General features: G+C 40.1%; 2 protein-coding genes across 7 annotated transcripts in view; one reads left to right on the top strand and one right to left on the bottom strand.

Moving 5' to 3' along the window:
- lrfn4b (leucine rich repeat and fibronectin type III domain containing 4b) overlaps positions 1-4,377 on the top strand; it is a 5,807-nt gene extending 1,430 nt beyond the window's left edge. For 2 of the 6 annotated variants that reach the window (XM_076890618.1, XM_076890616.1), the window contains 2 exons: positions 1-4,141; positions 4,231-4,377. The exon at positions 1-4,141 is cut by the window's left edge and continues 914 nt beyond it. In XM_076890618.1, coding sequence (XP_076746733.1) covers positions 328-3,690 — 3,363 coding nt within the window. In that variant the 5' untranslated portion in view covers positions 1-327 and the 3' untranslated portion in view covers positions 3,691-4,141; positions 4,231-4,377. Of the gene's footprint in view, positions 4,153-4,230 lie in introns of all 6 variants that reach the window. The other 4 variants (XM_076890620.1, XM_076890619.1, XM_076890617.1 and 1 more) reach the window with 4 other exon arrangements.
- Positions 4,378-17,692: 13,315 nt separating this feature from the next.
- Positions 17,693-68,611, bottom strand: npffr1l2 (neuropeptide FF receptor 1 like 2). Its single transcript, XM_012923563.2, has 4 exons — positions 68,523-68,611; positions 50,613-50,973; positions 20,210-20,309; positions 17,693-18,698 (listed from the first exon to the last, which is right to left on the bottom strand). Exons 2-4 carry the CDS (start codon positions 50,953-50,955, stop codon positions 17,693-17,695), a joined length of 1,449 nt encoding a protein of 482 aa, XP_012779017.2. The 5' UTR covers positions 50,956-50,973; positions 68,523-68,611.
- Positions 68,612-72,089: the final 3,478 nt, after the last annotated feature.

Raw genomic sequence — 72,089 nt, 5'->3', positions numbered from 1 at the left:
GAAAGACCAGCTTGCCTCCCGTGATGAGCCAAAATCTTTTGAGGAACTGGCGTCCCTCTCCCTTCGCATTGACAACAGGTTGCGTGACAGGGAGAGGGACAGGAACTACAAATCCCAGCGCCGTTTACCGCGCTCGTTTCCGGGTACGTCACCGTCGCCGCCTCCGACTGTGGACTCGCATGAGTTTGTCGCCTCGGCTTACGTCACTGATCCCGAGCCGGAGCCTATGCAGATTGGCCGGTCACGGTTGACACCGGAGGAGAGGGAGCGGCGGCGTCGGGCTCATGCCTGTTTTTACTGTGGCTCGCTGGAACACTTGATTGCTGCATGCCCGAAGGAGGGAAAAGGTGTCGCCCGCCGGTAGAATCGGGGATACGGGTGGGCGGTTCGAATTCTGGTCAGAAACCCCGTTTACAACTCCCTGTCACCTTGGAGATGCTACAGAGTACTCATTCGTGCACAGCCTTATTAGATTCTGGTTCTGAACAGAATTTAATCAGTCTCGATCTCGCTGAACGATTAGGCGTTCCGCTCGTGCGCCTTGAGCCGCCCATTCCAGTTAGAGCGATTAATAACCAGGTTTTCACTAGAATTTCTTTTCGCACTGGTCCAGTGTCACTGTGCACTTCGGGGAATCATAGGGAAAAACTCACCTTTTTTGTCCTCGATTCACCTGATACTCCGCTCACTTTGGGTTATCCCTGGCTGTGCTTACACAATCCGCACTTGGATTGGGAGGGGCAAAGGGTTGTCAGCTGGAGCCCTTTTTGCCACTCCAATTGTCTGACTTCCGCCCGTTTTCCCGGCCCGGGGGAGGTTACGGGGACTGACGAATATGTCCCCGATCTCTCAGGGGTGCCGCCTGAGTATCATGATTTGCGGGAGGTATTCAGTAAGATCAAAGCGCAGTCCCTACCGCCCCATCGCCCTTATGACTGTGCGATTGATTTGCTCCCCGGAGCGTCCCTGCCCAAGAGCCGGTTATATAGTATCTCTAGGCCTGAACGTGCTGCGATGGAGGAGTATATTAGGGATTCATTAGCGGCTGGGTTAATCCGTCCGTCTTCGTCCCCCGTGGCGGCGGGGTTTTTTTTTGTAGACAAGAAGGATGGGTCTCTTCGGCCGTGTATTGATTTCAGGGGCTTGAATGACGTCACTGTTAAAAATAAGTATCCCTTGCCACTCATTAGCTCCGCTGTTGAATCGCTACAGGGTGCCACGGTGTTCACTAAGTTAGATCTTCGCAATGCTTATCATTTGGTGCGAGTCCGTCAGGGAGACGAGTGGAAGACCGCGTTTAACACCCCCCTGGGTCATTTCGAGTATCTCGTTATGCCTTTCGGTTTAACGAACGCTCCAGCGGTGTTTCAGGCCCTAATAAATGACGTCCTGCGGGATTTCCTCGACCGTTTTGTGTTCGTCTATTTAGATGACATTCTTATTTTTTCTAAGTCTTTGGCTGAGCATCATTCACATGTCCGTGCTGTCCTTCAACGCCTCTTGGAAAACAGACTGTATGCCAAGGCTGAGAAATGTGAGTTTCATTTGACATCGGTCTCTTTCCTGGGATACATCTTGGCAGGGGGGCAGGTGAAGACGGATCCGGCTAAGGTGAAGGCGGTCACTGACTGGCCTGTGCCTTCTACTCGCAAGCAACTCCAGGGGTTTTTGGGATTTGCGAATTTCTATCGTCGGTTTATAAGGAACTACAGTCTAGTGGCGGCTCCGCTTACACGCCTTACCTCTACGAAGCTTCCGTTCGGCTGGTCCGCCGAAGCTGACAGCGCATTCACGGAGCTGAAACATCTGTTTTCTACTGCGCCCATCCTCGCTCAACCCGATCCGTCTAAGGCTTTTATTGTGGAGGTGGATGCTTCTGATGTGGGGGTGGGGGCTGTGCTTTCACAACGTGCCGGCCCCTCCTCTAAGCTGCGGCCGTGCGCCTTTTTCTCTCGGCGGCTTTCACCAGCGGAACGGAACTATGATGTGGGGGACCGGGAGCTGCTTGCCGTTAAGTTGGCGTTGGAGGAGTGGCGTCATCATCTGGAAGGCGCGGCGCTACCGTTCCTGGTGTGGACGGATCATAAGAACTTGACGTACCTACGCGGTGCGAAGAGGTTGAATGCACGTCAAGCTCGTTGGTCGCTGTTTTTCGCACGTTTTAACTTTTCCATTTCCTATCGCCCGGGTTCCAGAAACACCAAACCGGATGCCCTCTCTCGGCAGTTTGACTCTGACACGGGTCCGGCGGAGTTTTCCACCATTCTTCCGGCCGGCTGTACGGTGGGAGCTATTACCTGGGAGGTGGAGGACGCCATCGACCGGGGCCTCCGGACGGAACCGGATCCGGGCACGGGACCGCCTAACCGGCGTTTTGTTCCCGCGGCTGCTCGCTCCAAGGTACTGGAATGGGTGCACGCTTCGAGGTTTGCGTGTCACCCGGGCAGGGGCAGGACGACTTCTATGGTTAAGAGACATTTTTGGTGGGCCACTCTGGATAAAGATGTTCGGGAGTATGTGGCTGCGTGCCCTGTGTGTGCCAGGTGTAAGTCGCGTACTCACCGTCCTGCTGGGCTGTTGCAGCCGTTGTCTACGCCTCATCGCCCTTGGTCCCACATCGCCCTGGATTTTGTTACGGGACTCCCGGTTTCGGCTGGGAAGACCACTATTCTCTCGGTCGTGGATCGGTTTTCTAAGGCTGCTCATTTCGTCGCTTTGGAGAAGTTGCCCACTGCGGCTGAGACGTCTACGTTGTTGTTGGACCATGTTTTTCGGCTTCATGGCATTCCTGTGGAAATAGTTTCGGACAGGGGTCCGCAGTTCTCGTCCCAGGTTTGGGGTTCTTTTTGCGCTGCTTTGGGGGCCAGGCCTTGTCTGAGCTCTGGTTACCATCCTCAGACGAACGGCCAGACGGAACGTTTAAATCAGGAGCTGGAGGCCGCGCTCCGCTGTGTGACCTGTCATAACCCTGCGACTTGGGCCTCGTATCTGCCGTGGGTGGAATATGCCCACAACTCCTTGGTTTCGTCTGCTACTGGGTTGTCACCGTTTGAGGCCTCTTTGGGTTATCAGCCGCCCCTGTTTCCGGTGGAGGAGGCTGATCTTGCTGTCCCCTCGGTCCAGCATCATCTACAGCGCTGCCGTCGGGTCTGGTCTCGTACGCGGGAGGCGCTGTTGCGAGCTGTGGCTCGCCAACGTAGCTGTGCCGACCGTCGCCGGTCTCCTGCGCCTGTTTACTCACCTGGACAGAAGGTGTGGCTCGCTGCGAAAGACATCCCTCTCAGGGCATCCTCCCGCAAGTTGTCTCCTCGTTACATCGGCCCCTATTCTGTGGACAGGGTCCTCAGCCCTTCGGCTGTCAAGCTCCGTTTGCCTGCTGCCTTGAGGGTTCACCCGGTCTTTCACGTTTCTCAGGTGAAGCCGGTGGTGTCTAGTCATCTGTGCCCGCCTCCGGTGCCCCCGCCTCCCGCCCGGCTCATTGACGGGCATCCTGCGTTTTCTGTCCGGCGCATTCTGGATGTGCGGCGGCGGGGTAGGGGGCTGCAGTTTTTGGTGGACTGGGAGGGTTATGGGCCGGAGGAGCGTTCTTGGGTTCCTCGTTCTTTGATGCTTGACTCTGTGATGGTTTCTGATTTTCTTAGGTCACGTCGTGGGGCGGGTGCTGGTCGGCCGCCGGGTGGCGTCCCTTGAGGGGGGGGTACTGTCATGGTCCGGGTGTGTGCCAGTGTGTCTCCCTCCGAGCCGGCGTCTCCACCCCTGGGAGGGGCCTCAGTGTTTTTGCTGATCGTTGACATCTGTGGGTAATTAGCCGGGGGACTCATAAGGCCAGCGTTCTCAATCTCTCTTCGCCAGATTCTCTGCTAAACATCAGTCAGTGCAGGCCACCACCATAATTTCCTTACGTGTTTTTTTGTGAATCACCTTTGCTTCACTGTATGTTTGTTTTTTGTGCGCCTCCCTTTTTCAGCTACACCTAACTGTTAAACCCCTGGCGAAGAGCTTCTACTTGGATGCTGGACCTTCTGGCAGTCCCTCAGGCTACCACCAAAACTACCTACCTGCCTCTCTGCCTCCACGCCAGGAGTTTTTGGATTTACACACCCGGATTACTCCCCCTCTATGTCATCTCCGACCTCCGTTGGCAAGTACACAGTACGAAGGAGGATTTTGAGCCAAACAACATTCATATGCCTCCTTATCTATGTTTTGAACATTTGCATTCTGTTACAGTGACCCCGACCTTTTCCTGGACCTTTTGTGACTTGCTTTCCAGTCCAATCCCCGGACCCGGACCAGATCATTATTTAGTTAACGTCTACGCTCACCTTTTGTTTATGAATATTTTGTGTGCACATTAAACATTATTCTTAAAATATATTTTCGAGCTGTTCGGCGTCTTGCGTTTGAGTCCTGTCACTCGTCTGAAACGGTCCCGGCCGTAACAAATAACATTAATAATGGCATAATATTAATATGAAGAGGCACTTTAGTCAGTTATGATGTGAGGTGGATAATTGTTAGAAGTAGTCTGCATCAAGCTTAAGGTTTGCTAAAATTCAGTATAATGACATATGAAATAAAGAAAATACCTAAACTAATTAAGTGCATAAGAGGCACTTGACCTGCTTGAAAACCTGTCATCCTGGATGAGATTTTGCTGAGATATAGAGCACACCTATAGTAACAACTAATAAGCTAAACCCTGTAGACAACAGCTAAAGCTACAAGATTGAGAAGCTGAATTAAATATGTGGACACTGCTAAGCTAATGAGCAAGTTACACTTTTTTTTAAATGTATTTATTATTTTTATTTTTTTAGAGCAGGAGCTGCATGCTATTAAAGTTCACACATGCAGCTGTCTGTGAGCTCAGTTTTTTCCTCACACTTCTGATTTGTTTTTGGCAGCAGCTTTTTTTTTTTTCTTTTTGTGTCCTGACTCCTGTGTGTAGCAACTTGTTTTTTTTGTTTGTTTGTTTGTTTTGTTGGTTTGCAACACAAATTTGTGATCATACTTGTGGATCACAGTGACACATAATAATTAGGCATATGATTTACTAATGTCTAGTTTTAGAGCTGTGAGCAATGCATCCACATTGAGATTAAAAGCCTGGTCCATACTTTATATGAAGCTGCTATAGAAAAAATGGAGCCTTGTGGGAAAAGTTCAAATAAAGAAGTTTTTTAAATCCTAACTTAAAAGTTTGAAATATGTAAGATGTGTGAGATGTGTGAATTCTTTGAAAAAAATAGAAATGACCCAAGATATCATGTTGCATCTACCAAAAAGCAGAAGAAGCATTACAGACAAATACAGTTGTAGCATTGCCTGACTATGATAAGCCTTTCTACCTATACTGTATGTAGATGGAGGAGCAGGTTACATGAAAGCAGTTTTAACACAGGCATTTGGAGAAAAACAATGCCCGCTTGCATTTTACTTGTGCAAATTAGACTCTGTTGCATCAGGCCTGCCTACATATGTGCAAACTAGGGCTGGGTATCGTCACTGATTTCTAGAATCGATTCAATTCCGATTCACAAGGTCCCGAATCGATTCGATCCACGATTCGATTTAATTCGATTCGATTCGATTTAAATCTGGGAAATTTTGACAGTCAGAGATATAATTCAGATCAGGACATTTACATATTTTTGTATCTATAAAAAGGAAGCTGACACTCTCAAGACTTTATCCAAGGTGTGAGCATCACAGCAGATGCCTTTGTGTCAAAGTAGCTGAAGATAAAACACAGAAAAACATGTAGGTGATTTTCCTGGCCTGGGATTTTATAAAAATATTCTGCAGTACATCAAAAACGAAAGAAAACCATTAATTAATCAACATTACCTCTGACGTTACAGCGGTTTTATTAGAGACATGGCTAAGCATTTTGCATTTTGAATAATTTTAAAAAGTTTCAATTTGTTCAGTATTGAACAGCAGAAATGAGATTTTCTTTTCGGAAGACTGTAAAAGGGGAAAAAACAGCGGCCGACAGCGCTGTAAGCAACAGTAGACTTGTGTAACAAGCAAGCGAATAATGAAGAAAGCGAAACTGTTCGAGAGAGGGGGGGGAGAGGGGGAGGGAGAGAGGGAGAGCTGCGCATCGCAATGGAAGCAAAACAGTAAAAGAGTGAATTCATGATGATGTTTATGTGAAGCGTTTGGATCTTCTTTTGCTGCTGATTCGGTCAATATTGTTTGGAGAGAGATCAAACTAACAGCTTTAGAATCAGCGCATAAAGGGCGTGAACACAAAGCGCCGACCCGGATCAGCGAGCTGTCGGCTTTCAGCCCCGACTGTGAGAAAGGCGACATCTAACTGATTCTGATCCGCGGGTCGCGCTGTGTGTTTAAGTCTATGTGCAGAATCCCTGTACCTGCTCTCATTTACGGTTTGGTGGTTCTTGAAATTTTGTGAGATGTCACCAGAGATTCTGGCATTTCGGACAAAATAAATTTATATTAAAAAATCGATTCAGGATTTTAATGAATCGATTTTACGTTATCCAAGCCAGAATCGATTTTAATCGATGAATCGATTATAAAAACCCACCCCTAGTGCAAACCTGTGTGATCTCAGATGCCCTCATGTGTGAATTATGCAGCCAATAGTGTGGTGCATTTACCATTAGCAAGTAGGCATCATGTTTGCTGCCTCCTATATAATCTTGGCTCTATCCTCTAGCTTTCCTGGTGCTCCACACAGACTCTTTCCAGTAGAATGAACGTGACAGCTCTGTGCTACATATAACAGATAACTAATGTGGAAAATACCCCTACCTGATTCACCTCCAAATTGTCTAAATTTCACACAGTGGCTCTAGGCTGTATATAAAAGACATATTATCCAGGACATGCCGTCACGTGAAAAAGACACTTTTCACAGGACTTGAAGTAAAAACTAAGTACTGCTTCCATAGGAACAAAGAGGGTAATTAGTAGAGATGGACCGATCCGATATTACGTATCGGTATCGGTCCGATACTGACGTAAATTACTGGATCGGATATCGGAGAAAAATAAAAAATGTAATCCGATCCATTAAATATCACGAAAGCACCTCACAAAACTTGCAACACGCCGTAACTCGGCTCAGAACGTTAGCACGTCGGAGCAGTATGCATCACGTGATAGAGCGGCTGTGGCATGCGGGACCTGTCGGTGGTCTGGATAGCATGTGGAGCTTCGCTAGCAACCCGGCATTTCATCTCCGACAAAGTTATCCCCGAGAGAAGTAAAGCAAGTGTGTAAGTCCATCTCTGAATGTAAAGCATTCCTGCGTTAAGCTTAACAAGCAACTGCCTCTTCTTGCTGCTACTTCAATCATGAAACTGCTTAATGATCAGCTGATCGGCTTTTCTGTCGCGAGTCCGTCTCTTTTGTTAGTTTTTGGCCCACTTCGCACCAGAAAGAGGAAACCAGCGGCTGAACAACAGCAGCACGTTTAAGCTTGATCAGCTGTTGTTAGAATTCATTTAATATTACTTTCTACACCAGGATCCTTTTCTATGTAGCTGACGGCTGGTAACTGTGCAGGGGCGGATCTAGCAAAGTGTAGCCAGGGGGGCCGATAGGGCATGAACAGGGAAAAGGGGGCACAAAGACATACTTTTCTTTCTTATTCTCATTTAAAATGTCTAGCTTTTAATAAATAATTATCTGACAGCCAAAGTTTTAATTTGATGTAAAATGAATAGAAGTCAATTACTGTATATAGTAACTATTAAGTCTAATATATATACCCTAGTAAGCTATAGTACTTTTTCCTTTGTGAAGGTACCATCTGTGCAGTCTGCAATTTTGTTGAAGAAAGATGTTGAATCTATTTAATATTTCTTGAAAAATAATTGATTTCTGTGCATTTTTTTTTCACACTGCATCAAATTAAGGTTGATTACGTCGATTAAGCATCATGAGGTGGAGCGTGAGGGGTGGTTCCCTATTTTTTATTTATTTATTTTTGTTGCTGGGAGTTGGAACCCTATTAGTTAGATTGCTTAATATTTATGCTAAGTACTCTTTAAAATACCAGAATAGGGAGGATGGTGTAGGTTTAAGTTTATTAGATTGATCAGTATTGCTGAACTATGAAACATTTTTTTTTGCATACAGGTATAACAGAATAGCTTTAGTGTAGTTGTTGTTTTAAACTTGAGTATGAACTTATACAAAATGCAGCAAGATATTTAAAAAAACAGTTTTGTTGATTAAAAAACACTATATCGGATTCATATCGGTATCGGCAGATATCCAAATTTATGATATCGGTATCGGACATAAAAAAGTGGTATCGTGCCATCTCTAGTAATTAGCAGCCACATGCTGTTGATCAATTATATTTGATTAAGTGATTATCACCAAATGTGAGTACCTCTATAAAACCAGAAGGTTGGTCAGTTTGTTGGTCTGAAACATTCATGTGTGTGATAACATGATGCCACCCTCTTCCTAAGAGAGGGCGTTCATGCAAATTCACCCCCAAGGTCAGACCATGCACTGCAAAATGTTTCAAAAAACCCAAGAGCTCTTCAAACCTCATTAGCATTTCAAATGTTAAAGTTCATGGCAGATGAGACCAAAGTGGAGATGTTTGGCTGTAATACAGAGTGTCATGTTTGGTAAATAAACAAACTTAGCATGTCAGCACAAAGAACTCATACCAACTGTCAAGCATGGTGGTGGAGGGTTAATGATTTTAGCTTGGTTTGCAGAACCTGGGTACGTTGCAAAACATTAAATTGAACATGAATTCCTCTGTGCATGAAAGTTTTCCAAAGTCAGATGTGAGGCCTGACAGGGTCTAACAGCTAAAGCTTGGCTGAAATCATGCAATAGGACCCAAGCACAGCAACAAATCTCCAACAGAATGGCTGAAAAAGAAAAGAATCAAGGTGGTGCAATGACCAAGTGTGGCAGGATCTTAATGAACTGTAGCCCAAATTCCTCCACAACACACTATAAGGTGCACTTAAAATTCTTTAGTTTTCTCAAAATTTGACAGTGCGCCTTATGTATGGAATCTGGTTGTTTTTGCTGACCTCAAACCAATTTTATGTGGTACACAGCGCTCAGAAATCTGTCAAAAAATGTTTCAATACGACTTAGGTTGTATTAAGCTACGAAGCCGCAACTGTTGATGGATTGTCAGAGCATTACGGCTACCAGAGTCAGGAGCCTCGCTGACTTGGAGTAATCTGGGTCCAAAACTCCTTCCCCTTCAGGTCCTAAAGTCAAACGAACACTGCAGCATCACTGAGAGTTAAAAACTGTCTAAATTCTTTCATCTTTAACAACATAATCAGCGTTGCTGCTTTGCCAGATGTAACAATTAAGTTTAACATCCAGGCATCCATGAAAACAGAAGTTATTAAATTTAATGGAGTTAGAAGTTACCAGTTAGCTCGCAGGTTTCCATTTAAACATGATAGACCATACCTTCCCAAAGTGTGGGAAGGGGGGGCGCAGAGCCATTGCAGGGGACGCAGTACGAAAAGGAAAAAAACAAAAAAAAAAACAAAGCTTGGACACTGCTAGCATGGGGCTAGGGTTGCCAACCGTCCCTTAAAATACGGAATCGTCCCGTATTTCGAAACAAAAGTACACGTCCCGTATTGAGCTAATAAGGGACGCACTTTGTCCCGTAATACAGTGAGAATCAAAAGTAGTCTATAAATGTTAATGGAATTAATACTTTGTTTGAAATCATAATTGCCAGCCCCTCTCCTGCTTTGTGACCAATGAGCTGACAGCACACTTATGACAATTCGAGTATGACAATTCAGATTACCGCTCATCTCATTGGTCGAGGAAAGGTCGCTTACGGAGAAAATACCGGAAGACAACAGATGACCACAACAAGAAGCATGGCCAACAGGGAAACAAACGCCGACACTGCGGTGCAAGTCTCGGACGACAGTACACCTAAAGCTGGGCAGACACTGTGCGATTTTTTCAGTCGCGTTATTCAGCTCCTGCTCAAACTGCACGATTGACTCGCAGGGGTTAGAAGTTGGTAGGTCACGATGCAGGTCTCACACTATACCGCCCGATGCTCTGATGCAACCTGAGTGCTCACACTGTGCGTCCATAAAATGAAGGTTATAACAGAAAATCTGTCGCGCTCTCTCCGTCTTACACTCACACAGACACGCACACCACCACCATCAACTTTGCTAAATTGCTAATGAAAAACATTGATCGGGCAGCTGTGACTGAGCAGCAATGTAAATCCAACTATTTTCACGGTTGTTGTGGTCGTGATAATTTTGTGAGGCCACATCGAAAAGGCTCGGATGAGCTTTTCAAAGTTCTACAAGTTGTGCCTCCATCGCTTGTGTCCAGATCACACGCTGCACAGCCGTGCTGCTCCATCTTTTACACCGACGTTTACGTGTTTGCGCGCGAGCAGTGTGAGCGGCTGTGGTGAGACCCTCACGAGCGATTGATGATCGGGAGCTGGTCGTGAGGTGTTAATCACTTCTCGTTACCCCACGTATACTACACGACGCACGATGAAGGCCAAAATCGGTCCGATCACTCAAAAATCGGCTCAAAATGGGCCTAAAACCGCACAGTGTGAGCCCAGCGTTAGAGCAGCAATGTTTGTTCCCCTCAGAGAAAGGGAAGAATGGGAAAAGGAAAACACCTGGCTGGAAAAAGTTAATATGGGCATGTGCAGTGAATATCAGCGCTATGTGGCCAGAAGTGTGATAATATCATTTATTTTGTGTAATAAACAACTGCAAGGATAGATGATTACAACAAATAGATGACTAATACATAAAAGTAATACATAGATGAATAATGATGATGAGTAATGATGCGTAATCATGGGAACAAGCGGGTTTACAAACAGGAGCAGCTGATTAGCATTAGAAAAGCTGAAATAATACCTCAGCTGAAGCTGAAGGGGGGGGCGAACATTTTTCTTGTAAAACAAAGGGGGCCTAGCAAAAAAAGTTTGGGAACCACTGTGATAGACCATGTTCTGACTGAGAGATTTGTGAAAAAAACAAAATGTACAGCTCTGCTATCACTTCTAACATAAATGAAGACAGAAAACCAAACAGCATTGACTTTTGTAGGGTTACTGAAGTTGGACTAGCTGGTATATAATGATGTGCTATGTGATCGCTAACGATATAGCAAGGTTAGCATAACCAATACAGTGAAGCTGTAGAATGAAAGCTAACTTTTTTCCTCTCAATAAAAAGTTAACGTGAGGCAGGGCTCACAAAATCGCTAGCCCGACGTCCCGGGGCTAGCGATTTTTCCAGTCGGGCTACCAAAATCTATCTCTGCCCTGCCCGTCGGGCTGTCATAGGAAGGAAAAATATATGTCAATGCTTTTGCATTCTTTTGGAAATGTAATTATGTCATTGTCATCGGTGAGCCACTGTCAATATGTGACATATTGAAATCGCGTTTGAATTTGCGCTTGTTTTTTGCTTTCACTTTGCAATCGCGCGAACTGTGTATAGAGAGCGACAGCACTGATCTGTGAGTGATGATAATTTGTGCACCAATTCCTCTGACATCGTCTTATCGATCATTAGCTTACTATGCAAACATGACAAGTGAAATCTCCCGCAGCTTAAACATGTGAGAGGTTGATCGCGCAGAGAATCACTGAGCGTTATGTGAATGCGTGTGTAAAAGCAGCAGGATATATATTTTAGTTCTGCTGAGCCAAATAAGACAGGTCAGGGTGAAGAAGTGACCACAAAACGGAAAAGTTATGACAAATCAGACTATAAGGCAAAAAGAAAGTGCAGCTTTATGGTTTCATGGACAAAAGAATTTCTGTGGCTGCAATATGACGAGCTAAATAACCAGGGCTGAACATAAGTGGTCCGCAGGTGCGCATTCGCTGTCAATATAAAAAACGCGCACAAGATAAGAAGTTGCAAAGCGTGTTTGCGTACATAAGATTTTCTGGAGGAGGACAGACATTTGTTTAGAACTCTTAAAGATGTCGAAGAAGCTTCTTTAAGCAATTACTTTGGTGTTCCTCCACCTCCAAACAAATGTCAGAAGGACCACAAAAGAAGCGCGTATTCTCGGGAAAGTGGTTGCAGGAGGTGAGCTGGCTTCAAACAAATGATGAACGCACAGAGATGTGGTGCAGAATGTGCCGTGAAAATCCCACTCTAGTGGACAAAAACACTGCTTTTTATATGGACGCAAACGCGCGTTGCAACTTCTTATCTGGTGCGCGTCTTTTATTTTGACAGCGAATGCGCACATGTGGACCACTTATGTGCACCCGTGTAAATAACATAATGTTCTTCCGGGTGTGTTGTTGGTTTTCTCTCGATTTCTGAGTCGACAAGCGCCTTTGTTACTGGGACCAGTCATTTTAAGAAAGGCCCCCATTAGAACCCATGAGAAATGCAAGAAATGCATTATTGCTCAGTCTGCAATATCTTTCCCAGAACAAACACCAATTGCAAATAACATACTAAAAATAAACCTGAAAAATCTGTTTAGAACAGCGTACTATGTTGCAAAGAGTGAACTACCACTGGCACAATTTAGCAGTCTTTGCAAACTTCAAAAAGCAAATGGCCTAGATCTTGGTTCCACTTGTCTCTTACCCGTGACTTCATTGGAAATTTCAAGTTCAGGATCTGACACAGACTGATTCATGTCCTACACAGTTCTTACAAATTCATAGAAATTTCTGTTCAATTAGAACCAAGTATTTGAGTTGATGACTGTAATTTTTATACAGTGTTGTAATTTGTGTTTCAACAATTTTTTGATTAATGTTTTGTTTCCGTTACAATATTATACTTTAATGTATAATATTGTAACGGAAACAAAACAGGAAACAAAACATCAATCAAAAAATTGCTCTCTTTCTTATTCGGGCTACTTAAATTTATTTTGGGCTACCAAAAACTGAAGAGTCCCTGCCCGAAGGGCTACCAGGGATTTTGAAATTTTGCGAGCCCTGTGAGGGTTCCCAATGGTTAGCGACAAATGCAATCATATGGTGGGATGCTGTAAACAGAACAAACCTTAGTCAGGAGAACAACTGAGATAAAAGATCCACAATATGAGGTTAGTCATTAATATAATGCAACAACAGTAGCTGTGAGAGAATTCAACATTAATGAATCAATGGTACAGAAGTGGAGGAAGCAAGAAGAATGAGTAAAGTTTGGCTTATCTGACTGTTTTGTTTCACTTAATGCGCCTTTTGTATGAGCAGTGCACCTTATAATCTGGTGCGCCTTATGGTCTGTAAAATACAGTACTTGCTTTAATTCAGTTACTTTATTGCTGCTAAAGGTGGTTCTACAAGCTTTTGAATCATGGGGTTGTGAGAAATGTTCCTTTACACAGAACTGTAGTACATTCTTTTAAATGGCCAGCAGGAGACGACATCTTTGATTGCAGAAAAGAAATCCAATTGCATAAAACAAGTCGTCAAGTTAGGGACCCTATCGCTCGCTTTAATTAATATCTAGTAAACACTTTCCTGAAGACTTTATGGTCTCAATCCCTTGTTTTGAGTGTGAAATAATTCATCATGATGTTCAAGATAAAGCACAGTGTAATTTAGGCCCTGATTACCTTGTGATGAAGAGTTTGCTACCGTATGAGTGAAGTGTCCTTGTCTTCTCAGTCGGATCCACTTCTCATTAAAGAAACGTGATGACACAGTAATGATGTCCATTTTAAGTGTAGTGAAGAGATGATGTTTGGTGATGATGATGTCTTAAAGATCTAGGGAAGTCGAAACATAACATCCTTATTTTACCCGAACCTTTGCACAGTACAGCATGTGTAAAGATAAACTATCCTTATGTTGCATGCTGCTCTTTGGTTCAGGCTCCTGGGGACAACATTTGTACAAGCACACATGTTTTCATCCATATATTTCTATAATAATGGTGATATCTTTCTTGCTGTGGAGGATCACAACGCTTGCATATTTACTAGTTAAATACGTTGCTCTGAAATACATTCTTTTCAGATCAGACCGTCATCTGAAGGATTTAACAGTGGTATTTTTTAATATATCACAGTCTGTAACCAAGCACCTCTATTCTAAAAACAACACTAGATATTACAAGGTATTAACACTGGATAACAACATGTGTTCTGAGTCATGAAATTAAGTGCTTGACTTAGTAACAGTAAGAAAAAAGTTTTGTGTTGAAATGAAATCTGATTGGTTTGTAAAAGTTTTTAAAATAATTTTTATAAGTCACATTAATGTAACAACCTTTGAGTTACCCAAAATCTTTGTTAAAGTGATGCCGAATATCACACACAAAAACCTCAGCTATAAGCTTACAGCTTATTAGCCCCATGATGCTTTAGTGAGGACGTCTGAGGCTGCACATCACAACTTTGCCAGTAAATTCTCACTTTAATTTACTCCTATTAGTAAACTTTATCATCAACTTTGCTGGTGATTTTAACAGTTGCTTGCAAACTGGAAAATAATGAGTGAGGAATCACTATTAAACTATATGTGTTCTTACATAATCTTACGTGTTGTGACTGCACAGTGTTTAAAGGGGATCCAGTGATTTTAGTAATGTTTGTTTTTTCCATATAACATGGGGGAAAAAAGTTCTGCTCATATTTTAGCTTTATGCTCTCTTTCCAAACATATCTGCCAAAAATATAATTCAGTCAGGACAAAGATAATGAAAGAAGATTGATGTATTGATGACAGAACAGAAATTTACATGTAAAGTGACATAGACACTTTTAAATAGCAGAGCAACCAGAATATAACCACATGGCAACCAACTGAGCCAAGTCCCCTACTTCAAAGAGGCGGGTTGCACACGGGTTGCAGATGAGTCTGCAGACCGATGCAAACTGATTGTAACATATTGTCTAAGTTAAAAAATCAGACACCAGTTATTTGCAAACCTTAGCCAATCTGCAAGACTGCAGTTGTTTGGAGACAGGTTGGTTCCCACATGTTTGACTTGCTTTAACATCTGAGCAACAGCTGGTGGTAGAGTAGGTCATCTACCAATCAAAAGGTTGGGGGTTTGATTTCTGGCTCCTCCAGCCCATGTGTCGAAGGTTCCTCGGGCAAGATACTGAACCCTGAGTTGGTTGAGGCTGAGGGTTTTGAACACTCAAACTCAACCAGCTGGTTGCCTTAACTCTTGGCAACATTCATTGCAATGAATGGGCAACCAACAATTTTTGTGGTTACAAAGGACATATGTATATTTTTCAACTTAAGGTCATTTTTAGCTTACAAAGCCAATTTCTTCTAGCTACTTTCTGTGCGTAAAAAAATCAGTGGAAATCCCCTTTAAACTGAAATCTATATTTTCAGAAGAAATACCAGCTTTCCCCCAAGAAAAACAGAATGCTATTTTGAGCAAGTAATCATTTTTAAATAATGGCCACAGCCAAAAACTGTAATCATAACACCATTAAGTTATTTGTTCTGGAGCAGATAACAGCAGGAAACTAAAGTTAGCACATCTCACATTCACATTTTGTTTTATGCTGTTCGTTCCTATATAAACATCTAGCACGAAAAGGCAAAACGAGAGTAATGCTGCATTTGTAATAAAGCAACTGACTGCAATGCTGTGGCGAGAGGTTTGCTGTGATTGCAGCAACACTGCATCACTCTGTATTCAGTTTCCCTGTAAGAAAAATGTAAATATGAATCTGGCCCTGCGTCATTATTCATGAGTTTTTTGGGGGAGCTCCTCCTCTTTAATTGCTGCATTTTAGAGAAACCAAACCATGTGCAAAGAAATGCATGTTGGGTACTTTTGTCATCCACATTGGCGGTATCTCTCTCTCTCTGTTGTTTTACTTCAGATGTTGCGCAAATTGTGATTAGTACCATTTCTAGAACTCGTTTTCTGTTCCACTTGTGTGATTTCATTTTAGTTCTTCAAACTCTGTCAGTATATCCTCCCTCAATATATCTGTGGTTTCATTTAATATCACATTCACTTCATATTATTTCACTTAATTTGTGGACGTTCTAAGGTTACCCTGTAATTTTAACAACTTCCATTTGTTTCACAGGGGGCACACTTTCTGCTCGGCTGGAAAATCATCAGTTGCCAAAGGCAGCTGATTAGAGCCTTTGATACTGATTCATCCACGATCACCACTGCCAGCCTCGACAATCTAACATTCACACCTACCTACACACAGTAATTGGCTGTGGTGTGTGTGGGGGCGTGCAAGCAGCTTTTTTTTCCTTTTCCTTTTGTCTCCTGTGATGCAAAGTAGTTTTTTTAAGCATAACCGTGGTTTTTTGCACATTACGAGATACACGCTCCATATTTATCAGCTTTACTGGCATCAATCACCAAGACTAACCACTGATTGGAAAATATTTGTAATGACTTTCTAATGAATAGAAAGAACTTCAGCATATTAGAATGAAATTATTAAATGGTATTTGTGCTTTTTTTATTCATCATTTTATGCCACTTAAATGTTTTAGAAGTTTCATAGTATTAATGAGTTTGAGGTAGTTGACCAGTAGCTTCCAGTATGAATCTGAATTTGCTTACATTTGTACATTTGCATGATTGTGGAGGTAGCGTTTCGATTGTTCTTTAAAGGCAGTTTTTCAGTGACTGCTGGATGTCTTCCATTAAAATATTCACGTTTGCTAAGAGGTGCAAAACTAATACACTGATGAAGTGTTTTAGATATTTTGTGGTGTAGTTTGTCATTCATAATCATTCACTGGCGCCTATGCAGCATCCTTTATGCTACACTTTTCACTCCATTTGATGCGATCTATCAAGATAATGTAATGTTTTATTCTCATGTACTGTTTACACAAAACCCTAGGCTACGTGGAACAAATTTCATATCACAAGACGCAAAGCTGAGCTATATTAACTGCCAGATGATTGAATACAAAGGCTAACACAATATCTAATCTGTCTTAGTTTATCTTCCAATATTTTTGGGGGGTGTTTCTATTAATAAGGCTCATAGTGGTTTGTTTAAACATGTTAATTTTCACTCTGGTTGTTTTATCAGATGACTAATATTTGGCTGTTGTGCCATATCAGTTTTGGGATAAACAGGCTAAGTGTACAAAGTGCAATGAAGAGCTGAAAAACTTTTTTTGTAACAAAAATGTCTTTGTGTGCTCAGCACAAAGGCTGGATAATGAGATACACAGACAGAAAAAAGGCTATTAGTCTAATTCTTATTTCAAATAAATAGAGACAAAATACCGACCAAGCCTTATGACGGCAAAGATCGTGCATGGATCTTAAATTAGGTCTGTATATTTAGCCTGCATAAATACTGGCATTGTTATCTTTTGATGTGGTCACACGTCTTTGTGGCTCCACACGTGATCAGCCAAACCTTTTGGTAGCAGGGCGAGGACAGACGACAGGACCTGCTTACCTTATTGGATGTTTGTGGTTCAGATACAGGAAAATAATATGAAAGTGACCAATATAGTCAGATTGTCTTTGGTTTATGGACTGTTAGAAGGGTTAGTTAGTCATACTGTTATTTTCATTTCAACTCCTAAAACTTATTTTAATTGTAGAAAATTAACATGTGTACTCTCTAACCATCATTTTAAAGTGTAACCATATTTAACCTGTGACATCAGATAGTTAATGACTGTGTCCTTCATGGGGCGGTAGTGTAACAGTATGGCTTTGTTTCGGGTTTCTCTTGCTAACACTGTAATTATTCAGTTATCCCACACCTGATACGGTGAAATTGCCAGTGAACTAACTTTTTCTGATTCTTCTTCATTACTGCTTTTCTTATTGACAGCAGTCATTTCTAACTCTTGATCCGTAAGCGCCCTTCCCGAGTGGACCACCGCACTCTCGACTCTTGCACTCCTATTCACCTCAGCCGTGTCATTCAACTTGTTGTCATTATGGACTCGATTTCTTAGTCCCAACACAAAATGGTTGTGATTAACAACTTCTCTAGAAACAGTACCTTCACAAGGTGCTTGCACAGACCTTCTTTTCCTCCTCCACCCAACAATTCTGCTCCACAGCTGGCTCTGCACAATGCAACAAAAAGGCTTGGACTTGCATATCGCCTCGAAGCCCCTCTTAAAATTCTCATTGTAGTAGCCATAGATGATGGGGTTGACGCTGGAGTTCGAGAAAGCTAGCCAGTGTGCGAAGGGGAAGATGTAGCTGGTCAGAAGGTCTAGCTGGTTCCCATCCAAGTCTGCATAGTCTGTTATCATCATGAGGGTCCAGAGAGGCAACCAGGACAACATGAAAAGCAAAGCTACCAGAATGAGCATCTTTATCACCTTTATCTTTTTCCTCGATACCCTCGGATGAGCGTGTCTCCTGCTTCCTTCCTGGACTGTAACATTGGCCAGGTGCGGCTCCTTGTTTGCAAACACAGAAGAACACAGTTTGACTCCAATGCTTATGTACATCAGTGAGATTACTGTGAGGGGCAGCAGGTAGATGTGTGCAAACAAAACCACTGTGTAGACATTTCTCATCCGAGGGTTGGCAAAGTTTTCGTAGCAGGTGTACAAGGGCAATGTCTGATTGAAGTTGTTATTATATATCATGTAATGGAAAGGGACTTTCTCCACAGTCAGGGCAACTGCAGCAGGACACATGAAGGCCACAGCTAACACCCAGATCGAGACGATGGCTAATTTGGCAACGAACACCGTCAGCTTGGGTCGTAGTGGGTACACAATACAGCGAAACCTGCAGGGGACAAGGAAACAAAAGAAGCATTGTTATGAATTAATGAAATAAACTTGTGGGTTTTCAGAGATAAATATCATAACTTGTTTAATTAATTTTTTTTTAACCCTGTGAGATAAATCCATTACATCACAACTGTTTTACAGGAAGAAGAAAAGAAAAAGTGTAAATTGTTTCCGATGTGTCATTCCTATGTAAAAAGTCTGTGGTTGTATATCAATTGCATTGAATTTTTTCATGTTTGTTAAAAAGTAGTTTTAGGTATGAAATGATTTCCTAGAGGTAGAGCATGCAATACTTTCAACTTCTGGCCAAAAACTTTCTATTCCAAGGTAGTAGGCAACCTGTCTCAAACACTTGCGGTCTGACTTTTACCGACTGCAGTCTTTGTCAAACTGGCAAAGGTTTGCAAATAATTAGTGTTTAATTTAAAAACACAGACAGACTGTGTATTGCATTTGCACATTTTGCATTAGTCTGTGCAAAATAGCAAAAGACACATCTCTCTGCAATATGGGACTTGACTCAACTGGCTGACTACTGGTTGCATTCTGGTTATTTCTATATGAAATCAAGGTTGTCCTAAAAGCAGTGTCCATTTAATATTGCAGTTCAGTTGCTCTCCTGCAGAAACTGCATCATTGAGGAGGATCTTCTTTTTCATATGTATGTCATTTTAGTTGGATTCTAGTTGGAGTAGCTAATTTGAATTTCTGTGAATGTAGATGACAACACTCATCTCAATTTTTGCTGATTTATAACCGTTAATTGATGTATTATCAGACAGATTTTATGTCATTTTGAACTTAACTCCATTCAGTCACAGACCTATTATCAGACTGACTGCGTCTGCTTGCCATTTTGTTGTTGTCTTAATGCACCAAGGTCACGCTGAAGATGACAAATGAATATGAGTGGATGCAGATCTGATCTTCATTTTCAAAAAACAAAAAAACAAAACAGATTTCAAAGGCAACAGGATCACAAGTTGACTGCACATCCTTGCATTAATGTTGGTTGCAAGTTCCTAGAGTGATCTTAGCAATAAGTGACAAAATAAAGCTGTTAAATATTTTGGGTTTTTGTCAGTCTGGGTATGGCTGGTTGGACTGTCCAACTTAAATGTATAAATAAAAACAACGGCGTTCCCAGAAAGGTTCGGGTCCTCTGTAAAATGTAAAAATAAAACTGAACGCAGTGACTTGCAAATCTCACATTTTATTCACAGTAGGCTATAACACAGAAAATGCATCAAATACTTAAACTGAGACAATTTCACATTTAATGGAAGATATCAGCTCAATTTGATACACTTTTCATACCATCAATAGGCCAAAGGTGTATATTTGTCCGCTGCTGTTAGTAAATAGTATTGTTCTAAAATGAAACAGGAATAGAGCAAACATTGCACCACTAGAATTATTATTAGAATTTTTATATATTTGTCCATTAATTATTTCACTGTTATTGTGTTATATTCCATCAAGAACCAAAGAACAATGTGCACTTACCTTTCAACAGCAATAGCCACAAGGGTGAAGACTGATGCAGACACTGACACGCCCTGCACAAAGCCGCTCATCTTACACACAGTGTTGGAGAAGGGCCAACCTGTTAAGAAAGCAACATCATTGACAATACAAGGAAATAACTGTCCCAGTGATTTTAGAAATCCTTAACATCAGTCTGATTATATTGCTGCAGGAAGAAAATTGAGGTTGGCAATCAGTTTTTAGACTTCATGCTGTACAATCTTGGACAATGCCATGTCTTTGTTGTCAAACGACAGTAGACACACAAAGTGAGACGTGGCATTTAGAATGGAAGACGTATCCGTTCACATTTTTCTTCCTTCCGCTTCACGGTGATTGTTTCATTTTTCAGCGGCAGCAGAAACAGAGTCTTCAAACACAGCTGAGAGCGTGACTATAGCCTCCCAATTTCTTTTCTATGATGAACGGCAAATTGCTCGAATTGAGCACGATGGGATTGTAGCAGTGGGTTGGTGTGCTGAAAAAATTTGAAATCAATTGACAGTGACCTCGGGGTGTTGGAAAATTGCAGCTCTATAGGCAAACATTTCATGTCAAATAATACTGTACCTTCCTCACTCCATTGCACACCATCAGGCAGAGGACGTGTGAGGTGCTAAATACCTCTATATGATTATGGATTACAACAGTGCATAATAATGTTGATACTTTTCCAGCATTGTATGTAATTTCTGCAGGACAAATAAGCAGGTGAAATTTCTGAGTTCAAGCAAAGCGGCATTTTCTCCCTGCAGAAACTTGCTGTGGCTAAGAATCCTTGTGTAAGAATGATCATTAGAGCTTATAGGCTGAAAATCCCAAAGTGCTAAAAACAAGAAAACACAAACAAAAGATTTTGTAAGAAAAAAACCCTTAGGGACAAAAAGGTGCGACAGAGGACAAAATATAAAAGAAACTCCAGTCAGCATTGTGAAATGCCTAGAAAGGATTTTTATTGTGAATTTAGGGGTTCACTGGCTTCTCCATCAGACCTCTTAACATAAGTTCATCATTTATCACTTTTTCCTCGGGTCATTTAATAATCAACACCAGAAACCAATCGCCCTAGATTCAACATACAGAATGAAACTTCTTCTCTGGACCAGAGCTCATTTAAAATGGACTGAGACAAAGTTGGAAACCGTTCTGCTGTCAGACGAATCAAAATTTTTAAATTCGTTTTGGAGAACACAAATGTCACGTCCTCCAAACAAAAGAGGAGAGGGACTGTCTGTTATCAGCAGATTTCAAAACCCTGCATGTCTGATGGTATGGGGGTGCATCAGTGTCTATGAAAACCACAGCTTGCACATCTGGAAAGGCACCATCAGTGATGAAAGGTACTGTATATAAAGGTTTTAGAGCAACATATGCTCCCACCCAGAACACTAAACTTCATTCTACAGCTATTGCAGCAGCATCGCCTCATATAAGATGAGTCCGGGTGTTGAACTGACCTGCCTGCAGTCCAGACAGAGCAGCTAGAATCCTACAGTACTGATTGAATTGAATGGATTGTTGTTAAAAGAAGATGGCATGGTCCCTACTGTGTGATGCTACAATGAGCTGGCATTTTGTATAGCAAAATGGCTCAATTTAAACACTTATATGTTTTCAGTTGTGTTGCGATTCGGGTCCCAACTTTGGATTTGTGGATGGAGTTGGAGTTGTATGATAATAATAATTATAATAATGGCAATTCTTTACTGTATTCTCCCGATGGTTCTTGCACAGAGCTCACTGAGCTGCCACCCACACGTTCCACCTTTTGTCACTTCACCATCTGTACATTTAAATGATTGTGAGCAGCCCTAAAATAAAGACAATGACATCAATAGCATGGTTCATCCTCATTATCATATCATGAGACAAGTTCAGCCAATTCCATTCTGTTCAGTTCAAATTTATTTACATAGTGTCAAATCACAACAACTGTTGCCTCGAGGTGCTTTAAATTCTATATCGCAAGGTAAAGACCCTACAATATTAGAAAGAAGACCCCCAGGAATCAGACGGAATGAAAAGAAAATGTTGATTGCTGCTATCAATTCAGCATCTTGTGAAATAATCAGACTGCTGTAAAATTTAAAAATAAAACCCGCAGTAAAACTTGCATCTTGCTGTTTGGTGGTGGACACTGCTAGAGGACTAAAGACCCATCGATCAGCAGGCTCATTGCTATGCATCTCCATTCACAAGGTGCTTTGCAAAGTCTTTTTATGGTTAAATGCCATGCCGAGCGTGAAATAGGGATCCACATATGCATTTAATTTATAAAGGGGAATTGTCTGCAGTTTATATAAACCTGATTATCCTTTGACACACAGATTTTAGTCTCTGTGCACATATACACTTCTAGTATGGTCCCATGTGCTGTTTTGTAAATGAGGCCCCAGGTCATTGTTTTAATAATGCATCATCAGAGTCACTGTCACACACCATTGCAACCAAACCACTACAGGAGGGGCTCAATCTCTCATAGTATAAAACACAGAGGACAGGCACTGAGTCACACTAGGCTGCACGGACAACATACTCGCTGTTGGTTTACGTTGATTCACAGCATACTGCTATGTGCTTAAAGTGAAATGCTTATGAAAAACAAAAACTTTTCAGGTGGTGATGATTTATCACCGTGTTTGACACTGGTTTTAAAGGCATCTATAGTATTGTGTGCGATACAAACCTGTAGTAGATGGAGAATTTCATTATTTTCATTCATGGTTATTCATGCTTTTGTCATGGTCCTGGGTCAAGCGACCCAGTGTTTGAGTTTATGTATCTTTTGTATTTCTGTTGTGCCTTAGCTTAGTGCACCTAGTTAAAATTTCTAGATTGCTGTTTAGTCTTGTTCCTTAGTTGTTTATGTCATCTTCCCCTGTACTAAGTCTCCCTGATTCATGTGTCACGTCTGCGTGGTTATGTTTAGTTCATGTCATGTCTAATCTCCATGTTTCCTGTTTTACTTTGAAAGTCTGTATTCATGTCAGTGTATTCAGTTTCACCTCTCCTGTCCTGTCGTTATGGTTCATGTGTGTCAGCTGTGCTCCCATGTGTGACCACTTCCCCTGATCATCCCTCATGTGTATTTAGTCTCTGTGTTTCATGTAGTCTGGGTCGCGTCGTCTGTGTTCCCACCCCCTGTGGTCCGTATCTCCAGCCATAGCCTTTCCATAGTTTGTCCAGTTTAGGTTTCTGTTGAGCTACTACTCTTATGCTGCCCTCACTCTGGTTTGTTCCTTTTCATCAGCCATAATAAAAGGCTCGCTTTTGTTTAATCCACTCCTGTATCTTCGCTTGTGTTTGCACCTGGGTCCACCACACACATTTCCGCACGGTCTGCCTCCGCAGATCATGACAGCTTTTATTTCATCTCGCTTAGATTATTGTAACACTCTTTTTCTTTGTTTGAGCAAAAGGAATCTTGACCGTCTCCAGTTAGTCCAGAATGCTGCTGCAAGGCTTTTAACAAAGACACGAAAAAGAGAGCATATTACACCAGTGTTACGTTCATTACACTGGCTTCCAGTACATTTTAGAATTCATTTTGGTACTGACGGAATGCTCTCCCTCCATCATTACATTGCCTTGACTGTATTTATTCTTTTAAAAAGCAGCTTAAGACTCATTTATTTAGATTGGCTTTTAATTAGATTTGTACTGTCTTCCGTGGAGGAAGCAGAGTCTGTGGATGAGAGAAGGGTCTGGCTGCAGCCTCCGGGGAGCGCCATATCCGGTCGTTAAGTGTTGACGTGACGAATCCTACTTCCGGGCCTAAAGTGGTCTGCGTTTAACTCAATTTTGTTGTAATTTCTACTCAAAGTTGTATGAATCCAATTATAACGCAAAGGTCGCTACCCAATTTATTGACTCTGTCAACAATGTTGAAATGATTAAAAGTGCTGATAGGCTTTTTTGTGACAGTCCAATTACTGAAAAAGAGATATTGGCATCTATTGAATTTCTTAAAAACAACAAATCTCCAGGCACAGATGGGCTGGTGGCTGAATTCTATAAATCATTTTCTTCTCAGCTTGCACCCTTTTTGTTGCAGGTTTATAATGAAAGTATTGAAAGGGGCACTCTTCCTCCCAGCCTTACTCAAGGACTTATTACTTTAATTCCCAAACCTAAGAAGGACCTACTTTTTATAGACAACTGGAGACCAATAAGCCTCCTAAATAATGATTATAAAATATTAGCTCTATTGCTAGCTAGAAGAATTAAATATATTTTGGATGATATTGTAGATGAGACACAGTCTGGTTTTATGACAAACAGACACATCTCCAGTAATATTAGACTCGTCTTGGATATTCTGGACTACTCAGCATTAATATCTGATGACTCATTTATCCTTCTCCTGGACTTCTATAAAGCCTTTGACTCAATTGAGCATGAATTTATATTTCTTACACTTCAGAAATTTGGTTTTGGTGATATCTTCTGCAGAGCTATCAAAACTCTGTATTCCAATGCTAATAGTTCTATTAGAATGAAAAATGGCACCACTTCTCGTTTTAGTCTTAATCGAAATGCCAGCCAAGTGCCAATTGCTTTACATGTAATAGAGGATTTCTCAAAAGGGTCTGGATTGGTCCTAAACTTAAATAAATGTCAATTATTACCTGTCAAAGAGTGTAATGTTCAGAGTATTTGTAATATAACAGTTAAAAATGAAGCAACATATTTACATCTGATTATCTGCAAAGATCCAAAAGACAGAATTTTACTAAATTTCCCCCCAATTATTAAAAAATCTCAAACCAAATAAAATCAATGGTTGCAGAGAGATTTAAATTTAAGAGGGAGGGTATTGCTCTCAAAAGCAGAAGGTCTGTCTCGACTGACTTATGCGGCAATTTCTCTGCATGTGGACGGCAAAACTTGTAAGGATATTGACCGAATGCTCTTCAACTTCCTCTGGAAAAACAGGACACATTACATCAGAAAAAGTGTATTGATGAATGACTATGAACACGGTGGTCTCAATGTTTTGGATTTTACTACTCTAAACAATATGTATGTATGTATGTATGTATGTATGTATGTATACATACATACATACATACATACATACATACATACATACATACATACATACATACATACACACATACATACATACATACATACACACACACACATATATATATATATATATATATATATATATATATATATATATATATATATATATATATATAATTTTTTATTTTTTTAAAACATTATGTTTATTGACTTTTATATCACAGAACAAGCAAAGAATAATAGTACAGTTAACATGAGATTTATATTAAAGAACATAGTCCCCAAAGTAAACAAATATAAATTGAAAGAAACAACAATAATAATAATAAAAATAAATAAGTAATAAAATAATACAAAACCGATGCACAGCATGGGTAAAACAAACAAAGTAAGACACGAATGAAAAATAAAAACAGCAAAAACAAAGAAACAGATAACAAAGAAAACAACAACAACAAAAAAACAAAACAAAAAGAAAACCACACACACACACACAAAGGAACCCAAAACTCAGCACCAAGTATCACTTTCTAAATTAATTCCCTTCATAATGTCTCAGACACTCAGTTAAAGGTAACCATATTTCTTCAAAATCTACTCCCTTTCCTCTGACAATATAAGTAAGTTGTTCCAATACAATACATGATGCCATCTCCTTCACCCACATATGACTTGAGGGTACATCCACTTTCTTCCAATACAAAGATATTAAGCGCCTAGCTTGCAGGAGGCCAAAGTCAATTAATTTTAGCTGTCTGGTGCTAAAGTCACAGTTCTTTGGATATATACCCAACACACACATTTTTGCTTCAACAGGTATATTTACTCCAACAATCTTAGATAAAGTTTGCGTGATTAATTTCCAGTACTGTTGTAATTTTGGACAGCTCCATACACAGTGGAGCAGAGTGCCTAAACATTTACTGCAGCTATCTGGGATGACAGGCGACCAGCGATTCAGTTTGACTGGGGTTATGTAAGTTCTCATCAACCACTTATATTGGAGGAGTTTCATCCTTGTATTAATTGATTGTCTTTGGGCTTTTAAACATGCAGTTTCCCAGTCCACCTCCTGTATCTCCTCTTGGATGTCAGCCCTCCATGCGTCCAACTTGTCAGTGGCAGATTCCCCATCATGTGTTAACAGAGCTGTATAAACCGAAGAGATATGACCTCTGCCCACTGGCTTTTGAAGTATGACATTCTCCAATTGTGATAATGGTGGCTCAGATACAATCTGTTTATATTTTGACATAATGAAATGTTTAACTTGTAGATATTTAAAAAAAAATGTTTTTTGGGGATGTTGTATATTTGGCATAGCTGATCAAATGTAAGAAGGTTGCCATCCTTATAAAGATCTGCCACCTTCTGTACACCTTTATCTGCCCAGATTTTGAAACCCCCATCCGCTCTTCCTGCTTTAAAACATGTGTTGCCCCAAATAGGTGAAAAACGGGAGATAAGTCTTCTATCTCCCATATACTGATGGGCCCTATACCAAACATCTTTTGTGTTTTTTAAAAAAGGGTTATTTGTCATTTTTTAAAAATTGCTCAGGCTTGCAGAATATAAATACAGATTTAACTGAAGATTTGTTACTGATGTTTGTTCAATTTGTAACCAGGCCGGGGGTGTCTCAGTGGAAAAGTAGAACATGGCTGAGCGCAGTTGTGCAGACCAGTAATACAGTCTAAGATTAGGGAGTTGTAACCCCCCTCTTTCATTCGGTGGGTACAACAAGCGAAGTCTTAGTCTAGGTTTTTTATTATTCCAAATAAATCTATTAAACATACCGTTTAGTTTATCAAAGAAGAAAAAGAGCTTCATTTTGATACGCTTCTTCATACATGTTAAAAAGTGGAATTAATAATTTGTCTTGGAAAGTTTTATAAAATTCAATCGGAAAGCCATCTGGCCCAGGTGCTTTACCACTGTTAATGCTTTTGATAGCCTGTGATATCTCTTCAGTAGTTAGACGTCTGTCTAATTCCTGCTTTGTGTTTTCTGTTAGCGTCTGAAACTGAAGTTGATCTAAGAATATGTCCTGTTCTTCTGAGGTTTGAGCACATTCTGATTTATACAATTTTTCATAAAATTCTCTAAAGCTGTCATTAATTTCCAATGGATCTACTGTTACATTCCCTGAAGAGGTCTTTATGCTACTAATTGCTCTTTCACTCTGCATTTTCTTAATTCTCCATGCCAAAAGTCTACCTGCTTTCTCTCCTTGGTCATAATAAGATTGCTTCAGCCACATTAGACTTTTTGCTGCTGCATCAGATGATAATTTATTATATTCAGTTCTCAGACGTAGCAACTCACTTTGGTTTGTTGAGTCATCGCTAACGTTTAAGTCTAATTCCAAAGATTTAATCTGTTTATCCAGGGTTTCCATTCGCTTTCTTTGCTGTTTATTCTTTGTACTCATAAAGCTAAGAATTTCACCTCTAATATATGCCTTGAATCCTTCCCATCTCACTGAGGCACAAGTTTGATCTGTATTTAACTCAAAGTAATTTTCTATTTTCTCCTCTACAAATTTAACAAATTCAGGATTCTGCAGCCATTTTGTTTGAAACCGCCAGTGAGGGGGGTTATGGATAAACTTTCCTAGATGGATACTCAGTGAGATAGCTGCATGATCACTGATCACTATGCTATCATACTGACACTGTTTGATTCTTGATAAAAGTTCTCTTGAGATAAGAAAGTAATCTATACGTGAGCGGGATTTATGTATACTTGAATGACAGGAGAATTCTATTTTATCAGGATTTTGTTCTCTCCACACTTCTACCAAGTTGATATGTATCTGAACCTGTTGAGCGATCCATACTCGGATTGAGAGTACAGTTAAAGTTTCCTCCAATTATATACAGTCCTTGCAAAGCAGATACAGTAAGAAACAGATCTTCAAAAAATTTGGGCTTATTTTCATTTGGGCCATAGAGACTCACCAAGTTTAAAGTAATAGAAAGGATGGTACCCTGAGTGATTATGTACCTACCAGCAGGGTCTTTTATTATTTTCGTCATTTGGAATGGTATGCTTCTATGAATCAAAATAATTACACCTCTTGCATAGTTATTGTATGATGCGTGGATCACCTGGCCAGGCCATCTGTTCCTCACAGACTTTAGTTCACAGTCTGTCAGATGTGTTTCTTGAAGAAAAACTATTTTTGATTTCAATTGCTTGATCCTGCTTATAACCTGTTTCAGTTTGATTAGTTTCCTGATACCCCGGACATTCCAACTAGTGACTTTTATGTCAGAGATATTGCGGGTGTTTAGTTGGTCCATACTTTTCATTCTGTAATATTAAGATAACAACACGTGATGCTGATGTTGAGTAAACAAAAGTGACAAGTAAACTTTGAATAAAATAAAATAGAGAAATAAATAGTGAAAAAAAAACCCTGGCATTGACCCATAACACTTGGCCTCCTTTGGAGATGAAAACAGGCGTATCTTCCCATCGTGGAGGATCCTCATCTTGCACGCGGAACACTCCTTCGTCGGCAAACACTTTCCTGATCGCGTTGAACTCGGTTCGCTGCCGGATGGTCTCAGCTGAGAAATCTTGGGCAAAAAAGAGTTTGTTTCCGTCGTGCTCGATGTTACTGTGTTTTGTGGAGTGGAAAACAAACTCCCGATCTTGGAAGTTCAGGAATCGGATAAGGACACCTCTATGTTGGTTTGGCTTTGGAGGTGGTAGAGGTGGTGAGCCCTCTCAATAACGAACGATCTGTCGGTCTCAAGCCAGCGCGGTAACACCTCCCTTATAAACTCCAGCAGTGGCCGCTGATCCTCGGCGCCCTCCCGGAGGTCAAATGGCCGCAGGTTCTTCCTTCGGCCCCGGTTCTCCAGGTCGTTGGTTTTTGCCTCCAGGTAGGATATCCGCTTCATGGCATTGCAGAGATCGGCCACGCTCTTTCCCAGGAGCTCCTCTGCCGACATTATTCTATTTTCAGCTTCCTCCAGTCGTGTAGCATTTGCAGCAACATTTTGCTTTACCTCCGTCATATTTGTCTCCAAAGCAGCAACTGACTTCGTCATTTCGCCCATACGGTTATCTGTGCTGTCCAGTTTAGTTCCGAATACACTAAACTCGGAGCGCAACGACCGAAGTTCAGCTAACACCGTGCTAAGGTCATTCATGCTACTAGCGCTAGCAGCTCCCTCGCTGCTTTCAGGCGTTGCCAAAATATCAGTTTTAACTGGTTTTTGGGAACCGCGTTTTCGGGTGAAAATATCACAGTCCTTGAGATTAGTCTTTTTGACATTTTTCAATAACAGTTAAGTTTCTAGTTTTGGGTTGTTCTGGGTTTTTAATGCAGGTTACACGGAGCAACCACTTTATGCAGCCATCTTGGTCCGCGGCTCCATAGCGTCCCCCTTAACAATACATTTAAGATTAATTGGGCTAAACATTTTCTTAAAAATCCGGTATCCATTTGGAGTTTTATTCCTCACTACATTTTCTCTAAGTTTGGTGGTCTAAGTTTTATCTTAGGCTGTGATTATAGTATAGATAAGCTTCCAGAAAACCTTTCGATGTTTCACAAACAAGTTCTATTAGCTTGGTCCCTTATATGTAAACACAACTTTACACCCCATACGTATTCAATTTGGAATAATAGGAACATAGTGTATAAAAATAAATCATTATTTTTTTCTAGGTGGGTTGAGAAATGGATTGTTTTAATGAATCAGCTGTTTAATCTTAATGGGCAGCTTATGTCCTATTCAGAATTCTTAAACGCCTATAAATTTCCAGCCACACCCAAAGAATATGCCATATTATTTGATGCAATACCTACGGGTATTATAATGCTTTTTAAAGGTATTCAACCTTGCATATCATCTGTTTCTCTCCCCAACCCTTTAGATTCACACATAGGAAGAATCTGTCTAACAAACCATAGTAAAAGTAATAAGAATATTCCTGCTTTGTTCCAGACAGAATCTCTAACTATTCCACATGTGGTCTCTTATTGGAATTTCTTTGTCAGTGACATTAACTGGAAAAGAGTATGGACAATTCCTAACAAGTATCTGGTAACGAATAAAGTGAAGGAAGTCTCATTTAAAATACTGCATAAATTTTATCCTGCTAATCATTATATGACAAAGTTCAAAAGGGACATAAATGTGAACTGTGGATTTTGTGGAAGCCATCCTGAGACTGTGCAACACCTCTTCTGGATCTGTTCATACGCTAGAACATTTTGAAAAGACTTCAGTATATTCATTGCTGGACATCTCTTTAATGACTTTACTGTGAAATGGGAAAATGTATTTTGTTTCTTTCGAAGGCAAAAAAAAAGGAAGATGTTTACTTTATAATAAACTTGTTAGTTATCTTAGCTAAATTTTATTTTCACAGATGCAAATACAGTAACAAAAAGCCTAATTTTAAACATTACTATGATGTTTTATGTTACATAAAATTGATTCATGGATCACTTAACAAAAAGGCTATGAAAACTATTACTATTTGTAGTAATTACAAATTATTTGAATGTATGTAATTCTTTGTATTACACCCCCTGGCATATGTTAATTTTGTTCTGGTTGTATACATGTTCTGTACACTGTTTCTTAATAAAGTTGAATAATTAAAAAAAAAAGTAGTCTGCGTTTAATATGGCTTTTGTGTTGTTAAAATGTTTAATGTTTTGCATTTTCTTCTATTAAATCTCAAAAAGCTCCTAAAACAGTCAGTGATCACTGTTGACCTCACTCGGCTTTTGTTACCGCTAATCATTTATCATCAAGTGTGTTTTCATTAAATATTTTTTTCTTGTTCACCACATTTCTTGACAGCTCTTGTGATCCACACCATTTTTCTTTCATTACTGAGGATGGCTTGGACATTTTTGTTAATATGTACAATCTGATTGTTAGATAAACTGACTGCATTCTATACAACTGCATTTAAATTACATATTGTTGTTGTTTTTCTTTTTTTTCTCTCTTACAGACAAAATGATATGCCGGTGCACTTTCACTGCCCTGTCTGTAACATGACAATCATACAGCATGGGGATATGGCGAGGCAATTACTGTCAGGTCAGCATTCAGGACTGCTCTCCACTGAACTCTCACCGTTCTCTCACAGTCCAAAGGCATGCATTTCAGCGTTAATGGAGCTCCTGTTGGTTGATATGAGTTAAACAGTTGCCCCTCTCTCTGTCTAAGGCCTGTGATGAACTGGCAATCTGTCCAGGGTGTACTCAACCTGTCAGGTGGAGTATATAAGTATAGTTTATAAGAGGTGGTTTTTAAAGAACTTTCAGCAAAGAATAAAGACTTTCAACACTTTAAGCTCAGTTCATTCTTTCAGCGTGCACTAATTAATACCAGACTTCCCCTCTACTGGACTCAAACAAGGTACAAAAACCTCTACCACAGCATGCCATTTCAATAATTAAATCAAGCCTTTAGGTAAGTAATAATACGGCACACCTCCCATTTCCATCAATTATCCTCTCCTCTGCTGCTCATTTGCACAGACCACTAAACAACCTGCAGAGAGCACAGTAATCAAATAGTATATGGGCTAAATAATTTCCTGTAATTACCTGATATTTATTTTAATTGTATTTGACTACACATGAGTAATGCCATGAGATGCTCTGTGTCTACGTACAAACCCACATCATAAATGTTCAAAAAAACATTTGGCGCTTCATGAAAAATATAGAACAGCTAGAAACCTCTATCAGGCAGGAATGAGAGATCATTTCTTTCAGAAAAAAATTACAACTGGTCTCCTAAGTTCCCAGATGTTTGCAGACTGTTAAAAGAAGAACAGTGGCTCTACTTTTGATTAAAATGTTGCTTCTGTTACGGTCCTGGGTCTGTGACCAGTGTTTCTGTTTCTGTATTACTATTGAACTTTGATTTTGTCATTGTTTATCTTTCCTAGTCTTTAGGTTTCTATGTTCCATGGTTGCTATCTCACCTAGTCAAGCCTGCGTCTGTTATGCTTCCTGTTTTACTTTGAAAGTCTGTGTCCTATGTCAATGTATTGAGTTTTGCTTCCCCTTGGTCTTGTCATATCTGATTACTCCCAGCTGTGTTCCCCTTCTGTGTCTCATTCCCTCGTTATCCCTCTGTGTATTTAAGCCTTGCGTTTCCCTCTGTTAGTTGCTGGTTCGTCTGCATGTCAACCCCTGTATTTTGGCCGTATTTTTCTCCATGTTCCACGTCTCAGGTTTCTCGTTGTAGGTTTTTGTTTCTTTTCATTGTGAAAGGAAATAAAGAATAAAGTTACGTTGAAACCAAGCACACCATTGTTTTTCTTGTGACATTACCAATAAGTTTGATGTGTCACATGGCCCTCTTCCTATTGAAAAAAACAAAAGTTGTATCTAATTGGCCACCATGGTCACCACCCATCGTGAGGAGTTTGCCCCCTCACATATACTAATGTGCCACAAACAGGACTTTAATATCACCAACCATTCCCATTTTATTACGGTGTATCCATATAAATGGCCCACCCTGTAGATTGATGTGCATTTTAAAAATACAGTGGGGCAAAAAAGTATTTAGTCAGCCACCGATTGTGCAAGTTCCCCCACTTAAAATGATGACAGAGGTCAGTAATTTGCACCAGAGGTACACTTCAACTGTGAGAGACAGAATGTGAAAAAAAAATCCATGAATCCACATGGTAGGATTTGTAAAGAATTTATTGGTAAATCAGGGTGGAAAATAAGTATTTGGTCAATAACAAAAATACAACTCACTACTTTGTAACATAACCTTTGTTGGCAATAACAGAGGTCAAACGTTTACTATAGGTCTTTACCAGGTTTGCACACACAGTAGCTGGTATTTTGGCCCATTCCTCCATGCAGATCTTCTCGAGAGCAGTGATGTTTTGGGGCTGTCGCCGAGCAACACGGACTTTCAACTCCCGCCACAGATTTTCTATGGGGTTGAGGTCTGGAGACTGGCTAGGCCACTCCAGGACTTTCAAATGCTTCTTACGGAGCCACTCCTTTGTTGCCCGGGCGGTGTGTTTTGGATCATTGTCATGTTGGAAGACCCAGCCTCGTTTCATCTTCAAAGTTCTCACTGATGGAAGGAGGTTTTGGCTCAAAATCTCACGATACATGGCCCCATTCATTCTGTCCTTAACACGGATCAGTCGTCCTGTCCCCTTGGCAGAAAAACAGCCCCATAGCATGATGTTTCCACCCCCATGCTTCACAGTAGGTACGGTGTTCTTGACAAGAGCTAATCCAAGTTCCTAATTTGTGAAAAAAGGTTCAAGGACACTATTGAAAAACGGAAACAAGGGCAACTGAAAGTTGAATACATCAGGTATCTTTTTACATTTAGATATTTAAATTGAAACTATTTTTCTGTCATTGGACTCATTTGTCATTTGCACCATACTGCATGACTCTACGAATGACTGATGTCTAGCTAAATGAAACCAATGATTAAAAAGAAAAATCTCTTTCAGTTCACTTTCAATGCACTTTTTCTTTCATGAAACCGACCGTGAACTACTACTGGTAAAGTTTATCAGCCGGTTGACAGTTTTTGCTTGACTAAAGAAATATGTGTTTAATTTGATTTCCTCTTTTCCTCGATATGAGTCACACATCAATTATAATTTACTGCTTTCCCTGTAGTTGAAGGTCATGACTTTGGAGTCCATGAAGTGGAGCTTTAAGTGTCTGTCTGCTCTTGTAACATTTATAGGATTGCAGCCAAATTACGAACAACCTTATTTCTTCTGTACACAATCAGAAAGGTTGTACTATCCGGAGCGTTGTCTCATCTTGGCTTTTCCAAATGGCTCCTCATAGATTGGCTTTTGGGTCGAAGCTATACTGTGGGTATATGGATCTGTGGATATATGGATATGTGGTATGGGATCTCCACTAAACTTTGTGGGGGGGAAAGTCACAGCAGTTAAAGGTAATGATATTTGGATCACTATCATTCTATCCCCTGACTAAGTCATTGAAAACTACTGAAAGGCATATTTAAATAACTCCTTAATGCTACCGTATTTTCCACACTATAAGGCGCGCTTAAAATCCTTTAGTTTTCTCAAAAATTGACAGTGCACCTTATAATTTGGCTACTGTTGTCGGGAGCCTCGCAGAGTAATCTGGGTCCAAAACTGAGGATGAATGCTAACTTTTAGCACTCGATAAAAGTTAACGTGAGGGTTCCCGATGGTTAGAGACAAATGCAAACATATGGCAGGATGCTGTAAACAGACCAAACTTCAGTCAGGAGAACAACTGAGATAATCCATCCACAATACGAGGTTAGTCATTAATATACTGCAACAGCAAGGGAATAGAGCAGCTGCGAGAGAATTCAACATTAATGAATCAAACTTCTGAAGTGGGGGAAGCAAGAAGAATGAATTAAGTAAAGTTTGACCTTTCTGACTGTTTTGTTTCGCTTAATGCGCCTTATAATCTGGTGCGCCTTATGGTCCGAAAAATACGGTACATTCAGCTAACTGTCTTTAATGTACTACCAAAATGTTGCAAGATATCCTATAAGATCAGCTGGTTTCCAATAACAAATGGCAGAGACTGGGATGGCTCAGGTGACTGTGGAGAGGATATAAAGCCATATTTTACATAGGTTTAGTGATAAAATGTATTTTGTTTTGCTTTATTGAAAGTTGGCTCATTTTATTCTGTAATATAAAATATTAATTGGAAATGATCTATTTTCTTGTTACCAGCAACATTGTTCACAACAGTTGCCTTTTGTTCAGATGGACCCGCTAGACTCCTGGCACCAGCTTTGGGGAGTCTTCACAGGGTCACATCTTGACCACTGAGCTGATGAGCAAGCTACACATTATCAGATCGAGAGCTGGCTGAGAACTCCTCAAAGAGAGGGAAACAGAACTATGATAACTATGATAACTTGAGTGTGCAGCGTTTCCGTGAGCAGTTTTCCTGCATCTTGACTCATGTGTGTGGAGTGTTCATAGCATCAGCATCATGTTTCTGTTTATTTGTTTTGTTGGGTTAAAAATAATTAAATAAACTTGTGATCATACATATGGATCACCATGGCACATAACATCAGCCATATGATTTATTTATGCAGATGAAAAAGTGAGTGTGAATGTGTCTGACATCACAGTGTCTTTGTGCGCTGTGTAAAAGTAATTGCCTCTGATTGTGAGAGCGGTGATTCTGCAGGTCACCAGCTATTGTAAAGAAGAAAAAAAAAAGAGTGCAAAAGAGAAAGAATTTATATTGTAGATGAAAAAAAAATCATAGGAAAAAGGTTTTGTGTTGATCAGCCAAAAACAACTACAATTTCATTTTCTGCTTTTAAGAAAGGACTGTTCACAAAAACAGAGAGAGAGATGTGTGTTGATTAAGCAGTGATGATAATAATAAAAATGTCTTAGTTTGTCACTTTCAGGTGCAAAGCAGACCTGAATCAATTTTCCACATGCAGCGGTCAGAAGAAAGTTATAGTTTAACATCATCGGAAACATTCAGGCCAAGTTTCTGGCTAATTTATTTACAGCACCATGTGTCTCTCAACCTAACAAGCGAGCTCTCACTCCTCCCTGAAGACAAGGAATGCAGCTCCAAAGAGCAATAACATGGCAGATAAAGAGACAGCAGCAAAGTCCTGAGCAAAGAGTCCCAGCAAGCAGCAGCAGTGTGGACAAACAGCATCGGAGAAGAAGAGCAAACCCATCATCCTGCCTGATCGGATGAATGGCACTGTGTTTACAACAAGCTGCAAATTCACTGTGCATGTGAAGAAAACTTTTGAGGAGAACTGAGGAGACTGTTGGAGTTTGACATTTGCCACCTTTGGAGTAAAATGGCAAGAAGAGACAGTGGAACACAGGACAAAGCTGAAGGAGAACTGCCGGCTGTTGGACTGTTGAAGTGGGAGAGGACAACAGAGTGAGAAGACTAGGTGAGAATACATAGGAATTATTTAATGTGGGAAATCAAAATTTGGGTTACCTGGGGAAAAGAAAACTGACTGCTTAAGTTGGAAAATTGTGAAGGGGTCTGAAACACTGCAAAAATAGAAACATATACAAAATCACACACACAAGCAGAACATGCATTAACCCTACTAACACTTCCAAACACAAGAGAACTCATGAAGATTAGACAACATCTTAAGCATGTGAGTCTGTTTATCATCTTGTCCAAGTCACCTCGTGTGATGCAAAGACCAGTGGACTCATAGCACATTAGTTAAGAAATGATCAAATAATAGCAGAGAAGTGTGTAGGAAAGGCAGCTTTAAGAACATGCTCTGCTGGATATGCAGCTCCACAGACATTGATTAAACCTGCCTAATAACACAAACACACATGCAATGAAGATCAGCTTGTTATCTCTCATCAGTGTTAAAATAGTGTCAATTTAGCAGACACTTGTTATCAAATGCTGAATTTATCCAACGCAAAAAATTGACTCTCTAGGTTGCAGGACAACAGTTTAACTTTTGTGGGGAAAAAAGATTCTGGTTTGACCAACCAGTGATCAGATAATAAATTTAGTTGTTAATAGAGTAAATTGGGAGGAGCTTCCTGCTTGATTGATGCAGCACAAGTAATTTACTGTATGAGGGAAATTGTCTTTTGTGATACTATTTTGAACATGCTTTTCGGTTGTCCTGTCATCCTAGTGGGTTAATAGCTGATATGCAAATTAGTTGATCGTTCTTAGATTAATGAAAGGTGACTGAATTCTAGCACGAGTGAATGGGATGTGTTGGAGTTTGTTGTGTGTTGAGTGGAGACTCTAAAACACTGAGTTTCCTGTTTTGATGTGCGAGTGAATCCTGTACCTAGATACATAACTCTGAATACGTCAGAACAAACTTCTTTTGTGAAGTGCATGACAGCATGTCACATGTTTTATGATGAAGGGAAAAAGGAAAATTAAATAAAATGGGTGTGTGGCCTAAATGAGTGAAGAGCACAGACCTGGGCATTAAACTCATAGCTAATAAGACATTAGGGTTATGTTGTGTGTTGTGCAGCTGGTGGTTGGTTTGGAGTGAATCTAGCTGATGATTTTTCTTTTGTTGTGAAGTTGAGCCTGCCAATTAGTATGATGGTATGATAAACCATGCTATATATAACAGATTATAAAAATAAAAAAACAAACAAGATACAAACAAAGTTAGCAAAAAGCAATTTTAAAAAGATGTGTTTTTAGCTGTTTTTTAAAAGTAATCAATGAATCAGCGGATCGTAAGTCCTGAGGAAGGGAATTCCACAGTCTGGCGGCCACAGTAGCAAAAGCTCTATCACCCCTAGTTTTCAGTCTTGTATACTGAATGACAAGTAGGCCCTGACTACTCGACCTCAGAGACCTACTAGGGGCATAGGGCTTTAAAAGTTCAATAATATATGGTGGTGCTTGTTGTTGAAGAGCCTTAAAAGTTAAAACCAAAATCTTAAAATGGACTCTAAATTCGACAGGAAGCCAATGTAACTGCATAAGCAACGGTGTTATATGTGAATATTTAGAAGCTTTCGTCAAAAGTCTTGCTGCAGCATTCTGAACGATCTGCAGACGCTCCAAAGAACCTTTGTTTAAACAAATAAACAGGGAATTGCAATAGTCCAGTCGTGATGAGATAAAAGCATGAATAACAATCTCCAGTTCGGTATAGGATATTATAGAGCTCAACAAAGGTGCAGATGAATTTATGTGTGTTTCCTTTTACAGGAGCAGAAAGATGACAGCCATATTCGAGGTTGCGTGATGATTTAACCTTTTAAATGCCACTTTCTGTGTCTGTGCATCTACCAGGGGTGTTATTCACTACCTTGTGTTGCTCATAGAGATCACTGTGAGAAAGTGTGTACACACCTGCGCAGCGCTAACATTTGCATTTCTTTTCTACAGCATGACAGTTCTTCATGTGAATTGATGATGCGATTTATACCAGGACAACTGGTTGATGTTTTTTCCTACTACAGGATTTCTGGGTTTATGTGTGAAGAAAACTGTGTTTACAGGTTATGAGTGGTGATGCTGTTACACTGTGTTTTTGGGAAAATGTGAAGGTTACTTTGATGATGTGAATAACCTTCTTTCCACAGCTATGGATGGCTAACTTTATGGTCTTTTTATGGCACCTCTGGAACCTGTCGACCTGCGTCTGACCTGTGTCTGACCACCGTCTGACCACAGTCAATGTGTATTGCTAATGTTTGTTTTTCTAAGAATGCATGTAGAAGATTCAGCAGAAGTGGACAAGTGACATGAGAAAAACAAATACGAGATGCAGTGTTTATGGAATAGTTGAATATGGGCTCATTAGCTGGCCACTTTTGAGCCCATAGTAATATATGAGTGGAGTGACTTTGCTTAAGGGAAGTCACCGATTACATTAATGTTGACTGAGTACATGGGATGATCCATGTCTGAGGCAAATTATGGTAATAATTGTAGTTTACTGATTTGAGAAAACCTGCACATGACACTTGTCTTGCTGATGTTGAATGCTTATTACTTTTATGATACAATTGTTTACAAGTGTGAAGTTTGATTTCATTTCCAGATTTTGTTTTCCAGGCCATGCAAGGACTCCGTGAGAGACGTCTTTCTCGCCCTAGCAGCACCTGTCCACTCCTCCTTTTCAGTTCGCCTCAGCATAAGCTCATCATATTCTGTGATATGATTTACTCTGAGGTGTTTGGCAAGGTTAGTGGTGTTGCCACAACCCCTCGCTTTTTTGCCACATGTATCGCAAACCACGTCTCGGCTGTTTGTGGATGTAAAATACCTCCGCACATGACTCCATTTACGCTCAGCCATTGTTGTGAGTGCGCACACCAAGGGGCTGCGACACATTTATACAGCCGTATTTCGCACATGACTATGAAAGGCGGAAGAGGAAGTAGTTCCTTCGAATGCAGACAATGTTATAGTTTCCTTCCACTATGTTCCTGTTAATTATAAACTACAAATTTACCCTAAATTACTAAAATATCGATATTTTAATGTAAGAATTGATTCTAGAACATAAATGACTGGTATCGGAGGAATCGATATTTTAGTATCGATCCACACATTACTAGTAGCCTACAGTAGCCTACAGCTCTGTGGAGAGAAGGCACCATAGACATCCTGTCACGGTCCCCATGTCTCTCTGGCTGGCTCACGCTGGCTACAGGTTTTGTTGTTGTTGTTCTTTTTTGTTTTTGTTTTCTTTGTCTCTCCTCCTCTCTGCCTGGGTGGAGCTCGTTACGGGCTCTCGCTCTTGGCCCAGGCACCTGTGTGATTGTCTCCACCTGCTGCTGATCTGGCTGATTTCCCCAGCTGCTATTTAAGGCAGTGGCACAGAGCAACTCACCACTGGAACGTTGAGCCTCCTGAGTTCGTGCTCTCGGCATTATCAAAAGAATCCCCTGTGTGTATTTTGCTGTGGAACTAACGTTGAAATTCTGTGTGTAGATATCCCTCTCCTGGACCAAATCACGGGACCTGCCCGGGTGTGGCAGCGTGTGTGGAGTTTTGGAGCAAGTGCGGCTGAAGAGGAGTGCGTGTGTGCAGAGGAGCTGTGGAGGTGACTGTGGGGAAGAGGAAGCGTGTCTGGATTCCCCCCCCCCCCCCCCCTTCTCTCCCTGGACCCCCCCATCCCAACTCACTGTACATATATATAGCACTGAGGTGATCCCTGTTGTAAATAAATAATCTCCTTTTGTTCTCAAAGAAAGAGCTGTCTGTGCGTGAGTCTGTCCAGTAGCCATGACACATCCTATGGGAGGCACTGTTAGGTTGTTTAGCCTGTGATATGATACATTGCTAAACTAACCCAAAAACAGTAGTCTAGTCTAAGTATCAAATTACAATTAAAAGAAACATAAAGAATACAAGGATTATGACTGAGCAGAAGTGTTACTTAGGCTATCGATAATAATTTCTTATAGGTTACTCTACAATAGACTGCAAATAGCCTGAATGATTAGAAAACCGACAATGTCATTATAATTGTATATCTTTATATAGCCTATGTAGCCCTGGCTATATAAGTAGCTCATTATTTCAATTTGTTCATTAATATTGATAGTTAATTGCAAATGTTTAATGTGTTCAAGAATGTATACAAATGCCTGCAAAGTATGTGATGTGTGTCAGTTAAATGCACAACCTTCTTATTTGTATTTTGAGGTTTATGTCATTATTTTTGATATGGTATTGATATGTACTACAGCTCCAGTGAACCCTGAAGTAGTCTCAGATAGAGGGGTGGGAGTAAGTGGGGAGCCGTGTGCACTCTGCAGGAAGCGAGAGAGACGAGAGCTGAACAGTGTCGAGTGAACGCAGAGTTCATAGAAGGGCGACCGACGTATTTTCCGGTTGACGGATAGTTAACTGGAGTCGAGAACTGTTGTACCCTACTGTGAGAGGAGGAGACGGACGTCTTGCTGGCGTGTCAGAGAGGTCCCTTCTGCTGGTGTGCTGAAGTTATGTGTTCATGTGGGAGCACGTGGAAAGGACGACTGTGAGTGCTGCTGCCGCGGCCTGCTGGTAGCCGTGACCCAGTTTCCCCGCTATCCCCTTGAACTGCCTGGAGGTGTGAGTACTGTTGTTTGCACGTGCTTTTATTTTTACTGCTTGGCAACAAGTGAAGCGACCATATTGTTTTAGGTCCCAACGCACCCGAGCCACGACTCAGGCCTGCAACGAGGGGTTTGCTAGCAGAAAGACTGTAGCACTTGAGGTGTGTGTGTGTGTTTGGTGTGAGTGCGTGTGGGCCCACAATATTATTTGATTATTTTGTTTCTGTTGAGGTAGATACCTTACCATTGTTTAACAAACTTTATTGATTTTACTTATTTTCTTTTGTGTTGTTAATTAAGCATTCACTAAAGTGGAGTTAACTTTATAATTAACCTGCTTGTGTGTAATTTATTTCGATATAGTGTAGTTTTATTGCATATTTAATACCATAAGCATTAAAAAGGGAGTATCAATAGGAAAGTAACAACAGGAACCCAGGGCCCCTCTCAATAGAACGTGGGACGGGTGTTACACCTATAAATAGAGAAGTAACCTCTCAAGTTCACAATGACATATATACCTGAATTTGCATAATTTCATGAATAATGTTAAAAGTAGGTCCGTTGCAGGCCTACAGTATAAACTTGTTAAGTGACTTACATATAATTCGTGTATTTTTAAAAACAACTGACTAAAACTATAGTTTTTACAATATTTGCATGTCAAATTAACATAATTGTTTTGTTATGAGTATTAAAGTATTTCACTGTTTTTGTTCCCAATATTTGTAGTTTTAACAAATAAATTTGATTATAATCACACATTGATGTTGTAAATATAACAAAAACATTCTGTTTAATAGTTTACAAAAGTTCACTGTGATTGAAACAGAAAAATTGTGTTTTGGGGTTTACTATACATTTATGTAGGGATTTTACATGGTTTTTATATCAATTTTTACAGTGTACTATTTCTGTGTGAGGACTGTGGTGTGAAGGATAATCTGTATTGTTACAGTGTTGCTATAGCAACTCAGATATAATGACTCAGTGGAAGATGATCATGATAACAACCTTGAGAATCTGTGGAAGTCTGTGCAACCATGGATTCTTTGGTGGGGGTGGCTTAATTTTCACCCCAGTCTCAGAAAATAATGTGTCTGAAAAACATGTGAAATATGTCCTTCATTAATTAGCTCTGTCACTTGTTATTTCTTTAGAGGACAGATATGGAAGCAAGAAGCTACAGGACACCCTGAAGTAAAACTGAAGGCCACAATAAAGACCTAATATAGACCATAACAAACTTGAACAATAAAAGGGACAAACTGAATATTAACACAGACCTCTTCCTGTCCTTACACGGCCATCTAAATGGGCTCTGAAAAAACAACAAGAACATTTATTTCATCACTAGTGAAACATCCTTTTGGATATGTGTCAGGAATAGACCAATTTTGATCACAAATTTCATTCTCCCAATTTTATTTCCAGTTTAGGCTAAGAGCAATGATGTATGGTTTGCAGACAGTGGCACTGACAAAAAGAGAGGAGGCCGAGCTTGAGGTGGCAGAGTTAGTGATGTCGAAGTTTTCATTGGAAGTGATCAGAATGGACAAGAATAGAAATGAGTGCATCAGAATGTATGTTTATGCCACAGGCATCACAGATTTGTGAATTTCTGATGCTAAGCCAGACAGCATCTCTTGAGATGTGTGAATACCATAACAGAGGTGAAACAATCTTTTCACCAAGTAATCAACAGATGAAGGAGGATATCTAACGCTTTATACTCTTTTGTAATTAAAAGCAGCTGTTATACAAATTTCCAGAATAAAAGAACAACATTCAGTACTCATAAAAGAAGCAACAATACATTTGAAGGTGTAACATAAACCCTGTAAGACTTGCTATGATCACTTTAATACTACTTTAATATAGAAATACTGTGTTAACAGTGAGTTATGAAGTAATGAAGACATATTTCATTGAAGGAAATGATGCAATGTAATTAATTAGTCCTTTTTACATGATATAGGAACAGAATCTACAGAGACTGCATAGAGCACAGTGCTCTAAGGCAGATATAAGTGATGATGTGATATTTCACCTGCTACAATTTTATGTTTATGTAGACTATATGGTTAGAAATAAACAGTTTAAGATAGGCGCAAATGTGCATAAAAAAGAGTGTGAGAAAGCCCGGCGGGCACAGGCTGAAGTTCTGGTTAAAGCAAAATAAAAGTAAATATTTTCTGAAAATGAAAAATGAGAAATGCCATCAAAGAGTGCTCCATCAAAATACAGCTGGGTTCTTTTTGTTTTTATTTTGTGCACATTGCACTGAAAATACAATCAAGATTTACTCTCAATGTATTCTTGAATTAATATTACTTTTGCTCCATGGTTCATCACGCACGCACAGTGTTGGGGAGTAACGGAATACATGTACCGCTGTTACGTATTTAAAATACAAAATATGAGTAACTGTATTCCATTACAGTTACCGTTTAAAAAGGTGGTATTCAGAATACAGTTACTTTGTTGAAATAAATGGATTACACTGCGGTACTTTCCTGTTTCATATTGTGGCGGGTCAGGACTGTTTGGGTTTTGTTTGACAGCTACGTTCTGTTGTTCCAGGCGGCAGCGTTACGGTTGCCATGGTTACAGGGCGACGACCTCTCTCTCTCTCGCTACTGTGTTTCCTGGGTGAGAGAGAGCACCTTTTTGTTGTTGTTGTTGTGCTAAGCTAACAGGCAGAATGCTACAAGCATAGCTCTAAAGAATGTAGCCTTATGGGCAGTGTAGTCCGTGTTGCAGGGAGAATGGACTGCCATACCCGTTATGTGTCTGTGAGCAAGAGGTGGGAGAAAAAAGGATAATGGAAAGGTACGAGCAGTCATCGAGAAAAAACGGGAGCTGGAAGCATGTAAATATAATAATAACCACTGCAGCCAAGAAGAGTGCCTGAGGAGCCCAGTTGTAAGTAAGCTATTAAGACTCGACTGTACAATGTGTTCGTGTTTTCCTCCGAAAACAATAAGTTCCGTTGGAGCAGCCTTTCAACGCCTCTCTCTGTCTCTCCCAAGAAAAGTTGACCCACACAACAAAGTAAAGCTATTTTTCGGCCGTATTAGTCAGAGGTCCCTTTACTAAGGTTCAGAGCCGCGGACCTTCAGTAATGGTAAATCACACAGCAATAGTACATTCACGTAGTTGTAAAAAGCATGATAATATATTAAGTAATCCAAAGTATTCAGAATACGTTACTGTCATTGAGTAACGTAACGGAATACGTTACAGAATACATTTTGGGGCATGTATTCTGTAATCTGTAATGGAATACATTTTAAAAGTAACCTTCCCAACACTGTGCATGCATGTGTACACACAACTTTAACAATTACTGCCTCCTGTTTGTTTCCAATTGGATCCCACAGAGCCTTCACTGACAGAACAGAAGAGACTTGTATTAGAAAGAGCACTAAAAACCAATAGGCTTGTTTTTTAGTTATTTAATTATATATTAAGGTATTTTTTCTGAATTAACAATTTAAGAACATAAGCCTATCTTAAGATAATTTTGAATTTCCTAAAAAAATGAATTGTTACCCACAGATTCTATTAAAAATGAGGAAATCAAATTAAACACATATTTCTTTAGTCAAGCAAAAACTGTCAACCGGCTGAAAAACTTTACCAGTAGTAGTTCACGGTCGGTTTCATGAAAGAAAAAGAGCATTGAAAGTGAACTGAAAGAGATTTTTCTTTTTAATCGTTGGTTTCATTTAGCTAGACATCAGTCATTCGTAGAGTCATGCAGTATGGTGCAAATGACAAATGAGTCCAATGACAGAAAAATAGTTTCAATTTAAATTTCTAAATGTAAAAAGATACCTGATGTATTCAACTTTCAGTTGCCCTTGTTTCCGTTTTTCAATAGTGTCCTTGAACCTTTTTTCACAAATTATCAAGTTAGGAACTTGGATTAGCTCTTGTTTTTTGCGTGTATGTGTGGCTGGATGAATTAAAACAATAAATTGCACTAAAGCTCCACTAAACTGGAACAATTTACCTTTTCATATTAGAGCCATAATGTGGTGATACCTTGTCTTCATGCTTTCCGATTGGCTGCTACAGTATGTAGTGATTTTTAAATGTACTGTGAATTATTGACAAGCTGAATAATCTAACTTTGCCTCATTCCAACATAAGAAACATGTTAACACAATTTATCTGTCAGATGAGTGCAAGCAAATCCAAACCACTGAAGCTATTCGTAAAATTAATCTTCAAGAAGTACTCATGTAACTGCGATTTGCATCACATTCACATCTCAAATTTGTTCTGTCTCAACATTAAGGGGTACTTCTATTCAGGAAGCAACACAGCTGGAAGTGTTCTCAGTGTGAAAGAAACACTTTTTAAATCAGAGCATAGCAACAGGTCTGTTAAACTTCTGGGATATTGATCTGGTGAGTTAAGTAGAGGATGTGCAGGTAGCCCAACTCCTGGGATGGTACATTAACATGTGACACAATACAAAATTCCAGCAAATACATTATCAGTAAGTTTGCTGTATCTCTCAGCACCATCTTAAGTGCTTGGAGGAGATTCTAGGAGACAGCCAGCTACTCCTGGAGACCTGGACAAGGCTTTAGAAGGTCCTTAACACATCGGCAGGACTGGAATGTTGCCTGACATAAATCCAACAGAGCACCTCTTGGACATTTAGTTTCGCTCTATCTGGCACCGTCAAGTAGCTCAGTGATGCCCTGGTTCAAATATGCAAGCAGATCCTCTTTGACACCATCTGTCATCTCATTATGATAATGCTCCAACGTTTTCAGGCATGTATACAAGCACACATACAAACTACTGAGTAAAATTTCAGTAGCATGAACAAGCCCAATGTTTCATTTTTTCACTCTGAATTTCTGTCTTTCTCTGAATTCAGCCCTCTGTAGGTTGATAATTTTAATTTCCATCAAACAGTGTGACATCCCTTCATCCCTAAGACATTACCCAGCCCATATCAGTATAGATATCCAGCATGAGTTTTTCCATTTGAACTTGTGTGGTGTTATTCCAGGAATTCTCTTTAGGTCTTTACTAGGCATTTGTTGATGTTGTGCAAGCAATATACCCTGCCTGTTTCACATATCGATCAAAGACATCCTGTAAATATCAGTGGTGAAAGTTTGAGGATAGAAATTTTGTGCAACTGATGTGCTGATGAGTTGGTGACTGGGAATGTCTGCTGCAGCTGACTGAAGATACGATGGAAACTGTTTGCTGTGAAACTGGGTGTTGTTGTTTTGCCTTGAAACAGCCTTTGAGTGCAGCAGTCATTGATTTATTATATTGGTTTATGTCTTTGTGTCTGTCAGTCAACAAAGATGACTAATAGGATTTTGGGAATGTTGTTTTTGGCTTATGTATTCTGAAATCAGGAACAGAACTTTGATGTTTTTGTGATTTATCAAACACACAAAACATGCTCCCTCTGTTCAGTTCTTTCCTGATCATACTGAAGATGCAGTGTGTGGATTTGTATTAGCACTAAGAAGCAATATAATATCAGATGACTAAAAAATTAGATTTTGGCTAATACAGTAAATGTGCAAAGCATGAAATACGTCTCAGTCAGCTCTCACAGTTACAGGCTTTGTTAGGCACTGTAATGACGACTGATGACTGTTAGATTTGTATTGTTTATTGTCATTTATGCTTAGAAATATTTAACCATATATGCTTAGAGGTGTATAATCGATTGTGTAGTGATAGGATGTGTGATCCTTAATAGTCTGCAAAGGCTTTGTGTGCATTCCAGAGTGTTCTGGCATTCACACCTACATCCTGGGAGCATGGGAGAGGTCGTACCTTGTCTTATTGTTTTATGGTAGGATAAACGTAGCTATGTCAGTTTTAGGCTAAGAGCCTTTTGTTTAGATGGACCGCTAGACTCCTGGCACCAGCTTTGGGGAGTCTTCACAGGGTCACATCTTGACCCCACACACGCACACGCACACACATACTTACACAACGCACAGGCAAAGTACTCTTTGTTTGTATGTAAACGTCATATGTTAATGAACCTATGTATATTCATGTAACCTCAATAAAAGAGTAGTGTTACGGGGTCAAGCGAAGGGACGGCATTTGTCCAGTTCTCTCCCGTGCACGAGAAACATAAAGAAATTTGCCTACTCGTGTCTTGCTTTGCTGTGTAATTAAATTGTCCTTAACGTTCCAGCAAATAGATTTATGCTACAAACCTATCAATGACATTCTGCAGTTTGCATCTTTTGTTGCAATTATCTGAATTAAGAGGATAATTATGGGCTTCATGCAGCTTCCTTGTCAGGGTTCCTGGGTCGGTGACCCAGTGTTTTCAGTTTTGTCACATTTAGGTTATGTTGCCACATCAATGTTCTCACTTCCTGTTTTTTTCCCCGTGTCAGCTTGTCTCTTGTCTCTCATTAGTCAGATTATGTTCAGCCCTGTACTCACCTGTTTCCAATCATTGCCATCATTCAACCTGTGTATTTAAGTTCCTCGGTTTCACCAGTTCTTTGTCGTGTCATTGATGTTCGTGTGATGTTGTCCTTCCCGTGTGTTCTCTCAGTTCAGTCAGCCATTCAGTGATCCAGCCAGTCAGTGTTCGTTCACCCTCTGTTCATCCACCCCTTATAATAAACCTTCACCAGTCTTCACCTACCTGCGAGTCCTGCGTTTGGGTTCCTTCATGGGGTGGCTGTAGCTCAGGTGGCAGAGCAGGTCAGCCACTAATCAGAAGGTCGGTGGTTCGATCCCAGGCTGCCTCCTGGCTGTTTACCCCGGCCGCTTCCTCTTGCCGGAGAAAGCGGCGCACACGCCGCCATAATATGGACCATTTTCAGCAACACCCTTCATCTGATTACTCCCTTAAAATGCACAGTACACTCACTTCTGATTCATGGGGAGTGGACTGGACTGGGAAGACTTTTTCTGCTCTGCTCCCTCTGAGCTGGGATTCATTAAGGACAATCCCCGCACTTCAACACCTCCGGAGACTATTCAACTAAAGACTGTAAATGGTGATGGCAGAAAGGCCAGAGCAATCTCCGATAAATCTGTTACAGTCCGTGTGTATGCAAACCCTAGGCCTGCTCACTCTAGGACCGTTTTATCTGAGTCTGCTCCTTGGTCCACCTGTCAGCCTGTTCCGGTTTCATCAGCTCCGGCCACTGTTAAAAATACTCATGCACCCAAACCTGTCAGTATCACTCACCCAGTCATTATCTCCACTCCCGTCAGTCAGCCTATACCCACACCAGTGCCAGCTCCCAGGAGGAGGGCAGCTGCGACCCAGTCTACCTCCACACCCGTTCCTGTTTCTCAGGTGGGGGTGACTGGTGTCCAGCCAGTCACCCTATCCCAGTTCGTGTGATGTTGTCCTTCTCGTGTGTTCTCTCAGTTCAGTCAGCCATTCAGTGATCCAGCCAGTCAGTGTCCATTTACCCTCTGTTCATCCACTCCTTATAATAAACCTTCACCAGTCTTCACCTACCTGCGAGTCCTGCGTTTGGGTTCCTTCTTCCTCGCCTCCACACAACGCCTGACATTCCTTTGGCTCTCTTTCTTTTTATAAAGATAACATAACTTAATTAAAGTCGATGAATGCCAGCACCTGCAGTAATGCTGTGAAATCATTATTGCTGACACTTGAACGTCCTGTCTGTTTGTGTGAGGACTAAGAAAAGTGAGCATGGCATCCAGGGAATGTGATTGGAGGTCATATATTGTTATCACTTGTATGAATTATTCAATCTTACTTGTTATGTGTCCTCTGTGAATATTTTCTAAAGTAAGCAGAGTAAGGAAAATTATGTTTTCACAGTTTGTTCTTTTTTCCCTTTTTTTTTTTTTTTAAATCAGGTAAAATGTCACCACATTTCTTGGTAATAAAAAAGAGATATTAAGGATTAGAAAGTGTGACGGTATTTTCATGTAAAGTTTTTGCTTCAGTGAACTAAAAAGATGACAGTATTGTTTACAGGATTCTGGTTTTCAAGGACAACATCACTTTTTCCAGAGAGTGCACGAGAGATTTGATGCGACTTCTCTGACTGCTGCATCCTGTTATCACAGCAGCACAGCTGTTTAAGCTTTTCGCCACTGACACCTGTATCTCCAGACCATTGCTCTCATATAGAGTTGTTATAAAGTGGGCCGTGCACGGCAGCTACTGAAAGCCTTCTCTATTTCAGAATCTACCATTTAGACCGAGACTTCCTGTGGCACACAGTCCCCTTCCTACTGGGTGAAAGTGGAAGACGTGAAAACTCCGTGATTTTCTGAAACAGTTAGGGACTGCAAATGTTACTCAAACAGGAGTAAACTTTATTTGTCGCCTCCACCAGAGACAGACGGTGGATGTAATTGTAGGCAAATTGCTTTGACCATGTGAGCAGGTGTTAGATGACACAAAACCAATCCTGGACAACCACTGACCTGACTCTATGCAGGATTCTGTATTGAATTAATTGTAGATAGGTCATTTTAAAGGTTTTTAAGCATTTCTGAGGCCAGAAGTTGACTGATAGATTTCACAAAAGAAGGGATATTGATTCATCTATTTTTGAGTGTTCTGTATCTTTTAGACAGTAATGTGGGGGTTTTGAAATTAAGGAATTGCACCACACCTGTTTGTAGTTTGACTTGATTTTGCTTAAATGCCTTTTTTTAAACTCTTTTATTAAACTATTGATAGTATAAAAATCTATTCTGGTTAATCTCATATTCTAATATTCTTCTGCCAAATGGATAAAAGTCTATTACTTTGAATATACGTTCCAAGTATTTAATTCCTTAACAACCCTAATCTGCGACGTTTGTCATATTATTGTGTTGTAAGATGTCAGGGTTGTTCCAGATGGGTAAACGTTTTGATGCATGTACTCATTTTTTCGTGTGTGATGACAACTAAAGACAATTTCTGAATGATGTATAGTATTATTTCACAAAATTGCAAATACAGCTGTCCCTCGCTATAACAAGGGACCGCTATAACGGCCTCGCTGTTTCACTCTTTTTTTTTTTTTGTGCAATTTTGCATGTTTTTTGTTTTTTTGTTTTGCTTTTACAGCACATTGTGTTCTGCGTCCTTTTGGCCGTAGACCATTGTCAGTCAATCTCATGCCGTCTCTCCTGTACAGTACAGTACAGAATGCATTCAGCTTCTCAAATTTACATAAATCTTTGATCGCTAGCAGTGCGACTCTGAAGTGCTGTACTGTATGTTTGTAAGTTTTCTTCCCAACAAACCCAACAATGTCAATGAAACATTTTGCACCATCAAAGGCACTTACGGGTTATTTTTAGAACGTAACTCCCGCGATAAACGAGGGACCACTGTATAACTGTACTTTTCAGAAATTTTCACTAGTAACATCGAGATATTTTTTTAAAATTAATCTGCTCTAAATCATAGAATTTTGATTGTAAGAAAGACCAATGAAAATTACTTTCAAACATTGCCTCAGACATTGTTGTGTGGAAAAAAAGGCCTGAAATGTTGGTCAGCTGAGTATTTTTCAAATCAAGTAAACATATAAAGCTAAAATTTTAGCTTCATATGTATTAGCTATATGTTCAAACTCTTTTGCAAATCAGAGAAGATCGAGAATAAGGCCTGTGATTTAAAATGGAATGACCCATTTGCTTATTGGAATACTCTGAGATTATGCTATGCATCCAAATGGTACATTGCACTGAATTGAAATGCACATCTGCACTCAGGTCCAAATTAACAATGATACGACTGCATGTACATTAGTCACAAGCTCAGTATTACCTGTGATGAGGTTGTCCACCAGTGTTGTAGGGATGCAGAAGATCCCCACCAGCAGGTCACTGATAGCCAGGTTGAGGATGAAGAGGTTGGTGACCGTGCGCATACGACGGTTTTCCAGTACGATGAGACACACCAGGATGTTACCCACCATACACAGCAGAAAGATGAAGGAGTAAGCCAGGGTGTAGATGGCAGCCACATACAGAGAGTGCTGATAGTAAGGGAAAAAGGTAATGTTGGTGACATTGGATACACCATCTAGGCTGGTGTTTAAAACGATGGATGTAATGTTTGATCCCTCAAGTGCCATCTCGTCTTCGTCCACAACGTCCAGAATATCCATCCTTGATATCAGTCAACACTGCAGAGGAAATAAAATGGCAATAAGCAGAGAAAAATTTAAGTTAGAACAAAGAGAAGAAGAGGTGTTGCAGGCTTTGTTCAGACATATGACAACTCTTCATTACCAGCTGCAACAGTACATTGGCAGGGGTTCATCTTCTCCAATGATGCAAGCATCACTAAAACCGGTTAATTTAAAGTGTTGCATATATCACACACACACACACACACACACACACACACACACACACACACACACACACACACACACACACACACACACACACACACACACACACACACGCACATGTATAAAATAAAAGTTCGCAGTTCGCAAGGTGCATTCGTTGCTTCCCACGCGTGTAAAAAACGACTGCAGTCTTTGTGTTTTCTAACTCAGGTGTCTTAGCTGAAGAATTACAGGGTGGTTTTTAGAAATCCCCTGTCAACAGTGTATAAAAATTTCAATTAATTCAATTCAAAAGCACTGAGTGTGATACTTTTGTAAAGCTCTTTGAAGTAAAGTTGAATGTCTGCACTTCAGTGTCATCTTGAGTATTTGATTTAAAAGCCATTGTGGTAAATGTATAGAAGCAAAAATACAAGAAGTGCCACTGTCCAAAAATCCTTGCAGCTACAGGAAGTGTATTTCAGTGAAAATAGACCAATTTGGAGAAAAAAGGTAAACAATTGAAAGAAAACCTGTAATGTAAACAAATGTCCATTTGTGCTGCTGGACATCCGAGTAGACATTTATTTTGAAAGTTGCCAAAGAAGCAAAATCTAGAGGTTTGTGATTGCAAAACATAATCAGGCAGATGGAACGGATGAAACAGGCTAACTGAGGATTAGAGCACATTTCAAATCCCACAAGGTTTCCAGATTTTGTCGATCATTAACTGTTAAATACATGTAAAGTAAGTTGGCAAGAAAGACAAATCAGCTTAGGCAGCAGCTGCTTTGCTGGCACGTTACCGGGTTTTGATTGCAGCAGACATTATCACGTTAATTAAAGGAGCACGCAAATAACCCAAATAGGGCATGTGGTGATATGTCTGTGACCAGACCTGCTCAGTGGCCGCCGCCGCCTTCCTCGCGGCCGCTTTTTTTTAGGTAAAATATCAGTGAACATAAACTTGTCTAAAACAGAGTCAGAGTCAAAAATCTGTCAGCAAACGCTGGTGTGAAATTTATTGGACGTGACTGTAAATTACAAGATTTTATAAAACAAGAGATTTGGATGGCTTTAGTCTTTCAAACAAGTATGCACCAGTTCATTATGTCCTTAGGCAAGTTACTGAATGTCAATCTCAATTGCAGTAAATAAACAGCTCATTAATAGATGAAGTACACCAGTATGGGAAGATGAACAAAAAAAAGTGGAAGACGGGGTGTGGGATTAGACGACGTCCTCAAACAGAATGCTAAGACTGTGGTTCTTCAGCAAAAGTTAATTATGAGTTATGCCTCCAACATTCTGCCACGTTGTAATAATTTACACAAGCTGCCGCTGTGATGGTTTTTGTTGACAGGGACTTCAGTGACAAGCCTTTTGGTAGATGAGAGCAGAGTGTTGAATGAATGCATTTAATGGGGGAGGATGTCAAACTTGGCTGACAACACCAATTTTGTATATTTACAAAATGTCAAAAAGTACCAATCTCTGCAGAGACCAAAAACCTGCCAGCAGTACCCAGACCCATGTGTTAGCGAATGGAGTGTACAGATGCACAAACACTGGAAATTCAAATACACAACGCTTGGAGCATCATTTCCTCAAGGCTGGCCAAGAATAGCTAAATCTAGTTGCTTTGTCAGATGCGTTTCACAGAGCTTTTCCTATCATCATGGTAATGAACTAGCCTCTCCTTTTCCTAAGCCATAAACTAAAAAAGGATTTATACTTCCTTTCCAAAAGACCTTGAAACCTCAGGCTTTCTGTTGCTACAAAAGTGTTGATTGAGACCTTAAATACACCCTGTTCCCTCTGAATGCATTTTGTAGAATGAACAACATAATTGACACCAAGCAGCTGTACAATCTTGTGCAATACTTTGTCTTACTGTGTTGTTGAGCATGCTGATAAATTATTTGCATAAAGTCCCACCATACCTCATCAATAACCAACATAAAGAAAAAGGAAGTGTAAAATATTCTGGCATCCTAAGGAGGTGGTCTGTTTTTGCATAAACAGTTCTAGGAGCACAGTAAGTCATGAGCATGGCTGTCACATTGTGACATTTATTTTAATAATCACACACTTATGTGTTTCTTTGTTTTGGATGTGTGATGTGATTTATCTTCACACTGTGGCAACACAATGACTACCCTTCTTAAAGCTTTCAGAGACAGGCTAGTGCTGAACCTGGAAACGTTGTTGTTTGCAGTAAGTAGTGTCTGCTGCCAATTAACTAGGGGGCTAGATCCTACATGAAAAGCACATTTTCCTGATGAAAAGTGCTCCAGTATACACAGTAGCATGACAAGCACCATTAAATGTAGTCCCAGACTTCTGTAGAATATAATCTGCGAATGTCTCTGCCAAAAACAAAGAATTTTACCTTGACGAGGGCAATTTCCATGCGGGTTACTCTTACTCGTCATAACCATTGTGCTGATTTAAAGCATTTTTTAAGCCCAGTAAGATGGCAAAATAAGGCGCATGTTTAAAAATATAAAATTTTTCTTTTGAGGCTTTCATTTATGTCTTTAAGTTAAGTTTTGTATCTCTAATATCTTTAAATTTAGAAAATATTCAAGCGAAACAAAGGAGATTAGATTACACCTCTTAAAGAGTTTTAATTTTCAGGTTGTGAAAGTTATTGTCAGGGGTCGTGTGCAGAGGTGAGGAAGAGATGACCCACAAGCAGGACTCTTGGTGCAGAATGAGGTTTATTGGAAATGGAGACAAAAGATGACAGGATGGCTGGCTGAACTTAATGGACTGGTAGACTAACTGGCTGACTGAACTGAACACGCGACAGGAACAACATCATACCATCACATGTACATCAATGACACGACAAGGGCTGAAGGGAACAGAGGGCTTAAATACATGACTAACAATGACAACGATCGGAGACAGGTGAGTGAACAGCTGAACATAATGAACTAATGATAAATGGGAAGAGGACTGAACATAATGCACACAGACCCAAGCTAACACAATAAAACAGGAAGAGGAACAGGCAGAAGATAAACAGTGAACATGAACTGAAAATACTGGGTCAATGACCCAGAAACCCTGACAGTTATTTACCTAAGGTACACTCTGTGGTGGCAGATTTCTTTTCTCATGTATTAATCACATATTTCAATCATATCACATTAGTAAGAGTAGTGTCACTTTCTCACTTGTATGCATCTGCACTACAGATGGGCCTTATACTCCACACACACAGGCCATTGTAATGGGAGAAGTTAAACAGACACTGAGACTCCTTCTGCTTATTAGGGATGTAAATCCTTAGGTGACAGCCAAGCAGAAAGTCAAGTATAAACTCACCACAGCAGTATATACTGTTAAAAATTGTGCAGAGTGTAAGTAATGTCTGACAAAGAGCTCTAACCTTGTGATACAATCATTTTTGTTGGTTGCTACCCAGGCTGCTGCTTGTTGACTGTAAAGATAAAAGCCAAAGTAATGAATGATTCCAAAATATTACATGTATCCACCCTTCCTTTCATCACCCTTTAGTGTCTTTGTCTGCCCTTTGAAAAAAACAACAACTCATTCTTACAGGATTATTGCATGCAGGTGGTATATACAATAGCATACAGTGCTGTGAAAACGTATTTCCCTCCTTCCTGGTTTTCTTTTTCTTTCTTTCTTTCTTTCTTTCTTTCTTTCTTTCTTTCTTTCTTTCTTTCTTTCTTTCTTTCTTTCTTTCTACATTTTTTGCATAGTTGTCATACCTATATGTTAAATTATGAAGCTTTAACCGTATTTTTCGGAAAGCTGAGATCAGTTTCACTAACCACACTCAGGCCCGATTATTTCTAGACAAGTTGAGACAATAAATCCTATCCGAAATAGAACCTGTCTGACAAAGAGAATGCCAAAAGATCTTAAAAAGCAACGCATCATGCAACTGAGAAACAAAGCCAGTGAAATCTAACAGAAAGAAAGAGTTATATAAATACATACATAAATCTCACTGGACTGACGGAGGTTTATTGCGATATTGGAGCTGACGCTGAAGCTGTTTTTCTAGAATTTGATTACAGGCAGACACAGAATGAGTATCCATGTCCCTGCTATGAAACTGAGTCCTGCTGCACCACGGACACTAAGCAAATACTGTATTAGTGTAATACATAAGTTTGTATGTTTTAGCAATTATTGGAGGGCACCACAGGTGCATGGTGGTGGGTGGATAGGCATTTCCTTTCGCCAACACGGTACTGAACAAAGACTGTAGGAATCCCGCCTGCACCTGCTTTCAGCCTAATCTTCACATGCTGTTCTGCCTTTGTGCTGGCATAATAAGTTCACTTCCCATGAACAGCTCACCTGGTCTACATCCATGCTTATCACATAGCAGATGACTGCAGCAGGAGTAAACACATGAAACTTAACTACACTCATAACACATCTCAGATACAAGAAAGAACACGAGATCACATTAAACAAAACTCAAATCGTGACAGGGATGGATAACATTTGGTGGAAGCTTAAATTAGTGAATACACACCTCATATTAAAAGACAATTTCCTACCGAAGCTTCGTTATGTAGGTGTGGCTAAAATTTTTCTCCTGTCTTTTCCCTCAATCTCAAACATGCTCTTCTGGCACAAAAGCCTGAAGGGAACACAATGAAACCTGAGGACTCCCTGCAGCTGCCATTCATTTCTTTGTTCCTTGTTTATAATAAACCAACCACTATAATTTTCAGACTGTTCCTGCTGAATTTGAGACAACCATTTTCTTCTCCATGCCCTGTACATTTTCTTAAAACCACGCAAACCACAGTGGAGTGAAAACAGCAAGGAAAGGACAAACAGCAGAGAAGCTACTCTTTTCTTTTTCTTAACCTGACTGGGGCTGGAGGAAGACTCCCCAGCAGGTCAGTATTTGACGAAATGTGCCGTGTGGTCACAATCTGCCCGCTTTGTTTCAGAATTTTGTCTTTGAGCAATGGTTAAGAAAGCGTTTATGTCACAATGAAGTTGACCTTTTGCATTTAAATGTCATCACTTTGTAATTTTATCCTTTCAGACATTGTCACAATTTGAGTATTCCTGAGGTACAGCCAAAAAGCATTTGATGTAAAGCCACTGTGACCTTGACCTATACGATATGACAACAATCTGAAAAAGTTATGCCTTTAATTGTCCGAAACTATTTTGATTGGTACCTTATTATGGAAACTGATATTGTCATACAACCTGGCAAACAAAGCCTAAACCTAAGACGTACTGCATGAACACTGAGGCGTGTATCTTTACTCTGTTCTTGTATCAAGCACTTGATTTCTGTCTCTGTAAGCTGGGTCTGAATATGCATCTTACTGCTGAGCATGAATACACTCATCTTCAAATCAGCCCAGTGTGGCGACATGCAGTCAGCAGTTCTTTATGTAAATTCTAGCTGAAAGAAACACGTCGATGAAGAAAGCACGTTTGCACAATTTATAACAGACAAGCAGGTGGAATGTTTACGCTTACTAATACTCTCACCTAGGTAAGATAAAAAGATGAAGAAACAAAAATGAAACTATAAAACATATAAAGAAAATATGTTTCTCCACATGGGCAGCGTGGTCAAATCAGCGATATAGAGACAATCCTAGAAACAAGGAATGTAATGGCAAGCTTAGAAACACTGAAAGGCCTGAAAGATGAAAGAAGTATTCTTCTTTTAGTTGTGTCCTTAGAGCAGCTATCCAGGTCTAGAGATCGTGGGCATGTCTGGATGCCAGTGGAACAGAGTTGCTCATGTTTATTGATGATGTGACTGCTGATAGAAAAAGCAGAGTAAATTGTGAAGTTTAAAGGACTGTACTCTTTGTTCTGATTCAGAAAAATGTGCTCCACCGCTAATGGATAATAACCCAGTGCATACTACAAAAGCAATGATTTTCTCTGGGCAAATAAATGGGATATTCTTCAGTGCCCGAGTTAATCCGCCTCAGCCCAACGGAACATGTTTTTTTGAGATCCACAAAAAAGCAGCAAGAGGAGGTGGCTGCAGTCAAACTGTGGCAGAACATCTCAAAGGAGGAACACAGCATTTGTCATGGGTTTGTAAACTTCAGGCAGTCAGCCAACTATAAAATCAAGATCTTATATTTAAAATTACATTTGTTTGTCAGGTTACGGCTTATCAAATCAAATCAAATTCCTGAAAAGAATAATTATGACTTTACAAAGCACAGCATCAATTGCACCTCTCAACAGAACATCCAGAACTGATGATCCTAATGAACCCTGGTGTGTTCTTAACACAAAGCTGCCAGTGGAGACGGCTCTCGATAGCAAGCCTGACTTTACGTTTGGGTTGTTCCACATAAAATCAGTCAAATTTCTTTTTTAAAAAAGGTCTCACCTGAACTACATAGAATTGTTCTTTTTTTCTTAAATAATTCAATCAAAAAGAATAAATTGAGAATTTTTAATGAAGCCTGAACAAGTCTCATGCTCATACTAGAAAAGGCAAACGACATATTTGTTTGAGTTGTTCCTGACACACACAGCTTTTTAATTCACCCTAACTTTGACAGCCTTTTTGAACACTCACCTTCTTAAACACAGGTAATACACCACATGACATTTTCAGGGCTAAAAGGCACATTAAGCTCTGTTAAACACCTGCAGCCTGTTTGTGTTTGGCCCCATTTCAAGTATCACAGTGTAAAGCCAAAATCTTTTGCTCAGGACAGTTTTCACATTTAACAGCTCCCAGCCTCACTGACACATTATAGATTACAGTTTCAATAACTAAAACAAGTGCTGCAGCAGTTTTATACCATCAAAAAGAGAAACATGTCTTAGTACTCAGCACGTTACACCTATTTTTTTGATAATTTAGTTGAAAATCTTTTCAAAAGTTTATTCTGGGCAAACATTTTTTAGTTCTATCACCATGTGGGATAGCTGACTGGTCAAGTTGTTTTTTAAAAAAAGTGATGTAGCTAGGGTAACAGTGTTACCTTGCTGTGCAGCTAGTTACTATCAAAGTGCTCTTGTAAGTGGATAATGCTAAGTCACTCTGCAGCTCAATTTTTGCTCCCTGAACAGATTGAAAAATGTTTTCAAAAACTCAGTGATAAAAAAAAAAACTGAGTACCTGAACGCCTGAAAACATGTTAAAGCAAAACAGTTCAACCAGTGTGATTTTCAACAGTTTCTAAAGCATCTGAGGTAGACGAGCCAGTCAGGATGAAGAATGAGACAGCTATCATGAATAGTGAAGTGTACGAGAGGGGAGGAGGAGGGCAGCAGTCTGTGTGCTGCAGATGAACAGCCAGGTAGAGGAGAAACAACAGGTAAGATCAAAACACACAATGACCACAGACCCTCAACCATCAACCCCCAACAGGCAGACAGTAGCAACTGTAGCAAATACAATCATCTGTGCAACACTACTGACTATTAATCAATAGTGTTCAATTACAAAACAGTTTGCAATCTGCTTGACAATTACTGATTAACAGTTTTAGTCCCAATTCAATAATAACACTGTGTGATTGTGAAGCAGACAAAAACATACTGCATGCAATAATGTTATTTCAAACCTCCAACATGAAAAAGTATTCATAGATAATCTAATATAGAGGTCATGATTCTGAGTTTTGGAGCCAGTGATTTCAGTTCTCTGTTTAATATTCTCCGTGTGACTTTTGATTTTATTTAACATTACTTTTGCTTAGGTTGTGCCTTCGTTCGGAACTCATCGTTCGTGGTTATTCTTTGTTATCTGTGCCTAGTGGGCATTTCTGTTAGGTCTCCTGTGTTTAGTCAGTCTTGTGTTCATGTTTATTTAGTTTTTGTCTATGTCAAGCTTGTGTGTTTCGTCTGTCTTTCAGTGTTTATTCCTGTCTCTTGTCTTATGTGCATTGTATTAAGTTTTGCTTCCCCTGTCTCGTTAATCAGATTTAGTTCACCTGTGTTGTTGTGTGGCAGAACATCTCAAAGCAGGAACACAGCATTTGTCCTCGGTTTGTAAACTTCACACAGTCATCCAACTATAAAAACAAGTCCTTATATTTAAAATTACGTTTGTTTGTCTGGTTAAAGCTTGCCTTTAAACAAATGCATTCTCGCACACAGACAAAGGATAAGGCAATGAAAAGCTCCTCCTTTGACTGCACACTAAATCAAAATATGATCGTAGGCTGCTATTGGCTTTTGGCTCCAGAGAAACAGCCAATCAAATTCCTGAAATCACTTAGGACCAGTGTTGGGTAAGTTACTTTAAATTAGTAGCTTAGTTACATTACTAGTTACTTCTATCAAAAGTAACTCAGTTACGTCAAGTTACTTGTTACTTTCAAAGTAACTAGTTACTAAGGAAAGTAACTTTGGTTTTACTCAGAATTCTCTTGTTAATGTGTTTCTTCCATAACTTTTCCAGTCTTCTAGCTTGCTTACTTGCCACAAGTGCACTGTGCCACCTACCAATAGAAAGGAAAAAATAATGTGCATATTTCCACGAGAGAAATCCCACGCCTGGACCGTCGTTGATCGCCGACATGATTCTAGCCTACGTCACAGCGTCATGTGCGCTTTTTACATTCAACACAAAAACTGCAGTAGTGGTGCTTTCGATTGTACTCAGAACTTGGAAATTCTGCCTTCCGAATAGGAAGATGTAGGCAACACCAGACTGCAGATGAGCTGCATACAGGGCTGGACTGGGACAAAAAAATCGGCCCGGGCGTTTTGACTGACCAGCTGCCATTATAGCAAAAATCATAGCCTTTGAATGAAAACAAACACTGTTGTGACAGTGATGTTCACTGTTTTGATGGTATATATGCATCAATCTATCAATCGTTTGTTGTAAGATTCAGATAATTATTTATTAAAAGCTAGATATTTTAAATGTGAATAAGAAAGAAAAGTATTTCTTTGTGCCCCCCTTTCCCTGTTAATGCCCTACATGCCCCCCTGGCAACACTTTGCTAGACCCGCCCCTGCACAGTTACCAGCTGTCAGCTACCTAAAAAAGGATCCTGGTGTTATTTGTCTCTCAGAAACAGTTCATAACTTCCCTTCAACTCATTCATGTCACCTAAAAGGTAAACCTGTTTCTCCATCACCTGTTCAGCTCTGATGATCCAGTAAGGACATCTCCTGGTTTCATCTTCATGTTTCCCTCTCACCACATATCCAAACCGATATCATGACCAGCAGCTTTTTTGCAGCTGTGGCTCCAGCAAACATCAGCTGATACTAGAAAGTAATATTAAATAAATTCTAACAACAGCTGATCAAGCTTAAACATGCTGCTGTTGTTTAGCGCAACATCCGCTGGTTTCTTCTTTCTGGCGCAAAGTGAGCGATAAACAAACAAGACAGAAAAGCCGATCATTGATCATTGATCAGTTTCATGATTGAAGTAGAAACGGGAGAGGGAGGGGGAGAGAATGAAAGAAGAAGAGGCAGCTGTGCAGCGTAAACACAGAATAACTCCAGCTTTGTGTCTTTTTCATTGTAGCTGAAGTCCGGGACAAACTGTGTTCCTTTTCACCTCAATACGGAGCGCGTAATATTTTCTCTGAATACAAGACGATTCCATTGTTTAGGGGATGGTTGGCCACTCTAATAATTAACTGTATGAACAAAATAAAGTTCACCATCAGTAACATAGCACCACCCAGCTGTATAGAAACCCCGTCATGCTAGCTAGCACACAGTACGAAAAAGTCAGCACAATGAAAATAAACTCCACCTAAACTTGGTTTATATCTGACCCAAATAAACTACAGGTCATAACTTCTTACCTGAAGTTCAGTTCACCTGACACTCGGACCGGCGGCCGCCTTGGGTCTCTGCTCTTCCTGCCTCCCCTTTCCTTCATCCACCTGCTGACCTCCACCACTTGCTAATGTTACTGAATCTGTGGAAGCTCCACGATAGCCACCACACGAAGTAACGAGTAACGACCCTATCTAAATCCCAGTAACGAGTAACGCGTTCCTGATTTTGGCATAATAACTAGTTACCGTGTTTGTTACCACAATAATAACGTAGTTACTGTAACGCGTTACTTAATAACGCGTTAGTCCCAACACTGCTTAGGACTTTACGAAGCTCAGCATCATTCCCCCGTCTCATAAATCAGATTTAGTTCCTGGGCGTGTTCCATCTCCCTAATTACCTCGTATGTATTTATCCCTTAGTTTTCTTCTGTTCCTTTTCGCGTTTAGGGATGGGTATCGTTTAGGTTTTATCTGATACCGGTGCCAAACCGGTACTTTTGAAACGATGCCGGTGCTTAAACGGTGCTCGAACCGGTGCTCGAACCGGTGCTTAAAGAATGGAAAACACAAACTTTGTCCACAAACCTCTTATGTTTTTATTTTTAGCAGTCTCTTTTTTTCTGCAAACTGATAACCAAGTTAGCCTTTTCTGTTGATACAACATATCTCATTTGGTTGGAACCGGTGCTCAAACAGTGGAAAACACAAACTTTGTCCTAAAACCTCTCATGTTTAGCTGGGGGTTTTTTTGTAAAAAGAATTGTTTGCCATTAGCCTTTTCTGCAGCTATAGGGCATACAGTATATGGTATCACACTATCAAACAAGAAGACAGCAACTACTGTAACTACGACAGTGTTTGCTAGTTCACCTTATGGGCATTAATTTAATCACGCGGTTAGCCTACTCAACGTAAATTACACACGAACAACAGAGAAGAACGGCTGCTGCTGCTGCCATCATCATCTGTCATCATTTCTGCTACACTGGCAGGGCTAGGGGCCAGGACTCTCCTCTTCGGGTTCTTGGGGGATGTTGCTAACTCCGGGTCCGATAACAGGCACCACACGCACAGTAGATGTGCTCGGTGTGAGGTCTTGCAGCAAGCTATCAAATATAGTGCATTTCTCTGCATTTAAAAAAAATGCTATGCATCGCCAGGTGTTTCATCAGATTCGAGGTGGTACCTCCTTTGCACAGTATCACCTTAAAGCACTTGCTGCAGGCTGCTGAGTTTGCATCTTTTGCTGTGAAGTACAGCCAGACCTTTGACCGCTTCAGGCATTTTATTGGTAAATGGCCTATAGCGCTTTACTAGTCCCTAAGGACCCCAAAGCGCTTTACACATGGCGAGGCTGCCGGACCTCTGACCACCACCAGTAGGCAACGGGTGAAGTGTCTTGCCCAAGGACACAACGACCGAGACTGTCCAAGCCGGGGCTCAAACCGACAACCTTCCGATTACAAGGCGAACTCCCAACTCTTGAGCCGCGATTGCCCCATCTGTGTCGCTGCTCTAAAAGAACATACGTGGCCCGCCTATTATCCTTGGAAAGTTAAAATGGCAGTAAAGCTGTCTTTTAAATATTTCTAACATTTTGAGTTATTTTCCAGTGTTAGAAAATCAGCACTGCTCAGTGTTAGTCTTTGTTAATCTTCAAAACTGACTAGGTTACTTTTAAACATATAACACTGTCAAAAGTGTTAATTTAACACTCAACAGTGTTGTATTTAACACTCAGAGGAGTGGACCCATATAGACACTCTCTAGTGTTAATTTAACACTGGAGGTTTTGCTGTGTATCACATCGTTTTCAGAATGTGCAGCATTATCTAAGACCGATTGTTTTTCTTTCTCAGCATATTTTCCAGTATTCTCCTTTTCCATATTCCTCCTTCAGGTGGGGCAGCAGCCAGACCACAAGCTTTCAAAAACACACATTACATTGTTACAGTCGTTACAAAAGGCTGACAATCAATCAAGCACTAAATGATGGGCCTGGACATTGAATTGGACAAACCGTACTGATGGTTCAAAGCATCACAGTGGCTACAAGTTAGGTTAAAAGTTAAGTTATGTGAGAGAAAGACTCTCTTTGATCATCTCTGTCATAGCCTCTTGTTCTCTAGTGTTCCCTGAAAACACAAATTTAGTATCACGCTTCTTCTCATTAATATTCAAAGTGTTCACTAACACAGGTGTCCACCTAAAGGCATGGAGCTAAGACGGGCTAATTCAAGCTCTCCCTCTGGAAGTTAGAAATGTCAAACTCAGAAGGAAGCAGAATTACAGCCTTGCAGTTTTAGCTCTTCTAATATATGAATTGGAGAGTGAAGACATTTAATAGGTGGGCAGCAAAGATAAATGTCACCATGATCAAAAAAACTTTCTTTTGTTTTTTTCCCCCCTTGAAGAATCATCAGGAATTTGACCTTTGAAACTGAGCATCATCCTCAGAACTGTGATAACTCTGAAATAAGAAAACTAATAATATATTTGGTGAATATTTGGTGTATGTATTTTAAAATAAATCAGACCATCATTCAAACAAAGTGGTATCTGTTTTTTTGTGAAAGCTATTCAGAGGAACGAGGAAAGGCAAGCTGCTGCCAGACTGGAGCACCCTAAGTTAATATGAGCAGGTACAAAATTAATATGTAAACCAGAGGATTATAGAGTTTATAAAATCAATAAATAAATTAGTATATACATATATCAGTGCATACAAAGGTTGTTTCAATGCAGTGCAGTAACACAACATTTCCTAATTTGATTTGCTTTCCTCTCACTCTCAGTGACAGACACTGGAGTTTGTTCCCATCCTGGCAACAAACTGTTCCAACTTCTGCAATCTGGTAGAAGGTTCCGCATCATCCGGGCAAGGACAGAGAGACTCAAGAGGAGCTTCTATCCCCAAGCCATCCGGGCCCTAAACACACACACATCATCTATAATTGACTGAGGCAGGACTCTCTTCCAAACACTCTAAACCAGGCACAATGTACATTCCAAATTCCTTTAATTTTAAACATGTTTATATTGTCTATTCTGTAAAATAGTCAGATGTCTATTCATATTAATGTACAGAATTCACCTGCTTGCTGCTACTACTGCACATTCACCCAATATATATACTATATATATATAATGTTCTGAGTTGTTTTCAGCTCTGCACCGTGAGCACATAAATGCTTCAGATAAGGAACGAGAAATCAGTAAAATCAAAATCCTGCAAAGGTAGTGCATTCAGGGTGATTCTTGCAGTCTTTTTCGTTGTCCAAGTGCAAACACGACTCTGAACAAGTTGGGACGATGTGTAAATGAAAATTGAATGCAGTGATTTGCAAATCTCATAAACCCGTATTTGATGCATAAAAGGACGTAGAACGTTTAAACAGGGAAAATGTTCAATTTTAAGACATTTGTTGTAATGTACTGTAGATGATGACATGTTCAAAGTCTTTGCAATTGATCCACAATTTGCACATAGTTCTCTGCAGATTGGTAAGCATCTGCTCATCTTTACTTCTTTAAAACATCTTCTGGATGCTCTTTTTATACTCGGTCATGTTACTGAACTGTTTCCAGCTATTTGCTGCTCCCGTCAGCAGCAAGGAATTGAACATCATATTTTAAATAAGCTTTTCATGAAATGGTAAAATGTTGCAGTTTAAACATCTGAAGCATTTTTGGTGTTCTATTGTTTTTCATTCAGTTTTTTTTTTTTTTATATATTTTACACAGAATCCCAACTTTTTGAATTGAGGTTGTGGTAAACGACAACAACAAAACAGATCACTCGCATTGCTGCATTAAACAGACTTTTCTTTCCAACCTTCTGGCTGTCCCACTTTTATGGATTTTCACTCTATTTTTGCAAAGAATTCATTATTGAAATTCCAGTTAAAATGCCTCAACAGTGATTCCTAGAGGACAGGCAAGAGACCAGACAGTAGGAGGGATTAGAGAAAAGGAACTCCAATGTCAACTTATTGTCTTTTACTTATGTTCATGCTAACATGCTATTGGCCAAGCATGAGTGAAATGATGAGGAGTTCCCTTGAAGTGTCAAAACAACCACTAGAATGCAATATTAACGCTGCACTGGGACTCTATTAAAATCTACAAGTGTTCACCACTGGTATAAACCTGTTAAGCAACAGAACAGCTTTTAAGGTATAAAGTAAAAAGCTTTATAATGTATCACTGAAAAATCTCTGCCCAGCTAGAAAAGTCACATACTTATATTTTGTTGGAAGACAAACTTTGATGGCAACTAATTTCAATAAGTTTATGCAATGTCACAACATGCTTTTCCACCCAGAGTTGTACTAGAGCTTGTACTGATGATTGGAGAGTTGGACCACTTCACAAGTCTTCTCCAGCACGTCTCACAGATTCTCAATGAGGTTAAAGTGTGAGAATTTCTTTCAGAGTGTGAGCCTGATGAATCCTGCCATTGTAGAATATGCTTGCAGCAACAGAGCTCTGATCTTCAGCTGCAACATTGTTTCTTCACTTTTTCAGAAACAAATATGCAAATGAAGCTCATCACACCAGTTCACAAGGGTGTTCACTCCAACTATATAGCAGGAAATGTCAGAGTTACTGTGAGTAAGATAAGTATCACTGCGTTTAGGCAGAATTACAAAATATATTGGTTAGCATGGGAGCTAGCAGTTTTGTTGAATAAAGACAACGATGAGCTCAGGGCTCGCAAAATTTCAAAATCCCTGGTAGCCCTTCGGGCAGGGACTCTTCAGTTTTTGGTAGCCCAAAATAAATTTAAGTAGCCCGAATAAAAAAAGAGAGCAATTTTTTGATTGATGTTTTGTTTCCTGTTTTGTTTCCATTACAATATTATACATTAAAGAATAATATTGTAACGGAAACAAAACATTAATCAAAAAATTGTTGAAACACAAATTACAACACTGTATAAAAATTACAGTCATCAACTCAAATACTTGGTTCTAATTGAACAGAAATTTCTATGAACTTGTAAGAACTGTGTAGGACATGAATCAGTCTGTGTCAGATCCTGAATTTGAAATTTCCACTGAAGTCACGGGTAAGAGACAAGTGGAACCAAGATCGAGGCCATTTGCTTTTTGAAGTTTGCAAAGACTGCTAAATTGTGCCAGTGGTAGTTCACTCTTTGCAACATAGTACGCTGTTCTAAACAGATTTTTCAGGTTTATTTTTAGTATGTTATTTGCAATTGGTGTTTGTTCTGGGAAAGATATTGCAGACTGAGCAATAATGCATTTCTTGCATTTCTCATGGGTTCTAATGGGGGCCTTTCTTAAAATGACTGGTCCCAGTAACAAAGGCGCTTTTCGACTCAGAAATCGAGAGAAAACCAACAACACACCCGGCAGAACATTATGTTATTTACACGGGTGCACATGTGCGCATTCGCTGTCAAAATAAAAGACGCGCACCAGATAAGAAGTTGCAACGCGCATTTGCGTCCATATAAAAAGCAGTGTTTTTGTCCGCTAGAGTGGGATTTTCACGGCACATTCTGCACCACATCTCTGTGCGTTCATCATTTGTTTGAAGCCAGCTCACCTCCTGCAACCACTTTTCCGAGAATACTTCTTTTGTGGTTCGGACTCCTGACATTTCTTTGGAGGTGGAGGAACATCACAGTAATTGCTTAAAGGAGCTTCTTTGACATCTTTAAGAGTTCTAAACAAATGTCTGTCCTCCTCCAGAAAATCTTATGTACGCAAACACGCGTTGCAACTTCTTATCTTGTGCGCGTTTTTTATATTGACAGCGAATGCGCACCTGCGGACCACTTATGTGCAGCCCTGGTTATTTAGCTCGTCATATTGCAGCCACAGAAATTCTTTTGTCCATGAAACCATAAAGCTGCACTTTCTTTTTGCCTTATAGTCTGATTTGTCATAACTTTTCCGTTTTGTGGTCACTTCTTCACCCTGACCTGTCTTATTTGGCTCAGCAGAACTAAAATATATATCCTGCTGCTTTTACACACACACTCACATAACACTCAGTGATTCTCTGCGCGATCAACCTCTCACATGTTTAAGCTGCGGGAGATTTCACTTGTCATGTTTGCATAGTAAGCTAACGATTGATAAGACGATGTCAGAGGAATTGGTGCGCAAATTATCATCACTCACCAATCAGTGCTGTCGCTCTCTATACACAGTTCACGCGATTGCAAAGTGAAAGCAAAAAACAAGCGCAAATTCAAACACGATTTCAATATGTCACATATTGACAGTGGCTCACCGATGACAATGACATAATTACCCAGCTACTAACTGTGCCTGGATCTATGAGACGGCGCTACCTCAGGAGTGTTCATCCAGACTCTCCTGTTGTTTGGCCTTCCATCCCCGCGGTGAGTGGAATTTATGAACGTCGCGGATCAAACTCTCTGTTTCTTCGTCCCCTAAATCGGGCCGCTTCTGTTAATAATATGTCTTCTACTTCGCTGAGAGTGGCGCTTTTCAACGCTCGATCAATGACTAATAAAACGTTCCTGCTGAACGATTTTATTCTTTCCAAGAAACTGGACTTCTTATTTCTAACCGAAACCTGGCAGCGCGATGGTGACTTTTCATCCTTCATTGAACTCTGTCCGAGTGGGTACTCATTCATCAGCCAGCCTCGGACGTCGGGTCGAGGAGGAGGTGTCGCTGCAGTGTTTGGAAGCCGGTTTTACTGTCGCGCAGTGTTGGTCGGACATTTTTCATCCTTTGAACTACAGCTGGTTAGAATTGGAAATAAAGATCCATTTTACTGCGCTGTAGTGTATCGTCCACCTGGCCTAAACACTATGTTTTTAAAGGAGTTCAGTGACTTTTTATCCTCGACTTTGAAGCTGTCCAGACTGGTTATAGTCGGGGATTTTAATATACACGTTGATGATGACTCTGACCTCTTTGCCAGAGGTTTCCTTAGCGTCATGGATTCTTTTCATTTTACTCAGCATGTGTCTGGTCCCACACACACCAAAGGACACACACTGGACCTTGTTTTTACTTGGTCATGTGACCAGGGCTTGCTTGCTGTCCAGCACACGAGGCTGAAAACAAAAGGCGACAAAGCTTTTGGAACTGTGGCCCCCAGATTGTGGAACTCTCTCCCTTTGAGCCTGAGATCTGTGGACTCAGTGGTCGCTTTTAAAAAACAGCTAAAAACCCATCTTTTTAAACTTGCTTTTAGTTGATTTTTATTTTTAGGTTTTAGCTTCTGTGAAGCACTTTGTGATTTTTATCTTGAAAGGTGCTATATAAATAAAGTTTTACTTACTTACTTACTTTACATTTCCGAAAGAATGCAAAAGCATTGACATATATTTTTCCTTCCTATGACAGCCCGACGGGCAGGGCAGGGCAAACAAGAACATAAAAAGCAGTCTGGCATATGCAACAGGGTGCTTCAAAAAAAAGTGCAGTACTGGGGAGATGGTATCATCTGTGAAGTGTTTTCTGCTACAGGCAAAGTGAAAATCCAATGCACGATTTAGCTTCTTGTAGCAGCTCAAATAGTTAAGCTAATGGAGTCAATGGATTTTGACTGGGGAGCGTGGCAAGAACAGATGGAGAGCTTTGCTGGGACAACGGGCTGCGCTGCCTGAGCTTTAAAAGATTTACTCACCTGGCACTTGATCCTGGTAACGACTACTGCATGGGCTACGCAACGGAGGATGTTTTTCTCTGTGTTAATGTCTCACTGGCTGGACTTCTTCTGGCCTTAAAAGATCCAAAGAAGAGAGAAGGCCTTTAGGTCTATCCTGCACTCATAACATTGCATGCAACAGGACCTACAGCAGCTGTGACAATAATCTCCCAACATGTCAAATCAGTGTAACTCTAAAGAAGGAGGAAGAACTCACAACACGGTTCTTTTTTTCATAACTTCAGGTAACACAAGCATTTCTGCCATTGGCACATGCTTCATTAATTATTCATAACTTTTAATTAGTGGAAACAGGAAGGATCAGTCAGCAGCGCTCAGAGACACACAGTGATGCTACAGTTTAAACATTTGTTGTGCAGCAGCTGTCTTCAGGAAGATGGGATGTTTTTATTTAAAGGTCTGATGTGTCGACTAAAGTCAAGAATATCATTCTTGATATGGGTTTCCCCCCCCAATCTGCTGCCATAATTACTGTGCTGTTATTGATGACCTCATCAGTAACTAACAAAACATGGCAACGAGTATCTTGGTAATTCGTTACTAATTAGTTGTCTGGGCTATTAGTATTGTGCTGCCGGTTCTCCTAAAATGTACATCAGTATTCCTCTCTGGGCCGACTGGAAGCTGACAGGCTTCTAGGCAAACACGATACGTGCAGTTCATTCCCCTCCACAGCCTGCAGTGACTATTTTTAAGAAGCCATCATTCCACTTTAAGTTGACCAGAGGGAAGTAGAGATAAACAGCTAAATAGTGTAAAATAACATGGTGCCACTGGTTTTCCTTTTATCCTCAATTTTTTGAGTCACCAGCTTCCAGCCTCCCCAGTAAGACAGCAGCTTTAGGAGCCTGCATTTATGTTCTTTCCTGCAAAGGTAACCTTTACCCGACTTCTTTTCTTTTTAGCAAACAAGTGCAATTTTGACCCTTTCTGATTCTGATTCTGACAGTTCGTCTGTTTTTCCTACTACAGTAGCAAAACAAAGAAAGCCATCATGACAGCTCCTGGAACTTAGACTTTAAGTGTTAAATGAGTAAAATTACACAAAAATGTTAACTGAAAATGTTCTAGAAAACAAATGTTAATGTCGGTAAGAATACTGGAAAAACTGACAGAAAAACAGTTAAAAGACTAGAATTGATTTCCTCCTTATTGTAGCTATTTATTGGGGTTGTTGTAGCTCAGGTCAGCCACTAACCAGAAGGTCGGTGGTTCAATCTCAGGCTGCTCCAGGCTGCATGCCAAATATCCTTGGGCAAGATACTAACCCTATGTGGTGGTCAGAGGGTCCGGTGGCACCAGTGTCCAGCAGCCTCACCTCTGTCAGTGCGCCCCAGGGCAGCTGTAGCTACAATGTAGCTTGCCATCACCAGTGTGAATGTGTGTGTGAATGACTGAATGTAGTGACACTAATATTTAACTTCTGAATAATTTACTTATCAAAACAAAGACATTCACACCATGAATGAAAAGCAGACACAATAAAGAGATATTTGACAGCGATGAAAAGAAAAAATGGGCAACGCTTTGGAGACAAACAAGAAATAAGGAATAAATTAATCATCTGCAAAAATGAAGAAGAAAAAGAAGCCAAAAAAACCATGACATGTGACAAAGCCTCTTTTGTTCAACTGGATCAAACAAGATCAGTGCATTCACTCAAAAACTTGATATTTATGTACTCAGCATTCCCTTCATCAAGTCGCCTTGATGAAGGGAATGCTGATTCCTGTGAGCATTTTAGTGAATATACTAATACCAGTGATTTCAGAGCGATCAGTGATTGCACGCCTTAGAGAACAAATCGTTCCCTTGAGAGCACCCTTTCAAAAATTCTCCCCAAGATCCATTTAATGCAGCTGCTGGTCTTACTTCTGCTGAAGAGGAGCAGGTCATCCAGACAACAATGTTGATGTTCAGTGAAAAACACCATCCTTGCAGCCCAAGACCAGTGTTGGTCAAGTTACTTGAAAAAAGTAATCAGTAACTAATTACTGATTACTTCCCCAAAAAAGTAATCCCATTACTTTACTGATTACTTATTTTCAAAAGTAATTAATTACTTAGTTACTTAGTTACTTTTTAAAAACACGATTTACAACCTGAATAGGTGATAAAGTGATAGATCTTTCAGCCCAATTCTACTTTTTCTGCATAATCCATCATACAAAATGTAATCAAATGGAAAAGTCCCTTTTTAAAACTTGTTTTATTAGTTTTAATCTTTTAACTTTATGCATCAAGCAAAAATTTAATTATATGCACCATTCTCTGACTGGAAGAAATTTGTTTAATATTTAAACCTATTTTCTGCACATTCCAGCACATAATTCTTTTTTCTTTTTTGTGTTTACACTCACTCTTTCAAATAGATGCAAGTAAAACACAACAGAAAATAAATAAAATCAAAGACTCAGCGGTCCTTTTGCTCTATTTTCACCTGTAAAGCAGGAGTAGGGTAGGCGGAGGTTTACCCTGGTGCAGGTGTGCCGCGGAGGTGAGTGGAAGAATTTTTTTTTCGCTGTAAAAATAAGTTGTCTTCCCACGCACAACGGACACTAATGTTTTTGTCACTTTTTATGGAATCAAACTCAAAGTAAGGTCAGTACTTCCACGCTTTAAATGCTGCACCTCATACTCTCTCCCGCACTCGATATATTATCCACTGTTGATCTGCAGACAGCTGTTGTCACAAACGTCGCACTTGCTTAGGTCACTGTCATGAGACATTCTTGCAAAAACATCACCGTTTGAGTAACGCAGTAACGCAGCGTTCCTACGGGAAAGTAACAGTAATCCAATTATCGTTTTTGCAATAGTAATCCCTTACTTTACTCGTTACTTGAAAAAAGTAATCGGATTACAGTAACGCGTTACTGCCCATCTCTGCCCACGACTGCTACAGAAATACGTCTTGAACTCTTGATAAAGGACACTTACTGTTACAATTCTGCCAAAGTCAGTTTATATTTCACTTTTCTCTTTTTGAAAAAGCACAAAGCTCACAGAGAAATCTAGATGTAGAAAAGAAACTACTAAAGAACGTGTGCTACAGACACGAGGGAAGCGGGTAATTGCCTGTTTTAGAAGTTTTGCCCTTCACTTGTGAAGAAATGCTGCTCAGTCCGAATCATCATCCAATTATTCCAACATGCCAGGTTCGTGAAAGCATGCATGCACTTGCGTTTCTTGAGTACATAATATACTGTGAATGCAGTATGCTGGACAGTTTTAAGTACCTCTGAATTGGCCACTCAACTATAGATTGTGGAAAAAGACAAAAAACATGTCACGGTTCTGAGTCAGGTTCGACCCAGCATTTTGGTTTATTTTTGAATGACTGTTTTGTTTCTCTGATGCTATGATGATTATTATTATTAGAGCTCCATGTTTCTGTTTATCCGTGCTTAAGGATTTATTGTTTCATGTATTGTTTGAGTTGCATGTGTTATATTCTGTCTGCGTCTTTGTTTAGTGGTTTCTTGTTTCCTGTTCTTTTTGTGAAGGTCTGTGTCTCATGTGAGT

This window comes from Maylandia zebra, linkage group LG12 (genome assembly GCF_041146795.1).
Source record: "Maylandia zebra isolate NMK-2024a linkage group LG12, Mzebra_GT3a, whole genome shotgun sequence".
Classification (NCBI taxonomy): domain Eukaryota; kingdom Metazoa; phylum Chordata; class Actinopteri; order Cichliformes; family Cichlidae; genus Maylandia; species Maylandia zebra.
The sequence above is the reverse complement of the archived record's forward strand: the minus strand, read 5'-3'. Positions and strand labels throughout refer to the sequence as shown.

Excerpts from the sequence above, each read along its gene's own strand:
- npffr1l2 (XM_012923563.2), bottom strand. The coding sequence starts at position 50,955 with ATGGATATTCTGGACGTTGTGGACGAAGACGAGATGGCACTTGAGGGA. Across the intron at positions 20,310-50,612 it reads GGTGGACAACCTCATCACAG|GTTGGCCCTTCTCCAACACT; the intron begins GTAATACTGAGC and ends CTTTCTTAACAG. Across the intron at positions 18,699-20,209 it reads GTGGCTATTGCTGTTGAAAG|GTTTCGCTGTATTGTGTACC; the intron begins GTAAGTGCACAT and ends TGTCCCCTGCAG.